The sequence below is a fragment of the Macaca nemestrina genome, chromosome 2 (genome assembly GCF_043159975.1).
Source record: "Macaca nemestrina isolate mMacNem1 chromosome 2, mMacNem.hap1, whole genome shotgun sequence".
Taxonomy (NCBI): Eukaryota; Metazoa; Chordata; class Mammalia; order Primates; family Cercopithecidae; genus Macaca; species Macaca nemestrina.
Genome location: NC_092126.1, coordinates 197,076,091 through 197,148,179, shown reverse-complemented (window position 1 = coordinate 197,148,179; position 72,089 = coordinate 197,076,091). Strand labels below are relative to the sequence as shown.

General features: G+C 36.1%; 1 protein-coding gene across 2 annotated transcripts; it reads left to right on the top strand.

Annotated features, from left to right (window-relative positions):
- Positions 1-39,631: 39,631 nt before the first annotated feature.
- LOC139362089 (endogenous retrovirus group K member 7 Env polyprotein-like) lies at positions 39,632-63,046 on the top strand. Of its 2 annotated transcripts, none has more exons than XR_011620428.1 (2): positions 39,632-39,970; positions 60,483-63,046. XR_011620428.1 is itself a non-coding variant. In XM_071092570.1 (2 exons), exon 2 carries the CDS (start codon positions 46,016-46,018, stop codon positions 46,679-46,681), a length of 666 nt encoding a protein of 221 aa, XP_070948671.1. In that variant the 5' UTR covers positions 39,632-39,970; positions 44,886-46,015; the 3' UTR covers positions 46,682-46,911. The 2 variants fall into 2 exon arrangements, 1 of the variants encoding a protein (XP_070948671.1); XM_071092570.1 differs by lacking the exon at positions 60,483-63,046 and adding an exon at positions 44,886-46,911.
- The last annotated feature ends 9,043 nt before the right edge of the window (positions 63,047-72,089 follow it).

Here is a 72,089-nt window from a genome sequence, read left to right as displayed (position 1 = left end):
CAAGGTCAGGAGATCGAGACCACAGTGAAACCCCGTCTCTACTAAAAATACAAAAAATTAGCCGGGCGCGGTGGCGGCGCCTGTAGTCCCAGCTACTCAGGAGGCTGAGGCAGGAGAATGGCGGGAACCCGGGAGGCGGAGCTTGCAGTGAGCCGAGATCGCGCCACTGCACTCCAGCCTGGGCAACAGCGTGAGACTCCGTCTCAAAAAAAAAAAAAAAAAAAAAAAAAAAAAAAAAAAAGAATATACATTCTCAAGTGTGCGCATAACATTCTCCAGGATAGTTTCATATTAGCTCACAAAAAAAGTCTTAACACATTTAAGAAGATTAAAAGAATACAAAATATCTTTTCCAACTACAAAAGAATGAAACTAGAAATTGATTGTAGCAGGAAAAACGTAAGGATCACAAATGCATGGATATTTAATAACAAGACCTTCTTAAATGTCCAACAGTTTAAATAATAAATTACAAGATAAATTTAAAAATATCTAGACATAAATGAAAAGAAAACACAACATATCAAAACATATGGAATGCAGCAGAAGCTATACCAATGGGAAAGTTTATAGTGCTAAATGCTTACAAAGTAGGTAACCTAGAAGTGATAAATTCCTAGAAATATTCAACCTACCAAGACAGAATTATGAAAAAATAGAAAATATATGCAGATCTATAGAGAGGATATTGAATCAATAATCAAAAAACTCTCAAGAAAGAAAAGCTGAGGAACAGATGGCTTCATTACAGAATTCTACTAAACATTTAAAGAAGAATTAATGCCAACTACAACAAACGTAAAAACTTCTGTGTAGCAAAGGAAACAATCAACTGAGTGAAAGGCTTATCTCTGATACTTTTTTAGGGTACTTGCTTCCAGTTTTAGCAAGTCCTCAAACTTCCTTATGTAGCATGTATTCTGTAATGCCTTCCTTCTCATCCTAAAATAAAAAATCACACATACTGTAAGCAAATTATAGTTTTTAACAAGTTAATATAATATCACACTGTAATGAAAAAATAAAGTGAATACAAGCTTTACTTAAATTTACCTAAGTGTAATATATGCTTGAGAATGATGCACTGAAAGATGGGTATACAACTTTTTATGTAAAGTTCCAGATATTAAATATTTTTGGCTTTGCCAGTAATAGACTCTGTTGCAGGTACCCACCTCTAGCATTAGAGTACAAAAGAAAGTCATAGACAATAGGCAATAAATGGGCATAGCTTTGTTCCAATAAAACTTAATTTACAAATTCAAACGACAGGCATGAGTTTGTCCAGAGTCTCAGTTTGCCAATCCCTGAGCTAAAGACGTTATTGAATCATCAGATGTTTGCCTGAATATGTGAAATGATTGTGTATTCAATAACTTTAAGTGAAAAAAATGATAGAAATCTGTAGGCGTGTTCGGGTGAATATGTTAGCACTATGAGCGCCAATGTTGTTGGTGACATGATTTTCCAAAATTGTAAATGACACTGAATAAATTTCTGAAGTCCAAATTGTATAGATTTCTTTTACACTCACATGAATATTTGGTAAGATTATTTGAAATTTCTGTAGTCATACCAGTTACGTGTCAAGCAAAATTGATTCTAAAAATTTCCAAAAGGCTTCCTCAATACTGATACCACCTCCATGTAACATTATTTTTGGTTAAATTCTTGGAAGTGGAAACTTTGTATCAAAATGTAAATAGTATTTTGTTATTATGCTTTGGTAACATAAAATATATGGACTATTTATCCATTCTTTGAGCTGAAAATTAGTTTGTAATATTTAAAAATTTTAACACTAGAAAAAAGGGCTTATAAAACACTTTGACTCACATAGTCCTTTAAGTTTGACTTATGTGGTGCTTGGCAATTGTACAAATTTGTAAACATATATATTACTTTATGTTATTGACTAGCATTCTGAATTAAAACCCCATTTTATTATGTGGGTATTAATCTAATTTTTACAAATATAGCTATATTCCTAACAGATGCAAATATTTGTATTTCAGATCTTAAACATAAATAAACTCTAATAAACATCCCATCTTTTCTCACCTATTACAATTTACTATTAGGATATTTTTATAAATAGAATCTGAAAATTAATACATTTTTACTGAAAATTTTATTAGGCAAGCTAAGATCACCAGTATTATAATCCACTAAAGGGTTCATAAAATATTATTACAAAACAGAACAGACTGTGAACATATTTATAACGATATCAAAACCTTAATACTGAATTGTATACTCAGGGTACATCTACTTCAATCAAAATTTGCTATTAAATGGTTATTTAAGAAAGTTTTACTCATTACGAATTTATTTCTACTTTAACTTTTTGAGCATTGTGGTTATAACTAAATTTGATATTTCAAGGAGGGAAGCCCTCAGCCTTTGTCGTTCTCCATGACACTGACATTTTTTAAGATTGTATGCCATGATTTTGAAGACTGCTCTTCACTTTGGGTCTGTCAAGTTCATTATCATCAGCAGTCACTTGTACTCCAATAAAGCGTAACTCTCATTTCTGTTTTGCTGTTGTTGTTTGTTGTGGTTGTTGTTAGTATCGTATTCAACCTTCTGGACTTGACTCTGTAATACCATACTTTGATTTTTAAATTTTTAATTCCATTTTTATTTTCCTCAAGCAACTTCTCTCCATTTTCCCCGCAGTCACCAGAATGTGGGCTCCATTAGAGCTAAGATTTTGACTGTGTTGTTTGGATTTTTTTTTACCCCCTAGCTCAATACGTACGTGTATTTTCTCACTAATGGAGTCTGATTTTATGTATATTTGATAGGAATAAACCATGGTGACGTGTTCTTAGCTTCCTCACATTCAAAATGCACATCTTGTCAGTTTGCCCCTTTATTGGTGGTGTTAATTTTGTTTCAATTTTGTTAAATATGTCCACCTAGTTTTACACTCTAATATTACCATTTTTCTCTTTGTAAATAATATGTAAATATAGGGAATATAGACTGTTTAAATATCATGTTCTTCAAATTTTTACCCAGTATGTTTAGTAACCATTGAAAATTCTTCCCTGAATCAATTACTACTCTCACAGTTGCAAAATGATGTTCTAACTCCGTTTTATATTCATATTTATTTGTGAGAATTATAATGTAATAAAGATCTCCCCCTTCTTGCTTATTTTTTATCTATATGTACTCATACATTCTTTTTTCAGTTTTTCAATTATTATTTTTTTCTTACTGTCATTTATTATGAGACAATACAACTAAGTACAATTTGTGATGCTGTATTCAATCCTAGATCAGGCAAAATTTGCCATAAAGAGCATTATTGAGACAACTACAGAAATTATGAATTACATAAAATTATGAACTGACTTAGCAAGGAGAGAAAAAAGTAAAAAAGACTAAGAGAGAGAAAAAAAGAGTGAGGAATAAATTATATGTCTGCAATTACATAAAAGCATACCTTTAAATTCTGTTTATACGTTAGAAAAATTCATAATTATAGATAAAGTGACGTGATGTCTACAACTAACTCGCTAACGTATGTTTGTGTGTACGGAGAGACAGAGCAGTGAGGGGAATGAAAACATCAGGAGTAGTATTCTTGCCAAAAAGGCATTACCTAAATCTCATTCTGATGAAATGTTAGATAAAATCAAATCAAATTATAGGACATTCCACAAAACAACTGTTCTATAACCCTTAAAAATGTCAATATTATAAAAGACAATCAGAAAGAGAGAGCGCGCACAAATGTGACAAAATGTTAACAATTGTTGAATTCATCTGGATGAAGGATATGTGAAGCTTTTGTACTATTCATGTAATTCTTGTGAAAACTTGAAATTATTTCAAGAAGAAAAGTTTAAGATTAGTTATTGAAGAGATGACCGTACCAAAACAAAAATAATAATGTAAGTACTCCAAAATTTTGATGTCTTATGATGCAGAAACCTTCAGTCTATATATACTAAGACTTTGTGATTTTACTGGTCTCATCCTTTCCATGTGTTCTATTATATACTTCAACTATAACTCAACTGGTAAACAGATTGGCCTATTGGAAAAAAAGCTCTTACAAAAAGCTCATTGCAAAGGCAGATTTTTGAAATACCAACAGTGCACAGGGAGTATTAATAAAGTGGGTCTTTTTTTTTTCTGTAAAATAAATAAATCTCCCTCATTTTTCTTCCTCTAATAAAGTGACATATATTCATTCTATATATCATTTATATATATAAAGTATTTTCAAATTTTTTATATATAAATATAAATGTGTATACACACACACACACACACACACACACATTTGATGGTTAAGAATTTCATCTATCCTTGCTGGGTCCTTTTATTTTCCCCCCAAGATATAAAACCAGAATAACAATTCTTAGTTGTTATTTTTTGTTTTGTTTTGTTTTTTGTTTCTTTTTTTTCAGATGGAGTTTTGCTCTTGTTTCCCAGGGTGGAGTGCAATGGTGCGATCTCAGCTCACCACAACCTCTGCCTCCCGGGTTCAAGCGATTCTCCTGCCTCAGCCTCTAGAGTAGCTAGGATTACAGGCATGGGCCACCACGCCTGGCTTATTTTGTATTTTTAGTAGAGGCAGGGTTTCTCCATGTGGCTCAAACTGGTTTCCAACTCCTGACCTGAGGTGATCTGCCCGCCTCGGCCTCCCAAAGTGCTGGGATTATAGGTGTGAGCCACTGTGCCTGGTCCAGAGTAACAGTTTTATCCTCAAATAATTGTGCCCATAAATAAAAGTCAGTATAGAAAACAATATCCTTCTAGACTATGCCACTAATATCCTTCTAGACCATGCCACTAATATCCTTCTAGACCATGCCACTAATATCCTTCTAGACCATGCCACTAATATCCTTCTAGACCATGCCACTAATATCCTTCTAGACCATGCCACTAATATCCTTCTAGACCATGCCACTAATATCCTTCTAGACCATGCCACTAATATCCTTCTAGACCATGCCACTAATATCCTTCTAGACTATGCCACTAATATCCTTCTAGACTATGCCACTAATATCCTTCTAGACTATGCCACCATAAGTAAGGAAATCATATTCTATATAAAAAGGCCAGTTACACATTAAGGGTTTATTTATAGAAAAGGATACTTAGGCAGACCGGGCCCTACCTTGGGTAAGGAGAACAGGAAAATGTCTTGCCTTTAGAGAGAAGAGCACAGACTCTTTTAAGGAGAAGTGAAAAGAGACACTGCAGTGCCTGGGTTGAACAGACACTCATGAGGTAAACTGGGGTGGGGAATGCTGAATTCTAGTTTAGGAGGGCCAGAGACATTTCTACTCACCAAGCTTAGAGACCTAGGAGATACAGAATTTCACTCACATATTACTTCCTCACCCTTTTTTTTCCTCTCTCTTAGTCTTTTTAAATTTTTTTATCTTCTTGCTAAGTCAGTTCATAATTTGGGACTGCCATAATATGCGAATGACATATCTGAGAAGGTGTGCTTGCTGGAGTCAAAATGTAGGTAATCCAAAATGCTAAGCCCTTCAAGATCAAGATGTTAGAAAACAGATGTGATAATGCACTTGTTCTGATATTATCAACAGTTAGATTTGTCCTTTGCTAGAGAACATATGACATTTACATGTTTTCTTTGTTAGTATGTTATCGAATTTATTGACTTGCCTCTGAACGTAATATGAGACTTTAATTTTCATGTTTGAATTTTGCTCTTCTATTTTCCTCAGGAAAGATTCTTTTGTTCTTCCTGCACTTACTCACGGTGTGGGCTCCATGACGGCAGAGATGTTGTCTGTCTTGTTTAGCATTGTATTTCCAGGACCGTGCTCAGACATAGAAGACAATGAATAAATATTTTTGAGTCAACAAATGGATGAAGAAGTGAATAATTTTGCATACAAATAATCCTGCTAATTTTGTGTTGAAATGTCTCAAAAAACAATATGTGGTGGGAAATTTCTTTAAAATTTTAGTTGCGTCATAAAAGGTAAAGAGTGCCAGTCACTATGATGAGGCTTTGTACAGTGTCATTTAGAATGTTGCTAGATAATTTTCTTAAATACAATTACATAATTTAGTGATTCAACAGATATTACCATTATGAAAGTGATCTATATACATTTAAATAAAATATTCATTACAATGGGAGAGGTGGGAAAAACAAGCAAACATATATTTTCTTATAACGTGACCCTAATGGACTGAAATTCTTATATACTTTCTCCAGAGAAATGACTTCCTGTGAATGGGTGCCATTTTACCAGGAGGTAAAAATAAAGGCAATGGCCAGGTTAGAAACTATGAATTTATTACATTTGGAAATTACTGTTTGTGAAAATCTCTGACGTCAAATTCTTCTAAAGTTGTCCTATGCCGAGTGATATGAATCACTATAATTCATTTGCCAACGTTACTTGAGGATTGTGGTCAGTGAAAGTCAGTATGGCATAATGGCAAAGATTGTGGTCTCTGGAGCCAGATATCCAGGACTCAAACCCAATTCCAGTATTAACTAACTCAATGACTCTGAGCCAGTTATTCAATCTCTCTGAGCCTCGTCTCTAAATAAGAATAATGATAGAGTTGTGTGTGAACATTAAAATAAGTTAATGCATGTAGAGTTACCAAGCCATGCCCAATATATCAGAAGCAATCACTAATATTATATTTAATATGAATGTCTTAGTGTGTGGAGAGAATTAGTGTGTGGAGAATTCGTTTATGGAGGGAGATATTACAATTACTGTTGTGTATGCTGTCCTGTGGATACCAGCTGAGACAAAAATCACCTCTGAGGGCCACTAGAAAAGTTGGCAGTAAGCACAGTACCCGTGTGGGTTCATGATGCTGTCTGCTTTCCCTGTCTAGTGGAAGAGAATCCTAGGCTTTCAGGTCACTGGAGCAGTGACCGTTGTTAGCTAATGATAAAGTACCTTATCACAACGTTTAGATACTTTGAGGTAAACTGTTCAACATTTTATAACCTCTACGTGTTATGCCAAAATTTGGAGTGTTTTGCCAAAATTTGGAGTGTTTTGAACTGAAGAGACTGCTATAGAGATAATTTCTGGGATTAAAGATCTTGTGTGTAAGGATGACACAAAAACCTCATAATCCAAATGTATACTAGCTTTTCACCCAAAAGGCAACATTAGACGAGTTATTAGGTTGGTGCAAAAGTAATTGCCGGTTTTTGCCGCTAAAAGTAATAGTGAGAATCACCATTACTTTTTCACCAACCTAATACTTTACCCCTGCACCTCCATTTCTATCATTTATTTGTCAAATGAAGTTTTGAGACCACGTGATCTCCATATGCCTTATTTCATCGGTATTCACTTTTACTCCCACTGTTTTGTATATAAATTGGTATTTTCACTTCCTCTTCTCTCTGAACCACAAGAATGAAAAAACAGTCTAAGACTTAGAGATTTATGTGTGTGTGTGTGTGTGTGTGTGTGTACACACACATATATAAAACTTTCGCAAAGACCAGAGTCATCTACGAAAACTTAACTTTGATCAACAAATTGTAAGTGTTGCTATGAGAAGAAGAAAACAGAACAGATTTTTTTTAAACAGTAGAATAAATATGGGATGTCTGCAAGGCTGCAGAGAAAATATTTTCATTTTCCCATTTCTGAAGTTGGGGCTTTCGGAGCAAAACTAAAACAGAAACTTCAGACCTAAATTAAAGAAGATTTTTACCAAAAGATGACTGAATATTTAATAAGGGATTTACATTCTTGGAGGTATGTCAAAGGGAGGCCGGGCATGGTGGCCTGTAATCTCAGCACTTTGGAAGGTCGAGGCGTGTGGATCACCTGAGGTCAGGAGTTCGAGATCAGCCTGGCCAACATGGTGAAACCCTGTCTCTACTCAAAAATACAAAAAAATTAGCTGGGTGGTGCATGCTGGATAGTCCCAGCTACTTAAGAAGCCGAGGCAGGAGAATAGCTTGAACCTGGAAGGCAGAGGTTGCAATAAGCCAAGATAGCACCACTGCACTCTAGCCTGGGTGACAAGAGTGAAACTCTGTCTCTAAATAAATAAATAGATGTCAAAGGGAGATAAAATCTAGAACTATGGAAATATCCCATGGAATGAAACAGTGAAATACATTTTTTCCCAGTGAATTGCATTGACATTCCAAAAGATAAGAACCCAGGGCCCAGAGGAAATATGTTCCCATTAAGGAGATTCAGTTTTAAAGGGAAGCAGGTAATGTGTATATAAGCTCACAAATTCCTATTTTTAGGGTTTCTCCTTTTTGGTTTATATACACAGGCCTATCTGTCTGTCTTTCTGCATCACCCCGGACAGGGAAATGTTTGGGAGAAAAGGAAAGAATGTGCTTGTAAATCATGTGTTTACTTTCTGGATAATATGAATAAATACAAACTTTCAAAAATGATCATTATCAATAGAGCAAAAATAGAAAAAGACCAAAGCTTTTATACCAAAGTTACTTCTTACAAATTACTGATGACATTAAAAGTGTTTGGACTGTTTTCTCCTAAATGGATCCATAGTCATTCGTTTGAACTCTTAAATATTTTATTAATGAGAAAAAAATGGGGACACATTTTTGGGCTGATACAGCTGAAGGGAAGCTTTTGTTATTTAAAATTTGGGGCAGGGAGTATTTAGGAGAAAACGTAATTATTTTCTGTTCATCAACAGAAGGATGAAAGCTCTACTATCTCTCATTCAGCCTTGGGCAGTATAAATTTTGAAACCCTATTAAGTGACTTGATCATTTACTTCCATACTTCTTGTCTGTAAAATTTTCTTCAGCTTTGATCATAAGGAACACTTTTTAAAAATATGCTGTGCTTTCAATGTTGTGTCTACCTTGATTTTTTCTTATCTCTGTCGTATACCATACTTCAGTGTAAGAAGTTTAGGGGAACTAAAGGAAATAAGCTACCTGATCCTCTGTCATCCACGTAATTTCTCCTGTTCTTATAAAAGAGAATAGAGCAGGGAGTTATCACCCTACTCTGACGCCCATGTAATGCCTGATTATGAAAGACAGTCATTCTGCGAAGCTCCTTTCTGTTTAGTGTGATCAGTTCAGACAGCTTTCAGAGACAGACACTAGGAGTCAGATTCTTTATGAAATAAATGGAAAAATCTTCATCCTTTGAGGATCTACTTTTCTTTATGGATCTTCTATCAGGGATTAAATTGTGATAATTTTTACAATTTTATCAATAACTAATGAGTCTACATTGTTAGCAATTATGTCCTTAGTTGAGAGACAAAACATTGACACATTCAGTTTAAGTTTTCACAAAATATTCAAAACATACAAACTCCATAATAATTTTTAAAAAGCTAAAAGATTTATCGGTTTTTATATAGGGTAGAAGGTTTCTATGTGAGAAAAAAGGAAGAAGATAAAAATAAAAATAAAAGAGAAAGTTGAAAGTAAAGGGATAAAAAATAGAGGGTAGACAATGGGGAAAGAAAGGTGAAAAGTTGAAGTATGTTTTCAAATATCACATAAACATATTATGTCATGCTTAACAATGCATAATGTATTGAAATGTATTAGTTTGAACAATGACAGTATTCTTTTAGTTTTTGCTTCATTCATCATGTTTTCAGTAAAACAATAATATTCAGATTAATGTATACTTTATAGCTTTTATATGTTGATATATGTGGAGAATTTTAGTGACAACTAATGATAACAATTTAGTCAACATTTATTGAGAATTTACCATGTCACAGATACACTGGTTCTTTGACAAATGTATAATGACATATACCAGCCATTATAGTGTCATACAGAGGAGTTTCACTGCCCTAAAAATCTTCTGTACTCAGCCCATTTCTCTCTCCCTGTCTCCTAACCTCTGGAAACCACTGATCCTTTTACTGTCTCTATATTTTTACCTTTACCAGAATGGCATGTAATTAGAATCATCAAAAATACTAAATACTAAATCATTAGTATTTAGCCCTTTCAGTTTGACTTCTTTCACTTAGTAACAAAGTTTCCTTGATGTGTTTTCATGAATTGATAGCTCATTTATTTTTTGTGCTACTTAATATTTCATTGTCTGGATGTTCCCCTGTCTATTCATTTACCTGTTGAAGGACATCTTGGTAATTAAGAATAGAGCTGTCAAACATTTGTTTGCAGGTATTGGGGGCATAATTTTTCAACTCACTTTGGTAAATACCAAAATGTTGAATTTCTGGGTTATATGCTAAGAGTATGTTTGCTTTCATTTTAAGAATTCCAATGTGTTTTTAAAAGTAGCTCTACCATTTTGCATTCCCACCAGCGAGACTTGAGAGTTCCAACTGAACCGCAACTTTGCCAGCATTTGGTGTTTTGTTTTGGAGACATATTCATTATTGATCAGAAAATATTATATAATAAGAAAACGTTATTAGAAACTTAGAGGACTTGGCCAAAATTTCACCCGGATGTATTGAAGTTCTAGTCACACAAATTAATGTAAATAGAAAAGGAGTGTCAAAAACCGTCCCTGAGTATTGTATCTCAGGAGTGACACTTACACACTGTATTATAAAATTAAGATATCTTCACTGTATATAATTCAGATTACTTTAGATTTAATACAGTACATCTACTTATGCTTTGACAGACACTTGTAGATTAAATTCATCCTGCTTTTTCAAGAAGTTGGGGACATACAAATGTATTCACCTAAGTTAATATTCAGTATCCATTAGTTTATTCTTTATTTTTGGATTTAAAATTTATGAAATACGGTGTTGTGATGTACTCTTTAGTCCCAGCTACCTGGGAGACTGAGGAGGGGGAATGGCTTCAACCCGGGGGTTAGAGCTTGCAGTGAGCCATGATCATGGCATTGCACTCCAACCTGGGTGGCAGAATGAGACCCTGATGCTAATAATGAAATAAATAAATAAATAAATAAGCAGACATTTACTCAGTGCTTTACCTAGAATACGCCAGGCATTTGTTAAACCTGGGAATAAATGTATGAATAAATTTTGGCTTTGTTTAAAATAATGTATTAGTCCCAGTTGTTTTGGTCAAATGTGACAGAAACACCACTCAGACTGCTAAAGCATAAATGGGAATTTATTGCTCAAATACCGAGAGCTCAGTAGCCGGCTAGCTTAAGGAGTTTAGAGTTCTTTACATGTTTTTTCCTGCTTCTGTCTCTTTTTTTCATTGTCTCTCTCCTTCAGAATTTATCATTTTATTTTATCACCCTTCTTTTTTGACACAGATGAATTCCACTGGGGTGGTGAAGATGAGAACACTGCTACAAACAATTCCAGGAATACACCATTTCTATTTATAGTCTCAGAGAAAAAGAGAGCTTTTCTCTCTGTTCACATACCCTTAAACCCTGATTTGGCTTACTTCAGTTGAGCTTATTCTCATCTCTATGGGTTTTTGTGAATTATAATGCCTTGAGTTAGAAGGTGGCATTATGTTGAGTGGGTACAATAAGTGTTTCCATCCAGATAATTTGAAGTACTCACAAGGGTCCACCAGGTATAATCATATAATACTTTAATCAATATAACGATATGCCATAGTAGGATAAAGGAAGCACAGGCAAGCATTGTGGACCCAAAGATTTTTCAGTACCCTTTTATAGTTGCACAAAAATGCTTTATCTCTGAATTATGCATTACCAAGATATGTTCAAGAAATTTTTGTTTCAAAAGTGCTTCGGCAAAAGTTTCAGTGGGCTCATCTATGTGCCGTTGATCACGTGACCAAACCAGGCTGTGTCATCAGTTACAACAGGAATAAACTACCAATCTATACATCCCAAAACACTGTAAACAACTGACTTTAAGTACCACAAGGGGAATACGAACCTTAAACAAAAGATTGTGAGTTATCATTTAACTTCATTATTCTTATCTTAGTCAAGAGTTAGTACTAGGCTTCAGATATTGCCAGAAGTAAGCATAGAACTATGGTAGTCTAACTGAAAGATAACTTTACCTTATAGAAAGTGTGTTATATGTGTTATAGGATATGAGGAGGGTGATATGATTTGGCTCTGTGTCCCCACCTAAATCTCAGCTTGAATTGTATTCCCTACGTGTTGAGGGAGAGAGGTGATTGGATTACGGGGGAGCTTAATCCATGCTGTTCCCATGCTAGTGAGTTAATTCTCATGAGATCTCATGGTTATATAAGTGTTTGACAGTTCCTCCTACACAGTCTTCTCTCTCATTTGCTGCCATGTAAGACATGCCTGCTTCCCCTCTGCCATGAGTGTAAATTTCCTGAGGTCTCCCCACCTATGCAGACCTATCAGTTAATTAAACTGCCTTTCTTTTTATCAGTGTGAAAACAGATTAATACAGTAAACTGATACCAGAAGTGGGGTACTGCTATAAAGGTACCTGAAAATATGGAAGCAGCTTTGAAACTGAGTAACAGGCAAAGGTTGGAACAGTTTGGGGGGCATAGAAGAATACAGGATGAGGCGGAAAAGTATGGAACTTCCTAGAGACTTGTTGAATGGTTTTGACCAAAATACTGATAGTTATATGGACAACAAAATCCAGGCTGATGTGGTTTCAGATGGAAACGAGAAATCTATTAAGAACTGGAGAAAAGGTCGCTCTTGCTATGCTTTAGCGAAAAGACTGGTGTCATTTTGCCCCTGCCCTAGAGAACTGTGGAACTTTGATCTTGAGAGAGATGATCTGAAATTAGAACTTATGTTTAAAAGGGAAGCAGTACATAAAAGTTTGGAAAATTTGCATCTTGACAATGCAGTAGAAAAGAGAAACACATTTTCTGAGGTGAAATTCAAGCCAGCTGCAGAAATTTACATAAGTAACCACGAGCCAAATGTTAATCATTAAGATATTGGAGAAAATGTCTACAGAGCATGTCAGAGATCTTGGTGGTAGCTTCTCCCATCACAGGCCCAGAGGCCTAGGAGGAAATATGGTTTCATGGGCAAGACCCAGGGTACCTGCTATTCTATGCAGTCTTAGGACATGGTGCCCTGCTTCCCAGCCCGTTCAGCACCAGTTGTGGTTAAAAGGGGCAAAAGTACAGCTCTGGCTGTTGCTCCAGAGGGTGCAAGCTCCAGGTCTTTGTGACTTCCACATGGTGTTGGGCCCAAAGGTGCACAGAAGTGAAGAACTGAAGTTTGGAAAACACTGCCTAGATTTCAGGGGATATTTGGAAACGCCTGAATGTCCAGACAGAAGTTGGCTTCAGGGGTGGAGTACTCATAGAAAAACTCTGCTAGGGCAGTAAAAGGGGAAATGTGGGGTTGGAACTCACACAGAATCTGCACTGGAGCACTGCCTAGAGAAGCTGTGAGAAGAGGGCCACCATCTTCCTGACCCCAGAGTGGTAGATCCACCAACAGCTTGCACTATGGGTCTGGAAAAACCACAGGCACTCATGCCAGCATGTGAAGGAGCTGCCCAAGGCCATGGGTGCCACCCCTTGCATCAACATGCCCTAGATGTGAAAAATAGAGCCAAAGGAGATCATTTTGGAGTTTAAGATTTAATAACTGTCTCACCGGATTTTGGACTTGCATGGGGCCTGTAGCTATTGTTTTGGCTAATTTCTCCCTTTTGGAGTGGGACATTTACTCAGTGCTGTAGCCCCATTGTATCTAGGAAGTAAATAACTTGCTTCTGATTTTACAGGCCTATAGGCAGAAGGTACATGCCTTGTCTCAGATGAAACTTTGGACTCGGACTTTTGGTTAATGCTGGCATGAGTTAAGACCTTGGGGGACTGTCAGAAAGGCATGATTGGTTTTGAAATATAAAAAGACGTGAGATTTGGGAGGAGGCAGGAGTGGAATGATATGGTTTGGCTTTGTGTCCCCATCCAAATCTCATCTCAAATCTTTCCTCATGTTTAAGGAAGGAGGTGATTGGATCATGGGAGTAGTTCCCTCTGTGCTGGTCTCATGAGAGTGAGTGAGTTCTCACAAGATGTGATGGTTTTTATCAGTGTTTGACAGTTCCTCCTGCATACTTTTCTCTCTCACCTGCCAACATGTAAGATGTGCCTGCTTCCCCTTCCAACATGATTGTAAATTTCCCGAGGCCTCCCAACCCATGCGAAACCGTGAGTCAATTAAACCTTCTTTCTTTATAAATTACCCAGTCACAGGCAGTTCTTTATAGTAGTGTGAAAATGGACTAATAGAGAGGGTATCTTTTCTTATGGTGGAAAAATCTGAACAAGTTATTATGCTATTGGAGAAGACCAAAAAGAAAGTGAAAAATTGAAGACCCAGGATAGAGTAGACATAGTAATTTGACCAGTCAGGATACATGATGGATTTGGAGAAGAGAAAAATATAATGAAGAAAAGTGTGTACTTAACTTGAAAGAAAATGGTGGATAACTTTTTCTTGAGATGGAAAAGAAAGAGTCAAGGCTAATTTAGATAAGCAGACTATGGTCAGTAAGAGAAAGATGTCTAAGCTAGTTCTCAAAAAGAAATGACAGCAAGAATGTCAAACTTGTGAAATGCAGCTGCCACTATGAGTATGTAAACAGAGAGTTCAGACTAGACATAAAATCTAGAGGAGAAAGAGGTTTTATCTTTAGTTGTATTCTAAAACGGTTCTCTTTGTTTTGCCTTAGAAAAGCCTGAGTTGTGAGTAGGTGATTCTGTGTTGGAAAAAAAAAAATACAAGTTACAATACTCCAAAATCTTAAACGTTCTAAAATTCAAAATGTTTTCAGAACCAAGATGATTTCACAAGTAAAAATTTTATACCTAAAGTGCCATGATAGGTCATAGTCAAAACTTTATTTTATATACACAATTAATTAAGATATTATATAAAATTACTTTCAGGCTATGTGTATAAGGTATACATAAAACATAAATAAGCTTTATGTTTAGACTTGGGTTCTATCTCCAACCTCATTATGTATATGTTAATATTCCAAAATCCTTAAAATTCTAAATCCAAAACCCTTCTGACACCAAGCATTTTGGATAACAGTTACTCAATCTGTATCTAATTTAAGCTTTGTACGTGCACATTGGGCTATATTTATTTGTCATGATGGTAAGAAGGTAATTCATAAATTGGCCTATGTTGACCCAGAAAGACCAAGAAGTCTTATCCTTTCCCAGTGAAGGAATATGGGGTACTCAGACTATAATGAAGTGGGCAAAGGTTTGGAGTTGGAAAAAGGAGGAATGAAAGAACTTGTACAGAAGACAAAAGGGCTTCAACTAGTCCACGGAGTCAAATAATCTAGTTAGAAAAAGAGAACGAGGCTCCAGAAACAAAACAAAACAAAACAAAACAAAAACATAGCTCACTGCAGCTGTGTGGACACAACAAAACACCTTCACATAACCATACACCATCTTTGGGAGAAGGAAAGAAATTTTGCAATTCTGAAGGACTCATGCTTTGCTCATAAGCAAAGTAATCCTAACGCATTATTTAAACCAATACCAGATTTGTTAAGTTAAACATTTAAACTAAAAACTGAAAGAGAAATTCTTTAAATCACTGAAGTCTGAAAGGGTTATTTGGCAAGTATAGGTTGCCTGCCACACATTAAAAAAAAAAAAAATGAGATGGAACAGAACATTCTGGATCATATTAGAATGATTGTCTATGCATTGCATTAACTTGACTATGTCTTTGATTTTTGAAAAGAACAGTTTTCACATTTGAAAGAGCTAAGTTTCTATACAACTATATTACCTCCTATGATTACTTTTAAAATATTTTCTTGTCACTTTGATTAAGTAGATAACTGATATGGTTTGGTTCTGTGTCCCCACCAAATCTCATGTTGAATCATAATCTCCAGTGTTGGAGGTGGGGCCTGGTGGGAGGTGATTGGATGAATCAGGGGTGGACCCTTCAGTAATGGCTTAGCACCATCCCCTTGATGCTGTTCTCATGATAGAGTTTTTGCAAAATCTGGTTGTTTAAAAGTATCTAGCACATTCACCTACTTCCTCCTACTCCAGCCATGTGAAGTACTGACTCCCCCTTCATCTTTCTCCACGATTTTCCCTGAGGCTCCCCCAGAAACCAAGTGGATGCCAGCACCATGCTCATGTATAGCTGTAAAACAATAAGCCAATTAAACACCTTTTCTTTATAAATTACTCAGTCTCAGGTATTTTTGTATAGTAATTTGAGAATGTACTAATACAGAAAATTGGTACTGAGGAGTGGGACACTGCTATAAAGGTATCTGAAAATGCGGCAGCAACTTTGAAACTGGGTAATGGGCAGATGTTGGAAGAATGTGGAGGGCTCAGAAGAAGACAGGAAGATGAAGGAAAGTTCAGGACTTCCTAGAGATTGGTTGAATAGTTATGACTGAAATGCTGATAGTGATATGGAAAGAGATAGCCAGGCTGTGGAGGTCTCAGATAGAGATGAGAAACTTATTGGACACTGGAGTAAAGGTCACTTTTGCTATGCTTTAGGAAAAAGCCTAGCTGCATTATGCCCCTGACCTAGAGATCTGTGGAACTTTGAACTTGACACTGATGATTTAGGGTATCTGGTAGAAGAAGTTTTGAAGCCCCAAGGCATTCAAGATGTCACCTGGCTGCTTCTAACAACCTATGTTCATGTGCATGAGCAAATAAATAATGTAAATTTGGAACTTATATTTAAAAGAGAAGCAGAACATAAAGGTTTGAAAAATTTGCAGCCCGGCCAAGTGGTAGAAAAACAACAACAACAAGAACAACAAAACACTTCCAGGAGAGGAATTCAAGCAGGTTGCAGAAATTTGCATAAGTAAAAAGAATCCAAGTGCCAATAGTTAAGACAATGGAGAGAAGGCATCAGAGGCATTTCGGAGACCTTTGTGACAGCCTATTCCATCACAGACCCAGAGGTCTAGTAGGACTGAATGCAGGATTGCTACCTGCATTGCAGTTGTTCCAGCTCCAACCATGGTTCAAAAGGACCCAGGTACAGTTTGGGCCACTGCTTCATAGGGTGCAATCTATAAGCCTTGGAGGCTTCCATGTGTTGTTAAGCCTGTGGGTGCACAGATTGCAAGAAGTGAATCTTGGAAGCCTCTGCCTAGACTTCAGAGAATGTATGGAAAAGCATGGATGTCCAGGCAGAATCCTGCTGCAGGGGCTGAGACCTCATGGAGATCCCCTACCAGGGCAGTGCAGAGGAGAAATGTAGGGTTGGAGCCCCCACACAGAGTCTGCATTGGAACACTGCCTAGTGGAGTTGTGAGAAGAGGGTCACCATCTGCCTGATCCCAGAATGGTAGATTCACTGACAGTTTCCATGTCCCTGAAAAATCTGTAGGCACTCAATGCCAGCCCTTGAGAGCAGTGAAGAGGGCTATGTTCTGCAAAGCCACAGGGGCAAAGCTGCCCAAGGCCTTTGGAGCCCAACCCTTGCATCAATGTTCCTTGGATATGAGACATGGAATCAGAGGAAATTACTTTAGAGCTGTAAGATTTAATGACTGCCCTGCCTGTTTGGACTTGCATGGGGCCTGTAGTCTCTTTCTTTTGGCATATTTCTCTCTTTTGGAGTAAGAGAATTTACCCAGTGCCTATACCCCCATTTTATCTTGAAGGTAACAAACTTGTCTTTAATTTTACAGGCTCATTGGAAGAAGGGACTATCCTCATCTGAGACTTTGAACTTGGACTTTTGAGTTAATGCTAGAATTTAAGATTTTGGGGGACTGTTGGGAGGCCATGATTGTATTTTTAATGTGAGGATATGAGATTTGGGGGGGTAAGGATGGAATGATATGATTTGGATCTGTGTCCCCACCAAATCTCGTGTAAAATTGTAATCCCCAGTGTGGAAGATGGGGTCTGGTGGAGGTGATTGGATAATGGGGGTGGATCCTTTATTAATGGATTTGGTAAAGCACTATTCCCTTGGTGCAGCCCTTATGATAGAGTTCTCACAAGATCTGCTTGTTTGAATGTGTGTAGCACCTCCCCACCCCCTTCTCCCTGCGCTAGCCATGTGAAATTCTGGCTCACCTTCACCTTTCACCATGATTGTAAGTTGTCTGAGGCTTCCCCAGAAGCTGAGAAGATGCCAGCACCATGCTTCCTATATAGCCTGCAGAACTATGAGTCAATTAAACGGCTTTTTAAAATAAATTACTCAATCTTTTTTCCTTTCTGTCCACAGTTTTCAGGTAATCAATGATTCAATATCAGGGTTTTTTTCACAGCAATGTGAGAATGGATTAACAGAGCAACTAAGTGTTTTTTGGTAATCCATTAGCCTATCTGTAGCAAGTTGAATAGTGGCCTTTAAAAGTTTATATTCATTTGAAATCTCAGAATGTGACCTTATGTAAAAATAAGGTCTTTGCCAATATAATTAGTGGAGGAGGTCACACTACATGGGATGGGCCCTAAATACAATGACCTGTGTCCTTATTCGAGATGAGATGGCACAAAGAAAACACACCGTGAAGAAAATTCTTGTGAAAAAGAGACAAAGATTGGTGTGATATTTCCATAATTTAAGGAATGCTGAAGATCGCAGGGAGCCCTCAGAAGCTAGGAAAAGGCAATGAAAAGTTTTTACCTAGAGCCTACAGAGATAACATGGCCCTACTACCTCTTGATTTCAGAATTCTGGTCTCCTTAAATGTGAGTGAATATAATTATGTTGGTTTTTGCTACCAAGTTTATGGTAATTTTTTATGACAACCCTAAGAAATGAATACAGACTTTGGTACTAGGTAGTGGGTACTGCTGTAATATATATTTCAAAATGTGGAAGTGGTTTTGGAATTAGGTAATGGGTAGAAGGTTGAAGAATTTTGAAAATGTTCGATAGAAAAAAAATCTAGATTATCTTGAAGAGATGATTTGTAGAATTATAGGCACCAAATGTGATGAGGGCTTTGATGAAAATAAGGAACACAGGAGAGAAAACTTCTGGCATTTACAGAATACATGTTATCATTATGAACAAAATGTTAAAATGTAAACATCAAAGGTGAGGTGTCAGAACAAAATGAGAAACATAACATTGGAAAAGGGAAGAAAAGTGATCCTGGACATAGAAAGGCAGAAAATTTGGCTGAACTGTGTTCAAATATTAGGTAGAAAGTAGAACTATAAGCAATGGACTTGTTTGTTGAGCTAAGGAGATTTTTAAAGCAATGTTTAAAAGGTTTGGCCTGTTTTCTTTTTGTTGCTTATAATAAAATGAAAGAGGAAACAGATAAATTGAGGATGAAATTATTAAGCAAAATGGAATCAACACTAAACGGTTTGTAAAACTCTCAGCCTATCCAGATAGCCATAGATGAGAAAGTATGTTTGTAGAAAACATGAAGAGTTTTGCCCAACAACCTTTTGGTAAAGAGTTTAGATGTGTGACTCATGGAGTCAATAAAACATTTGAAAAGAATCCATCAACAGAGATGGGGTTCTACAGGAAGAATTTGAAGAGGGAGGTTGACACACATAAAAAATCAGCAAGGTTTTTGAGAATGTTTTATCAGGAGACACACTGAAAGCATGGACAGAAAGGAAGAAAGATGGAATAAAATGAAGGAGAAATGACTTGGAGGGCACAGTTTCAGATGTCAGCGAGGGAGAGGCTGCAGACAGCGCCAATGCCCAGAAGGTAGTTGCTAACTACAGAGATGTCATAAGCCTAGATGGTTCAGCCACAGGCCCAGAGGGCAGAGAAACGAGTCAAATAATTATTCTTAGGCCTTGAATCCTAATATCATTTGCCTTGCCAACTTTCAAACTTGCTTGGCATCAGTGACCTCTTTATTTCTTTCAATCTTCCCTTTCAGAAAAGATTTAGGAATGAGAATGCTTATCTTATGCCTATTCCAACTTCAGAGGGAGCATCACTCTGTAGAAACCCTGATTTGAACTTCTGGCCTTCTGCACTGGAAGAGAGTAAATTTTTGTTGTTTTAAGCTACCAAGTTTGTAGTAATTTCTTATTGCAGACTAGGAAACTAATACACTCTTTTAATTAAGTGTTCAAAATATTCTGATGGTTTCTGATATTTTATCTGTCTGAGATTGACTCCAAAATACATCCTTTGCCCTTGCAGTTGTCTTCAAAATGTTTCTGAGTGTCCTTTGAACAATCCCAAAGATTTACTTCTTAACCTTATAACACTTGAAGTGTTAAAAACAATTAGGTTTATTTGGTGTGTGATACTAGTCTGCCTTAGGTTAAATTTACATTGGTAAAATATTATTAAAGGTAATATTTTAGAAACTCTAAAATGTAAGAAAAGTTCTATAGATTTGTTAACGTCCTAATTGTTTATAATTTTTGTTTATATTTATCAGAATTATGTTTCTGGTCCTGCTTTGCCTATTATCACAAGAAAAATAGAGTTATCTCAGTTATAATTTCTTTTATTATTTTTTCTTTTTTTTTATTTTTATTTTTTTGAGAGGGAGTCTAACTCTGTCACCCAGAAGTGTCACCCAGGCTAGAGTGCAGTGGCACAATCTCAGTTCACTGCAACCTCCACCTTCCAGGTTCAAGTGATTCTTCCGCTTCAGCCCCTCTAGTGGCCTGGATTACAGGCACCCACCACCACGCCCAACTAATTTTTGTATTTTTAATAGAGATGGGGTTTCACCATGTTGGCCAGACTGGCCTCGAACTCCGGACCTCAGGTGATCTTCCTGCCTCAGCCTCCAAAGTGCTAGAATTACAGGCATGAGCCACCATGCCTGGCCAATTTCTTTTATTAAAAATGCTAACTTGGCTATAATTTTATGTTTAGAATTTTAATCTAGAATCTTTCAGTGTAGTGGCTTTAGACGAGGGATTTGCATCATTTTCTCTGGGGTTTTATTAAAACAGAAATGTTTAGGACCTAATTCACACTTAAAAATCATCTTTACTTGATCACATATATTTGATGTTTCCTGATCATATGCTTGAAATATTTGCAGTGTATTATGTATCAGAATTATCATGTTTTTCTTGTACAAGTTATATTTATTTTTAAAGATTATATATAATATTCACCCTTTTAAAAAGCAGAGTTAGTCATTTTGTGTTTAGATATCTTGTCTAAAACATTTTTTGGATTAACTTTATTATCTTGCTTGGTTTGCCACAGGAAGATCAAATTTCCTTGTCAGTGCATTATTTTTATAATGAACTTTCCTCAGAGTTTTAATTTTTGAAAATTATCAGTAATAAGTTAATTATGGGCATTTTAATATTTTATGAGCTAAAGGCTTTGTTGTTCCTCTATTTTAATGCTTCTCTGAAAGTCCTTGTAATCAGCCACATGCTTATGCATTTCATCTTCAGTAAAAAACTGTTTTATAGCTCCAATGAAAAGGACTATGCCAGGTACTTTTGGGCACAGATTATGTAACCAAGTTAGAGGCCATGCTAATGTATTATTGAGTCAGAATTTCCAGAACTCTAGTGGAGAAGCAGATGGATTGATTAGACTGTCAACCCAAGATGGAGTGGTATAAAAATTAGATAATAAAGAATAAACAAAGGAGGGATGCTATGATTTTTTGTTCAAAATACTGTTGACGTTTTAATCTTCTATTTTCAGGATATATTAGGAAGCCCTTTTGTCTTCCTAAGTTACCTATAACTCAAAACAATTTAGTAGAGTCTGCTTTTGTAAATAGACAAAAATTATATCTTATTATACCTACCTGATCCCTCAAGGATTTAAAATAAATATTAAATATTTTTATTTCATAGCAATAAAATTATTTACATAGGTTCGATAAGAATGTATCTTCCTTGATATACATAATTAGAAACATTGGTTATTCAACTGTCAACCAAAATTATTAAAAGGCTCTGAATCCAGTTTTAAAGAGTTTAGTCAAATGAAAAGCTAGGAATAGCCATTTGGGAGACACAGGCTCCAGAGAAATGGGATCAGTGATTCAAAATTAAATATAAGTTATTGCTTATATAGGCAAAAAATAAATAAATTTAACAGAATAACAACATTTTGTATATCTGGCTGGCTTATGAGTTACAACAAATTAATTATTCTGTTTTTTCATACAGGTTGTTTCCGTTTCTTTTTCAACATAAGCGTATAGTTTACATTCCGTCTTAAGACAGTGTGATAGCTGTGAGTCTTTTCGTGAGAAAGAGAAGAAGGAAGTTAATCTAGAATGAAGACGAACTGTCAAGAGGATGTGGAGAGGAAAGGGGTCTTCCCTGGCAGCAATCAGTCATTTACATTCTACAAAACTATGCAGGTAAGGAAGAGGCTAATCTTTAATCACAGAAACAAAAACTACAGTTTCCTACATTAAAGCTGTCTGTGACATGACTCAAGCCCCATAATTACACATTTTTAAGGTTCAAAATAATTGGGAATTTTGACAACTTAAATTTCAATAACTTATTTTCACATTTTCCCCCTTCTTATCAAGAACTTTCAAAGAAAGCATCTTAGATGATGATATGATTTGTCTGTGTCCCCACCCAAATCTCATCTTGAATTGTATTATAGTTCCCACAATCCTCAAGTGTCATGGGAGGGTCCAGTAGGAGGTAATTGAATCATGGCGGTGGCTATCCCCGTGCTATCTTTCTAATAGTGAGGCACCTTTTCTCAGGGCAGCAGGAGAGAGAAGTGCCGAGCAAAGGGGGGGAAAGCCCTTTATAAAACCATCATCATCTTATGATTACAATAGGTGAATATATCTCCTTTTACTAATAAGGGAGTACAATTTCTGGGAGACATTTACTTTTATTGGTCTGTTTGTTATAATTTCAAATGGAGATAACTAGTGCTTCAAGGAAGTCAATCTTAGGTTTCGCAAAACCAGTGGAAGAACTTTTCACCAAGGGATTTTTAACAGCCCGGGTTAATATGGCCAATTGTTTACCAATCTAGATAACCGGGGGTGATAAGCACAATAGACATTGTATAGAATAGGTCCGATTGTATATACTGATTAAATTATTTGTCCAGTGAAGTGGGTGCTTCTGTCACTATGAGGTTCCAGAAAAACTCCTCAAATTGGAATGAAAATATATATATATATAATTTTACTTACTTCTAAGGCCATTGATCTTCCGCAATGAAATAACCCTACCCAATAAGAAAGCATGCAAATCATTATCAGGGCATGTTTATAGCCTCAGCAGGGTGGCAGTCGGATAAAATCTAGCTGCTGTATTTCCAAGGGAGCCTCAGGTAAAGGAAAGCGTCCTTGGGAACAATGTGATAGTTTTCCTGGATATATTTTAGGCAAATATGTCAGTGGTTGTATACCTTATGACCCATAGTTAGAGAAGGTTTTCAATAATACTTAAGGTTTTCCTAAAGCAACCATTTTGCCAAGATGCCAGTGAGTTAGACCATCTACATAAGTTAAAAAGAATAACTGTAATTTAGCAAGAAATAGGGGTGAATTATTTGGTGTATTCTATATCTCACCTTTTGGGGAGTTTTTTTCCATTTTTATTTTCCAACCTTTTTTTTTTCTGATTTTCGGTCTTTGGATCAAGTTAATTTTATAACAAATTCAGATACTTCTTTAAAAGTTAATGTAAGTTCTTTCTTCTGTTTAGACATGTTTAAATAGCTCTCTTTGCTACCTTCTCAGCTAGCTGATTTCCTCTGCTTTCTGGAGTATCTGATTTGGAATGACCTGGGATTTTAATAATGGCCAGTGATTTTAGCCAGCAGTATCTTTTAGGCCTATTAAGTGGCTCAAGTACTTTACATGTAAGTACTTTACATATTTTTGACCAAATCAAAGTTTCTGTTTTTAGATAACTTTCATTTTAGATAACCTTGCTTTAAGAAAAGGTCTTCGTTGTTGTATTTTCTTTCGGTTGACTACCTTTGGAAGACTAAAGGCAGGGCTACAAGCAGAGCCTTTGCAGTTTCACAGGCATTCCTGCAGTCTTCTTCTAAACATGTGTGGAAATCCTCTAGGGGATTTATCTAAAGGGCTCTATCTATCAATCCTTAGCGTTTCTAAAACTAACATGTGAACTAGTTGATATAAATTAGAAAAGCAGGGTCACACGCTTGAATATTTAGTTTAAATTCTTTGGCAAAGCCAGTAGTGTCCTGATGAGGATTGGGAAAAGCCTTAATTATGCCTTTAAGTTCTATCTTTGGCCATGGCTGATAAAGGCAGGTTCTGGGCCCTTGAGAGACACTGATTGTTCATGAAACAAGGCCAGAACATCAGGGACAGGAGGCGAAGGAAGGGAAGGCAGATCAGGGTAAGGTAAGTCAGACAGTAAAGAAGAAGGAGGAAAAGGAGCTAAGGGAAGAGAAGGAGATGCTTCTGAGGGAGAAGCTTCAGCAGCCTTTTTAAATTCAGAAAGTGTTTTAGATAATCTTTTGTTTTCTCTCTGTAAAGAAATAACTTTGTAAGACCCTCTTTTGGACCCTTCCAAATAACACTGGAAAAAAACTCTTCCAATTATTCTCTTTTATTCTAGAGCTGGCATTTACTAATTGAGAGCACAGATTAACTAGGCACTTCAAAGATACTCTGCCTTGGCTGTTTCAATTGAGGTTTGTCACAAGTTATATATGACTATTTTTCTAAATCACAAGAGGTGGCACCGTAAGTATTTTACAGGAATTCAGCTGGAGATTGATTCTAAAGGTGGTTTCCTCCTTAAGATGGACTCAATTTTAGTTGGCTGATTGTCTGTAATTTATGTTTTCCTTTTTGGTGATCAAAACTAAAAGGAAAGATGTTTCAGATCAAATGTACTGCTTATGGGAATAGCTCCCCAACATGTCGCCCTTTGCTCAGTTCTTCCCTCTCATGTGTCACGATGAACATCAGGAATTGTGGGCTGCTTAAAGCACTGGGAGTTCACCCTTCATGTGGGCCCACCAGTTTAAGCAAATTCCCCTGTATTTTTTTTTGTTGTGGGGGGGGGGATTCTCTATGAGACTTTTCTGTTTTGTTTTGCTTTCATGAACTATAAACTCCAACTCTGCCATGTAGCCTCAGTTGTGTGAGGTGCCTTTTGGCTGGGAAGTCTTCTTTCATCTTTGGGGTTTATCACATTCTCTTTAAGATCTTTTAAATATATTCTTGGTCACTCAAAAAAAGAATTTAAATGTGCCAATACGAACTGAGCTTCAAAACCTGGACAGTTTTAAATCGCAGATTTTGCTTAAATCACAGACATTCACTCCCTTTCTCTTTATCCAGATTTACATAAGAAAAAAGGTTGCAACTTTTAGCAAGACAAACAAAACCTTAACTTCAAAGAAGAGTGAACCACAAACCTGCAAACAGCAGAATCTCTAGAGAAAAAACAAACAAAAACTCCTACCGTAAAGCAGTAGAGCTTAAATTCCAGCCCCATGGAGCATGGAACTGGGTCACTTGAATAAAGTCTGACTCTCACCTAAGCCAGGGTGATTTGGAACCCAAGAGGGGCCCTGCCAAGAGCTCCCACAAAATCCAGTGAAGTCAGTTGGATGGAAACTGTTTTGCCAGTAGCAGGTGCTAATTGATGAAGCAGAGGAGGTCAAGGCAAAGGTTCTCTTTGGGTCCTTTCCTGAGGCACCAAATATGTCAACCTGAAATAATCAAAAGGATCAGAATCCAGTTTTAGAGTTTATTCAAGTGAAAAGCTTGTCAGAGCCATTCCAGAGACAGACTTCAGAGAAATGGAGTCAGTGTTCTGAAGTTAAAAGTTAAGTTCTTATATAGGAAGAAAACAAAGAAAATTAACAGATTTACAAGATTTTCTCAGTGTGACTCATTTTTGAGTTACAATTTAATCACTTATTTTTTTCCTGTATACCTGATTTCCATATCTTTACCAATTTAAAAGAGTATGCTTAACACACCATTTTAAGACAATATGATAGTCATGAAGTCTTTGTGTGAGAAAGGTAACAGAGAAGTTAATCCATAATGAAAATCAACAATGAAAATGGAAGGGATTTGCCTGGTGCTTTTCAGTGATTTACAACATTTTACAAAACAATGCAAGTAAGGGAGAGGCTAATCTATAATCATAGAAACAAAAATTACAGCTTTCTAGGTTACAGATGCCTGCCATGCAACTCAGACCTTATACTCACATTTATTTAAGGTTCAGAATGAGTTCCAACAGCTTAGATTTTGAAGTAATTATTTTCAAACGACCACAGCCTTAACTAGAATGTCATCTTTGAGAATGGTGCTCATTTAATGGGACATGACCAGAAACTTTTAAATAAGTGAGTTTGACTTTATAGAGGCAATGTTTACAAAACCTTCTTGGGAAGACTGCTATGGTAAATCACTTAAAATGTTTCCAAGCATTAAAATTGAGTAAGGTAAGTCACTCCTGGGAGGTCTAGAGACTTTAATTTATTTTGGACATCTCGGCAACATAGAATTTTGCCCAAATTAATTAGTACTGCAGATAAAAATCTGGTAAAAATTTAGGGTCGGTTTCCTAGCTTCAAGAAGCTTTTAAGTCCAATTTAATTTTCCTTCTGTAAATTTCTAACAAAGTAATTCAAGAAGACCTAAATTGTAAGTTATCATTCTTGTTGTACCTCTGTTAGTAACTAGAGCAAAGTTAATGATACCAGCTTTGTTTTGCAATAAAAAATGATCTTTCCTTGAGAGTGTTTTTCATCAACTTGTTACTGGTGGTGATTCTGTATGTGTCTGCAGCAACCTCAATTCCTGCCTCCTCAGAAGAAAGAATTTGACTAAGAAGCATAAGGCAGAAGGAGAGACAGAGGCAAGTTTCTGCGCAGAAGTGAATGTTGATTTAAAAGCTTTAGAGCAGGAATGAAAGGAAATAAATTACACTTGGAAGAAGGCCAAGCTGGCAAATCGACAGATAAGTGCACAGTTGGACTTTCTGACTTGGGGTTTTATCTGTGGGCATGCTTCCGGAGGCTTACATCTTCCCCCGATTCTTCTCTTGGCGTGGACTCTCTGCACGTACGGTGACCTACCGGCATGTGGGAGGGGGTGTACACGCAGTGTGTTTACTGCGGTTGTGCACATGCTCACTTGAGGTGTTCTTCCCGTACCAGCCTGAACGTTCCTAGGTCATATACCGGTTACACTCTGTCATTTTGACTCTTACTGCACATGCCTGAGCCCACTCGCCCACCTCCTGAGATCTAATTGGGAAGCTGGTGATTATCAGTTTCAGGTTTGTCTGTTTATTAGGAGGTGTTTATTTTCCCTGGTGCTGGCTGTGACCCCCCTTTTTTTTTTTTTTTTTTTTTTTTTAGAGAAACAGCAAACAACAGCCTGACCATCATCTGATGGTCACCTGACATTCCTGGTGTGTGTGTGTGTGTGTGTGTGTGTGTGTGTGGTGTGCTCTCCTACTGTGCTCATGTCTGACCTACTGTAACCAAATGGGCCATCAAATTAGAGAAAATTTTTGTGTTTCAATAGAAACCTGTATTTTCTACAGTACATCTTTGCAGGTTGTCAATTCCTGTCCTGTTTATTGTCTTCAGACTATTTTGCATCTCTGTAAATTCCTGATTACTGGCAAGTTTGCTACTACTGTCTTCTCTGGTGGAGGTTCAATTTGCATACACCCTACCCCCCAACTCCCCCCAAAAAAATATTTTGTGTCAGTTTGGGCATAAAATACCCGGATTGAACACTGTTTCTTGATGTGTTTGTGATGGTGTTTCTGAATGAGATAAGTATTTGAACTGGCAGACTCAGTAAAGTAGATTGCATTCCTAATTGTGCTTGGGTAGGGGACATCACCCAATCCCTTGAGGGCTTGAATAGAAAAACCGCTCCTGCCTGAGTCCTTGAGCTGAGATATTGATCTTCTCCAGAGCGTCTGTTTCTCAGGCCTTCTACCTCAGAGTGAATTATATCACTGGCTTTCCTGGGTCTTTGGCTTCCAGCAGATCAGTCATGGTGGGACCTTTCATCCTTAATAATTGCATGAGCCAATGAGAAATAATAAAATGTCTTCACACATAGGTAGGTGTATGTGTGTGTATGCGGGTATATATATACCCACATACACATACTTATGTATGAAGAGATTTTATTCTATGTGGAAAGAGACTATATATATGAAGAAGGTTTAATTGACTCATAGTTCCACATGACTGAGGGGGGCTCAGAAAACTGAAAATCATGGCTGAACTGAAGGGGAATATATACATACTTATGTATATCTCTGTATATATATAAATATATATGTTATATATGTGTATATAAATAAATATATGTACATATACACATATATATTCTCATTATCTGGATAACCATATATATGCACATATATATAGATTCTCATATGTATTATCATATATGTATTCTCATATATATATTCTCATATATATGTGCATGTACATATGTGTGTATATATATATTCTCTTTATCTGGAGAACCCCAACTCATACAGGATTAGTAGATTAGTATTGAAATACTGAAAATTGAACTAGACAATACTTTCTTATTTTTAATGTTTACCCAATTTTTAATTATTTATTTCCTTCCCTACATTCATGGAAGAAACATTTTCACATTTTCTTCCTAACTCCTACCATGACAACATTGAGAGCTAAAATATGACTATCTAGATCCTTATTGGTATTTCAGGTTACCTAGCAGCTGTTCCATTTCCCCAGGAACTAAAGAAGATCTGTAGACCAAAACCTGATGACTTCAACTAAACCTCCAAGGAGTCACCACCACAACAGAACATGCATGAAAAATATTTTTTCCTGGACAATCTGCTGTCTGAATGATATGGTTTGGATCTGTGTCTCCACTCAAATCTCATCCTGAATTGTAATCCCCACATGTCGAGGGAGGGACCTGTAATCCCCACATGGCAAGGGAGAAAGGTACTTGGATCATGGACGTGGTTTCCCCCATGGCGCTCTCATGATAGTGAGTTCGCATGACGCCTGATGGTTTTATAAGAGTTTGGAAATTCCTCCTTTGCTCTTCTCTTTCCTGCTGCCTCGTGAAGAAGGTGCTTGCTTCTCCTCCATTTTCTGCCATGATTGTGAGTTTCCTGAGGCCTCCTCAGCCTTGTGGAACTGTGAGTCACTTAAACCTACTTCCTTTATAAATTACCCAGTCTTGGGAAATTTTTGTAGCAGTGTGAAATGGAGTAATACACTGAACCATGTAGGAAGTCTGGAAAAATCCTTTGATCATGCATGTCTTCATATGACAAATAACCACGACTGTGAACAACAGCACCAAGAGCATCAACATCCTAGTTTTGAGAGTGTAAAGGAAATGAGCGTAAGTGAAAGGTTTTCCTTTACCAACCTCTTGACTTCTTGGAATACACTAGACTGTTTACCCTCAGAATTAACTTCTGGCTCTTTTCATTAACACACATTTTATATAATGTCTCTTTTTTAATTTAATCATTTCTTTTTTATTTTAAACATTCCTTTTTAAGGACACTTAATATTCAAGACTTTAAAACAATTGGCCTTTACTATCACGTCTCAACTGGTTTGGCAGCAGCAAGACCAAAAGAAGCCTCAGGCAATTTCTTAGACACTATTTTCCTTCACTCAGGAGGTTTATGATCACTTATGAATTGTTCAACTAGAAGTCCAGTTCATTTTGAGTAAAAGCGGGTAGGTGCTGATAATGGCAAAGTTTACCTAGGTCCTACGCACTTGGAAAACAGGAATGGTTAAGAAATATCCCAGTATTTTGCATTATGAGAAACTGTTAATTTTCAAGGACTCTCATGCGTGTTCTAAGAACTCATTATCTGTACTCTTTCTCCACCCCTCTTTGTGACTACCATAAGAAATTTGCTCATACTTTCACAATTCCTCCCAGGCTCCATTCTTTTTGGGGGGATGTTTCTCCTTATTACCATAGCCTGAATACAGTAATTTCCTTAATTGCCCAGGACAGTTTTATTTCTCATATCCCTGCCTAAGGAACATTTTACTATAAAAGCATCAAAGTACAGAATCTAAATCTCTGTAAAAACTTGAGCAAAATAAAAAGAAGTTTCAAAATGATTTCCTGAACTCGTATAGTGTCCAATTTACTTATTGTTTAAGTGAGAAAGACTCAGTATTTATCTCTCCATGAAACAAAATGGTGTTGGAAGGAAAATAAATCACTTGTATTAATGTCCAACAGCTTAGCCCAGGATGCTACACAGAGTATTGTGAAATTACCCTGAATTTAACTGGGTATTACACAACAGAGCCAAGAAAATGGGTTTATATTATTTCTTACTTCTTTTTTATAAGGCACAAAAGCCTAAGTACCCAGTCACAAAGATTTCAATGATTCATTAATATCAATAATAAGTATATATTTGATTTGGAAGAAAATTGTATATCTTCTTTACACTAAATATATTCTGGAGAAACCTGCATTTTCTAAAATAATCTTCTTAAGTTCTTGAATAGTTTTAAGTACATTAAGAGATGAAAAACACTTGATGTGACCAATAGTTAAATAATTTTAACAAGCTTCACAATTTCAATGTGACAGAAAAAACTATAATTTTACAACATATGAGTTAAGCCATTGTTTTTTTGTAATGCATATGTATAAAAGAGCATCACGAAACTTATTGAAATAAGAAGCTCAAAATAGTATGATATAATTATTATTTTAATCCTTGCCTATTTAATTTTCATGATAAAAACTAAAGGCCACTTTTGATTTAAGCCTTTCCTTTTTTGGTCTCACATTTCAAGTTTCAAATGTTGCTTCCACTGAGATAACTAGCTGCTTTAGACAAATTGAGATGGAATCAATTTCTCAGAGCAGACTTATGATCTTTTCCTTACTGACTATAATTTAGCATTTCAAAATGTCACAAAGGATTTTAGTCCCCCATAATTCTCATTGACTCTGATAGGAACTGTATTGATCAGTTTTATAGCATCTGTAACCTTTGAATAAGATGAAGAAATTTAAGTGTCATGGGCAGGATAGAGTAGCCTAAGACAATACAGATATGGGCAAGATTTTTTTCAATATCAACAGCAACCTACCAACTACTCTATGTGGATGTTTGAAGATAATGGTCTGATTATATAGGTAAATGTACTCCTTTAAAGGTTTAGCTGCCCTGATTGGTTGTAATGATTGATTAGTTGCTTATTAGGTGGAAGCCAAACCAGCAATCCAACCACTTCTGATATTTAAAGGAAATGTCTTATGACATCACTAGATGTGCCTGCCCATGACCCAATACCCCATTTTCCTTCCACTGAGGAGATATATGCTAAGATGCTAAGAGGCTTGAATCATGTATGTTGCCAGCTACCATTATATCTGAATTCCAGAAAGTAATAAGTCTGGATTAGCAAAATAGAAATAAAAATGATGAGATCCTATTAACATTAATAAAGCAACACAAATATATATTGGGCATCTAAAGAGGTTATTTAGCTGAATGCTAAGTATCTAAGTTGCAGCTCAGGATATCTCTAATGCCCTTCTAATGCTTTTCTTATGCTCTTCTGCTGGATATCAGGAAAATGCCATGTTTTCTCTTTTGTCATAGTCAAGGAGTAAGCACGCAGTGATAATGAACCTATATTGGAAATGTGGAGGGGGTGGTAGCCTCAGGAAGACACAAGGTTACACTTGTATTGTTATATCAAGCAAAATATTCATCACTTAAACCAAGTGAAGTTTCTAAATGCCAATTTAAAAACCATGAAAAGTTTTCAACAAATATATTACAATCAAGAAGAGTGGGCTAAATATTTTTTCACATCATTTACCAGTGATTGTTGTAAATGTGCTTCCACCTTAATTAATAAAAGATGATTTCAAAATGAATAAATCACAAAGGATTTTCTTCTAGCACTTGGCTTAATGATGAATAAATGAAGACGAGAGAATTCTATTGGAACATAAAGACTTTTTTTTTCCCTAAAGGTGAGCTAAAATAGCTTTTAAAAATACACAAAGAAAATGTATTTTATTGAAAAGAAAAATCTTCATTCACTGTATTTGACATTAAAGCTAAGGGAAATCTGTAGAAATAAAGTCTCTTCAAAGACCTTTTCATATGTAGACATTCTGATTAACTGATTGAGAAGAGGACAATAATATTTCCCCCCTCAGAATAAAAAAAAGTTAAAAATAAATGCAGTTAATACAATTGCAATAAAGGAGTCAGTTAAGTGGAACAATGTTATAGAACAGTGAGATAGCAATAATCATAAAAAAAGAAGTTTTAAAAGAGGGAAAGAAATAAAAATGCAATTTACTGTTTTGTTAACGGTGGACATTTTATGTGCTTATGAAGAAAAATGTCTCGTATTTTAGTCATTAATGTGTATTTCCAATTTGAGGGCCACTATTCAGTTGAAGTGAGTATTTTAGGGCAGAGAAATGTTCTTCCCACCTTATTAGTGTTCAGTGTTATTATTAACTGAAGATGATTTTCTCATTATAGTTGGAACACTGAGGTCAAATTCGAGTCTCTGGTCATTAATATCTTGGTGCCCTTGTACAAGTTACTCAGATCCCAAAGCTTTAGATTCTTTGGAAACAGCAAGATATTTGAAGAAAAGATCTCCAAGGCTCTTATGGGCACTATATTTACCTTTTAAAACTCTTGTGACATGACAGCAAATAACAGAGAAACAAATAAAGCTCTACAGATTATATACAAATCATTGCTATGGTTGTATCTCCTTCAATTTCATGTGCTGCACCCTAGCCCCCATAGTGATGGTATTAGGAAGGGAGGTCTTTGGGAGATGATTAGATCATGATTTTGACAAATGCTTTTATAAAGAGACAATTATAAAATTTTATTAAAAAGGGGAGAGGTAGCTAGCCCCTTTCAGTATGAGAGGAAACAAGGAAGAAAGTGCATTTATAAGAAAATGTGCCCTTACCAGACACCAAACCAGTGGGCACCTTGATCTTAGACTTCTCAGAGTGCAGCATTGTGAGAAATAAATTTCTGTTGATTATAAGCCACCCAATTTATAGTAGTCTTTTATAGCAACACAAATGGACCAAGATACCCAAACAACCTTATACAGTGTCATTTGCTTATAGCAGTCTTTGCATTTTAGCAAGTACAGGAAGGTTATGAAAACAACACAAAGCAAAGCAAAGCATAACATGTCTGCTTTTTTAAAATATAAAAGACAAAACAAAACATTTGGAAGAATAGGAGTATTTTTATTTTATTTAACTATGATGGAGTTCCTAACAGAAATAAGAAAGTGATGTGAACTCACTTAAGATTGTTGACAAAAAGCTATCATCCAATATATGATGAAATGTCATAAAGAAAACCACAAACTCGGTATCAGTGTCAGATAAACTAGAACCCAATATTACAGTTAAACTTTCTACGTCATTTTTCAAAGACTACAAAAACATCATAAATCAGAATACTGTAAACATTTTTCACCAGGCATGGATTAAAAACTCTTTTAAAGGGTAATTAGCTACTTCATATTTCTCTATGTCAATGACAACAGTTCCTCACAAAAATAAAAGATCTCAGGTATCCAATTTCCAGTCTTTGCTTTGGTTCATTGAATTTAGAAAGTAACACAATTGAGCAGAATTTCTGAATTTGGAAGAACTTCTCAGCTGACCATCTGCATATGTACAATTTAAAATACTCTACCTAGATGTAAAAATCCACTTTTTCACATGACTCTCCCTTATAAGGTACATTGCATGAATTGTTTTGGGTACAAAAATTCAAATTTAAAAAAAACCTTTTTTTTGTTTTATTTTATTTTATTTTTTGCCCACTCTAAAATGCAATTTAAGTGAGTCTATCAAGTCACTGACTTAAATTTTTCAAAAACTGATAGAATTTAGAATTGCATGAGGGTGGATTCCTTCCCTGTCCATCCAGGATGGAAAGAGGTGATGCCTTCTTTTCCATCATAAAAGTCATGGATGGGCACACTCCTATAACAAAAGAAAGATTAACAAGATAAATGTATAACAAATTGATTTAATTATAGTTTTATGTGACATGGGAGCCTTCAGAATGAATACCAAAGAACAGGGGAAAGTAACAATTTTTATGCTTAGGTTTGATAAATAACAAACAGCCATGTAGAAAGAAGACTGGACAAAAAGGGTGACCTAATTTGGAGTGGAGAAACCCAGCAAGGACTGTCTATTCAGATTCCTTTTTGCCTTTCTGCTGTAACATTTCTTCCTCCTGAGTAAGGGGCAGTACCTTTTCTGGAAAGGGATCTTACAACCTACCATCAAATAATGTATGCCAGATAATTTCTTCATGGCCAGTTCTTACACAGAAAGACGAGGAAAAATTTGAGTAATAATTGTAGATTTTTTCACTTGCTTTGGGGAAAAGGGTTCTAGTATCTATGATCCACCTTGGGACAAAGAGTTTGTAGTTGCTATGGCTTGCTCTGGGAGAAGGAGGGGAGGGAGACAGGAACATAGGAGAAAGTCAGAGAGATACTTTTCTTCTTAGGCTACTTCTGAGGCCTTCTCTTTAGGGTATCATTCTCTGAGCCCCAACAGTTGGTAGACGCTTTTCCACAACCTCCACCTTTTCAACAAAATCTACCATATCGTATTAAGCCTTTTGAAAATTTTACTGACTAGAAACTGAATCATTCCAACTAATGAGGTGAATATAGATTAAGGTTATGGAGGTTCTGTAACTTCTGGTTCTGAGAGAGGAGGAAGTTAGGGGCTGGTTAGGCAAAGAGAGAGGGAGGGTTTTGGGAGAGGGAAAGAAAAGGGCAATTTTCAGAGGATCAACTGCAGAACAGCACCTGCATCACCTCTGCAGCGAGTGGGAAGAAATGTGGTTAAGAAGGCAACTTTTCTGCCTTCTTGCCTTTCCCTTTAGCCTGGAAGTTGTTCAGAAAGGACTGTCCCAACTTAGATCCAGGTGTGATAAATCAACCTAAATGTCCTTAACTAGACCCAGCTTATTATAATGTCATTGACATGACATTAGCATTGTGGTTTTAGCACCCCTGTGGATTTCGCTGAGGCACTCATGGGTAATAACCAAGATATACTCACTCTGGCCAACCCCAGGAATGTGCCTCCCTAGGAGGGAATTTTACCACTCTAATTTGGGCAAAATCCACAGAAGACTTTCTGGTTTCTGCCACATAAGAGACCCAGAAGAACTCAGCCCCATTTCTGGCAACCTGCTTTCAAGCCCCCTCTCTTTGCTGAGAGCTTTCCTGCTGCTTAATAAATACTACTCTATTTACTCTCCAGTGTGCACATGCCTCATTCTTCTCAGTTGTGGGACATGAACTCAGACCTAGCTGAAATGGGGACTAAGCAGACTGTACCAGTGTGTACAATGAGCTCACAATTTGAAACGATAAGAAAAACATTATCTTAGGTTCTAGTTTATCCAATCTGGTACTAATTAGTTAAACAACATTGTCCAATGGAAGTTTTTGTTGGATTTTGTAACTGATTTCTAGTCGTATGTTAAACTTTGTACAACACTGCATTTATTAGTTCTTTGCCAGCAAGCTTCCTCTTATAACTGCTTCATAGTTCTGCGAAATACTGGAGAAGCCCCCTCTTCATTCCACACCCTCTTAAAAGTGGGGAGGCCGGGTGCAGTGGCTCATGCCTGTAATCCCAGCACTTTGGGAGGCTGAAGTGAATAGATCACTTGAGCCAAGGAGTTTGAGACCAACCTGGGCAACATCGTGAAACCTCGTTTCCACTCAAAATACAGAAATTAGTCAGGTGTGGTGGCACCTGCCTGTAGTCCAAACTACTTGGGAGGTAAGACACAAGAATCTCTTGAACTCGGGAGGCGGAGGTTGCAGTGAGCCAAGATCACAGCACTGCACTCTAGTCTGGACAACAGAGAGAGACTCCATCTCAAAAAAAAAAAAAAAAAAAGAAAAAAAAAAAAAGCAGCGGAGGGTGGGGAAACAAGATATAGTCACTCATGGTCAATCTCTGCCAGTAGTACCTGTTCAGTACTTCCCTATATTTGGGATGACTTGTTTCCCTTATTTATACCCCAAAATTGATGGTAATGGCATTCAATAATGTCTTCTTCCTTATTTGGATACCCAGTGGTAGCCTTCTTCTATTTTCTAACTGAATTACTTTAAAAGACAAAGTTTATAACAAATTTCATGGCATGGTTACAATATGGAAATGTTTATTCTCTTTCCTTTAATGTAACTTTTATATAATATCCTGCTTGAATTGAATGGCCTATCACCATGTTTTCTTTAGTATGATTTGAATGTTCCATATGCTTAACATACATAAAGCACTGCCATATCGCAAAGGGCAAAAAGGTCCCTGGGGTCTGCAGAAAGACAATTCATCAGCCATTCCTTAACACGTCAATTGTCATGCAGGTACCATCCATGGTACTATGTTTGGCCCAGGTTTACCAGGAGTGCTTTGTTTCTTCAACTGATAACATGTGTTACAAAATTCTAATTTTAGATTATAGTTCTGCTCCAAAGAGACCCACCTAATTGAGAATCAGAAAGCAGTTATACCTGGGAACTTAGGAAAATGGTAGGGAAAAACCTCATGATGTTAGGAAGTAGCAAGCTTAATCACTTCCTGGTCATCAGTTAGTATTGCCATTAGCAAACATTGCTTTGCAGGCAGTGACATGACATGACATGATACATGGCCTCTCCTAGAGCCAGTAACATGTTCCCTTTGTTGACACCTGATGATTTAAAAATCACACGTTATTCTGACATTCTACAAGTTGTATCTGGAATGTAACTAAAGATTCTACTATCACATTGTTTTGAACAAACCTAAAACACAGATGAAAGGTGTTGTATTGAGATATACACATTTTAAAATATTTCGGTATATAAAACAAGAAGTAATGTACAGGAAAAATATTAACCAGAGAACTATTCTTCAGGGCTTGCCTGTGGGTTACAGTAGTATTGCATATAAAGCAAAAATCAGTTGGAGCCAATAAAATGTCTGCTAGCAATGTGGTTTGCAATCTCTTCATAGATGCCATGTATCTTGAATTAGGCAATTAATTTGGGCATCCAAATTCAGGCAATCCTGTCTTCTTAAAAAAAGGAAAAGAAAATCTACGTGTCAGGTTACATGGTGATGGGAGGGAAGGAAATTCCAGGAAGAGGTTAGATATTTCAGCATTACCCAAAACTGTGCACACTGGTAAATCATAATGAGTCCCTGTGCTGACCCAGATTAAGTAAGTGGAAGAGACATCAAATGACAATGGCAGCCATCGTTCCTAGCAAAAGAGCATATCATGTTTACTTCATAGCTGAAATCAAAGCTTTCTTAGGACACACACCCTGAAATTGCCTTCCCTAACTCAGTCTGTCCAAGGTCAAACTGCCCTCCTTGATAACTTTCAACCAGTCAGTTTATTCAGAGGAAAAATAAAACAAAATGAAACAAAACAATACCCATTTCCACAGATCGTTTGTGCTTTAAGCCTTTTAAACCTGTCTTTGCTTTTTTTCGATGAGACAATCTACACGATTGACCTTCTCTATGTACGTGTAACTTCAGCTCTGCTCTGCTATCTCAGAGTAATTATGAATTGTTATTTATTTGAAAATATTCCCCTCTTAGTTATTCTCTGAGTAATTATTTGAATATATGTATGAATAATTTTTTAAGTGGACCGCAAAGAAAGACATATATGTAAACTAAGAAATGAATCTTTTGGAAGTGGGGGTTAACAGGAACATGGTTGACAAATATTTTATAAGTAATTACTGTGTTCACTGTGTGTACTGTGTGTGGATTTGGGCAATTGTCCCTATCGTGACTGATATAAGCAATGATGTGTATCTTCTCATGAAGCTACGCTATCTGTGCCTACCACATAGGTGGCATGTCTGAAGATGACCGAGGTTAGAACATAGTATGTCCAGTAACACAGTGAGTCAGTCACAGAATTTAAATCAAGATGGCACTTTATTTTTCAGATAAACAATGACATGCATAATTTTCCACATGTATTTCACATGTAATGAGAAGTGTTCATACAAGTAGAAAAATATGTTTATGACAGTATAGCCTAGTGGAAAGAGACCATCGAGAGCACATTTTTAAACCCTGGCTTAATTTTCAATTTACTGTATGATCTTGGGAAGATAACATATTTTTTGAACTTCAGTTTTTTCATGTTTAAAAAAGAAAGAGTGACAATTAACCCATAGATCTGTGTTCATAATAGAGAGAACCCAGGTACCTAAAAGACATTGGTACAATCATGCTCAATATATAATAATTTTCATTAGTATATCTTTAAAATTTTTCCCTAGTATATACTGTTTAAAGTACTTAAAATTCATGTTATTGGTCTGTGTTACTTAATTCAAGTTAAGGATTCTATATAAAAAGTACCCTGATAATTTTTTAAAATTTTTATATCTATTATTACTTGTGGACATTGGCATAAGGTATATTTCTGATAGTATTTCATGATCTGCTTATTGCCTTATCACTACTTATTCCTTGGAGCCTAACTAATCCTTTCTTTGTATTTATCCAAGTTGCTAATGCTGACATGGCTAATAAAGATCATATTCTGTAGCAATTTGATTAGCAAACATTAGAAAAAAAAGGAACGACCTGACTGGATCAGCAAAAATAAATAACTGATCTATACTTGGTCTCAGCTTTTACTTTATATATAATTTGTCAAATATATCACTAATGTTTCATTTTGAGGCACTTTTAAATAGTTGAGGATTAAATGTCTCATTATTGCTTGATGTGATAAGAATTTTATTCCAAAGACCATCTTAGTAACAAGACATATTTGTTCAAGTTTGTGTGTGTGTGTAAGTAGATTAATTTTGTATGTCCAACACATTCTTTATCAGAAGGCTCTTTGTTTTTGAAACATACACTATTAAACAGAATTTACTAGTATTAAAGTTCAATTGGAAATCCATTTTATGTGTTATGCAAAATGTCCTTTATTTGTCACACATTTAAATTCACTAAGATAGAAGACTCAATATCTTTTTCTACCTGAAGGGGAGAGAGGTTAGGTGACACAGTGAATTAACTTTAAAGCTGTCTCTTTTCATCTCTAAAGACCTGAAGGTCACATTTACTTATATTGACTTACAAATGGGAAGTATAGTGGTTCCAGAAATCACCCATGTACCACACAAATTGCCAATCATGGAGATCTGTGCTCAGAAGAGTCCCAAACCAACAACAGAAAATGCTGTAGATAAAAAATATCCTAAGTTTTTACAAGGAGGCTTTTATAGGAGGCATGATGAGATCTAGCTGTAATTCTTAATGCCCTCCATAATGTTACAGAGTGATAAGGCTTAGTAATCCTTTTTCCATTTATTCTTTTCTTTTTAATTTATTGAGAAAACTATGAAATAAGAAAACCAAGTAAAGTAGTCAAGGTCAAGGTCATAGAGTAAATTAGAGCAAGACTGAGAGGGAAGCCATTTTGTCTGCTAAATCTCATAGCCAGAGTTGGTAGAATCACTTTATATTCCTAAAATATCTGCATTGTTGATTTCTCTATCATACATGCCTACATTTTGTAGGCATATTGTTTCTCTATTGTGCTTTATTTAGATTAGCACCAAATTTTAAAATTCAATTGCAGCATAAAATATTAATAGACCATATAATCATGATGAGTATTTACAAACGCAAGCAAAATAAATATATACCTTAAGTAGTTTTAAAGTATATAGCTGTAGAAGATATTAAATACTGCAGGGGCCTTTGAAAACAGTATGCTGAGAATAGATAGGGCTCAAGGACAGTATCTCCAATTGAACTTTTAATGAACTCCCGTAGGCGCCAAGAAGGCGGGCAGATAAGGAAGAGCATAGAAACAAAGAACTGAGTAGAAGGTTACATCTGGGAAAAGAAAGTTTGTTTTGCATTGCATTCTTTCTGCTGACGTGGGGTTTATGGAGTATAAATAAAGTGAGGCGGAGGCTCTGAGCGCGGCCGCCATGTTCTCTGTGTGTCTTTGTCTTTTGTGTGTTCTTTCATTCTCCACCACCCCCGGCACGGACCCCAACAAGTGGCGCGGCGAGCAGGGTCAGCACGGGTGAGTAGGGGAGAACAAGAAGGGAAACCCCCTGGGGCGGGTAAGGCCCAGATATTGTTAAGGGGAACCTTCTTAAGCTTTCATTATGGGGAATTCCATCTCTCTGGCCTCAGAATATTTACGGCTGTTTCAAGGACTGTTGCTGTCTATAGGAGTAGAAGTGAAAGAAAAAGACTTTGAAGTGATTGTTTGCCCATGTTGAACAACATTGTTACTGGTTTCAGTATCAGACTAAAGTGCAGCTGAATCGCAGAGAATGGTTACAGGTAGTAAAAGCTCTGCTTAGAGCTCTCCAGTTAGGGGATATTATGCCTCTAAAATTGTGGACCTTGTGTGACTCTATCACTCAGACATTAGAGTTACTTGAGACTGATTCAGAGTGTGGTAATGTAGCCACAGGAGGAAAGGTATCTGAGGATTTGGAAAAAAAAAAAAAAAAAAAAAAAAAATAAATAAATAAATCTGAAATGGAGCCCATTTGTGCCAGGATAACAGAGGATGGGGGGGTAGCAAAAGGGGGAGAAGAGAAAAAGCCAGCTCTTCCTTCTTCTAAGGGAAATTCTGACATGCAGAGTATTATGGAAATGCTTCAACAAATATTACAGATATATTCTTCTAATTCACCTTTGCGAGCTTTCCCTGTTTCTTTTCCTTCTGCCCTGTTAAAAGAGGATTTTCCAGAGCCTCCAACCCCCCGGCTTCCTTATCTTTACCTTTGTTTGGCAAAGTTGAAGCCCTGTTCACATCAGACATACTTTAAATTTATACTAAACACCTGTTTAATATGTCAAAACCAGTGTATATGTATATCTTGTTGTTTGTTAAAATATTATGAGTATTTCAATAGTTAATAAATAAGCACATTAATATTAACTATTAATATTAATATAGTATTAATAACCCCAGCTAGGAAATTGTTATGTTATAGGGGTGCATAGGTTCCACCAATTTACACTCCAAACAGAAGTTGAGTATTCGAGTTGCTTAACACATTAACTACCTCTTGATATTTTCTGTGTTTTTAAATTTTAACCATTGTATTGTGTATGTAATGATTCTCAATTTGGTATTAATATACATATTTCCTAGTGAGTAATGATGTTAGACATATAGGTTTATTGTCATTTCTTTGTTCTGCTACTTTTGGTTGGGTTATTTACCTTTTCCTATTAATATGTTGGGATTCTTTATATTTGGGGATATGAGTATTATTATATATTATATATACTTTTAATTAAAAAAAAAATTTAAGGAGCTGGATCTGTTTCCAATTATTTGTGCTTCTTTTGCTCCTAATGCTCAGTTTTCAAATGGTGGCAATAATGTCCAATTTAATGCCTTACAAATTAAAGTTTTAAAAAGAAATGAAAGCTGCCATTTCTAACTATGGACCTCAATCTCCTTTTATCCTTGGTCTTCTTGATATTTTTCATCAGAAAATTTGATAATTCCTATAGACTGGAAGACTTTGGCGAAGGCTTTTCTTGATCGTTCTCAGTGGTTACAATTGCACAGCTGGTAAATGAACAAGGCACATGTATAGGCTAGGAAAAATGTTATGTGTGATCCCCCTGGACCCACTGAGGAACAACTCACAGGCACGGGCCAATATGCTACTCTTAATGCTCAGGCTGGTCTAGATGATGTTGCCCTTACTCAAATCAAGACTTTGTTTTTAAGGGCCTGAAATAAGGTAGAGATAACAGGAAAATGTTCCCTTTCCTCTGTGAAGATTTTATAGGGCACAAATGAACCATATCTATATTTCGTAGCCCGTCTTCAGGATGCTGTCTTCAAAATTGTGGGTGCTGGCCTTGCTTCAAAAATTTTGTTACAAACATTGTCTTTTAAAAATGCTTATGCTGACTGTTAAAAATTGTTAAAATCGTTAAAGGCCAATGGGGCCAATTTAGATAAATATATTAAAACTTGTGTTAGTGTTGGAGGGGCTATTTATCATGCTCAATTATTTGCTGGAGCTTTGTCTAAAGCCTTAAAAGGAAATAACAAACAAGGTGTTTGCTTTCAGTGTGGTAAACCTAGACATTTCAAAAAAGAATGTCATAAAAATTGAACACTTTTATCCCTCAAGGCAGAAAGCTGCCTTCAGAGGTGTACAAATATTGTGGTAAAGGTCAACATTGGACAAATAAATGTCGTTCCAAAACTGATAAAAGTGGAAATTTACTGTCTCCTCTCCTGGGAAACGGGAGTCGGGGCCCACAGGCTTGGGGCCCCAACAATTACAATACAAGTCTACTACAATATTCAGTGAGCAATGGCCTACAACATTAAGGAATAAATTCAAGTCCTCCTTAAGGATCCCACACCTTACCCCAGTTTCTCAGCTTTATGCGGCAACTAAGCAGAGCGCCGCTGCTGACTTAGCTATTACTCAGCCTTATACTTTGTCTCCTAATAGAGGAGTATATAAATTAGCTATTAGAGTGTGTGACCCTTTGCCAAAAGGACATGTAGGACTTTTGTTAGGTCAAAACAACAGTGCTATACGGAAGTTAATGATGATTCCAGAAATCATTGATCTTGATGTTACTAATAAAATTCTTATTATGGTACAAGTTTCACAATTTATACGCCTAGAGGCAGAGAAATGTATTCTCAATAGGGAGGATTTGGTAGCACAGAAAAAACTGTTTTTTGGGAAACTTTAGTTTCTAATCAAAAGTCCTTATGTTCATTGCATATTAATGGAATAGTTTTTAAAGGGTTAATTGATATGGGGGTGAATATGTCTATTATTTGTTTAAATTAGTGGCCTATACAATGGGAAAAAAGACAAGTTTCAGTTATACTCACTGGCTTGGGTGCTGCTTCTGTGATTTATCAAGACATAGAACCTTTAACCTGTGTCGGTCCTAAAGGTCAACAAGGTCAAGTGTTTTTTTTTTTATTTTTATATTGTTCCTATCAATATTAATTTTTGGGAACAAGATCTTTCACAACAATTTGCTGCTTTTTTAAACATTCCTCATATTTCCTCAGCTGCCAAAAATATGATGTTCAAAATGGGCTACAATCCTTTAAACTCATAGCCACCACTCCTATTTAGGTGAAACAGTGACCATTATTTAAAGAAATACTTAGGACTCTAAAAGAGTAAGTCAAAAAACAAATGGCCGAGAGGAATATAAAGCCACGTATTTCTGCATGGAATTCCTGTCTTTGTCTTGTCTTAAAACTATAAATGTTTACATTAAACCTAGGGAAAGTTTACAGCCTGGTCTTCCTAATCCTGCCCTTATCCCACAAAGTTAAAACCAGAGAAAAGCAGCAAGATGTTTTTGTATCATTACAAACTCAGCTTTCTTTCTACTCACTTAATATTGCCACAGAAAAAATTTAACTGGATTTTCTTATTCAATATTTAGGTTATACCTTGGGGGCACAAAATATTCGACCCCAAAAAATTCAAATTCGACGTGACCATTTAAAAACATTAAATGATTTTCAAAAGTTTCTAGGAGACATTAATTGGATGCGTCCTGTTTTAGGAATACCAACATATCAGTTATAACATCTTTTTTCTATTCTAGAAGGAGACAGTCACTTGGACAACTCAAGCCATTTAACTCCTTTGGCTTTACAGGAACTCCAGCTTGTTGAAGAGCAACTTCAAAAGGCCCTTCCTTTTGTTTATTTCATACTTTACCTTCTCCCACAGGAATGATTCATCAAACTAGTCGACCACTAAAATGGATCTTTTTGTCCAATAAAATATCTAAACGCTTGGCTACTTATATCGATCGTTTAGCTGAACTGATCATCAAAGGACAGCATCACTGTGGACAACTTTGGGGAGGAGATCTTTCCTTAATTATCTCTCAATTCACTCATAGTCAGATCACTTATCTTCTTGCAACTTCTGATTCTTGGCAAGAAGCTTCATCAATCTTGAGTTACAGTTTATCCTTATCCCTCGGTGCAACAGGGAGAATTGTTTGCTATTCTCATGGTCTTACTTGATTTCCCTACTACTGGTTGTAACATTGTTAGTGATTCTCAATACGCCGTTTATGTTACTTCTTATATTTCTCAGGCCACTTTACCTCTTTGTGCTACTTCTTCTCTTCAGAAATTCTTTTCTTTGTTATCCTTTACTTTGAGCCAACGTTGAGCTCCTTTATTCATCACTCATCTTCGTTCTCATTCTCAACTTTCTGGACCATTAGTTCATGGTAATACTCAGATTGATTTGCTCTTAATTGGCCACCTACATGCTGCAGAACAAAAATATACTCTACATCACACTAATAGTTCTGGCCTTCAACGATGGTTTCATTTAACTCATAAACAAGCTCGTTCTCTTATTCGAGCTTGTCCTTCCTGTGCTCCTTTGAGCATTCCATCCTTCCATCCTGGGGTTAATCCACGAGATATCCCTTCTTTTGGACGATTAAAATGTTCGTCATACCATTGATACCTTTTCTCATTTCTGTTATTACTCATCTCTTAGTTTGTTTCGCCATCATGGGCATTCCTCTTATACTTAAAACTGATAATGCCCCTGCTTATGTCTCTCATAAATTACAAGTTTTCTTATAGCAATACAATATTCAACATATCACCGGTATCCCAGGCAACAGTCAAGGTCAAGCCATCATTGAGCATGCAAATTTAACTTTAAAAACTTAACTATTAAAACAAAACAAAAAGGGGGAAATGAGCCCCCCAGAAACCAGATTTTGAAACCAGATTTTGAAGGTTCTTTTTACCTTAATTTTTTTGAATCAATGGAGACAATTGCAAGACTCTGCTGTCGTAACCCATCTTTCCTCAACTCCCTCAGTGATAGTCCCCGCTGACAGTTTAAAGGTTTGGTATCCTAATGAAGAAGGTAAGTATGTTCAAGGGCAAGTTCTAAAACAGGGACGGGGCTATGCTCTTGTCCTTACAGGGAGTGGACCTGAGTGGTTTCCTACAAGATGATTGAAACCCTGTTGAAAAGAAAACTGGATTCAGCATGCATTTCTTCCTTTGTTGGATGTGCCTCGGCGGGGGACTTATTTCTCTTAGTGAGGCTTTGTATGAATATTGGACTTATATTCCCTTTCCACCCTTGTATCAGGGAGTTGCCTGGGGGGAGGCGGAAATTAAGGTTTTCACCCATAACATTACTTGGATGCCATCCCCCTATATGGACAAGGACAACATAGAATGGGAAACAGCAATTATAATCAGCACATACCAATTTGGAGTGGAAGGACTTCCAATATATATGGGAAATAGTCCTCATTGTCTCCGAAAATCACATGAAGCTTGGGCTGTTCGTTATAATAATAGTCATGTGGCTGCTAATACTGTTATTATTGTAACTAGAAGTTTTTAATATAATCATACTGTATATAGTAACGAAACTATTCCTAGTTCTTTACTTTTTTGTCCTATTCTAGAGGTTTCTCCTAATATTGAGGTGCTAGAGTGACAACAATGTCAGGGAACTAAACCCCAAATTTTATTAGAATACAATGGGATGCAAATAACTGATTGAAGTGTGCACGGTGATTTTCAAACAAAATTTAGTCACATACCTTTGAAATGACACTGGGTAAATAAAAGTATTGCTGCTAACAGTAATGAAACCTTGGTATGGCGTGAAGGAGGCCTGAAGTACAGAGTTATTTTTGGAAGTTGTTAGTTGCAGGCGATGCCATTAGCACTTTTGTGGGGAATATGCCCCTTAATCTTTCTAACCCGAATAACTCCTTTCATATTCAGTTATATCGAAATACCTCCTGATATATTATTGCTTGTGTCCGTAAGCCCTACCTATTATTAGCAGGGAATTTGACATGGGATAATGATACGGGGATTGTTAATTGTACAGATACGTGTACATTTTTGTCTTGCCTCAATCATTCCTGGTGGCACAACTTTACTGAGGATATTTATAACCTCAGGGCTCGTAGGGATATTTGGCTACCTGTTAACCTTACATGACCGTGGGGGGCATCACCTCTTGAGACTTATATTTGGACTTCTCTCCAGCGAACCCTCCGTGCCCTTGGACTTATAATTGCCTCGGTGATGAGCCTTGTCGCCATTGTCTCCACTGCGGCCGTAGCAGGGCTCGCTCTTCATCAAAGCATACAAAATGCTGAATTTGTGCAGCAATGGCACGAGCAATCTCACCGGTTATGGCTTCAACAACGAAACATTGATTCTCAACTTGCTGAAAGATTGGACAACATGGAACAAGCCTTGACATGGCTTGGAGATCAGCTCACTGTCCTCAGTACTCGGATAACATTACAAAGTGATTGGAACTCCACTCAATTTTGTGTAATGCCTGTGCTTTTTAACATCTCTCAAAATTGGACCGTAATCCAAAAATTATTAATAGGCCATAAAAATATTAGTTTGGACATCCAAGAGCTCACTCAGAACATTTCCGAAGCATTTCGACAACAATTACATGTGTTGTCCGGAACTGTAACCCTTCAGGAGCTGGGTCAGCGCCTTGCTGCCTTTAACCCATGGACCCAGATGAAGACATGGATTTCTACAATCTCTGGAAGTATATTGCTTTGGGCACTTGGATTGAGTCTACTTCTTTTGGTGATTCGATGCTCCCTCCGTCGCCTCCAAAAACAAAAGAAAACACAGGAACAAATATGGGCTACCTTTTTAAGATTGAGGCAAAACAAAAACAAAAAGGGGGAAATGCAGGGGCCTTTGAAAACAGTATGCTGAGAATAGATAGGGCTCAAGGACAGTATCTCCAATTGAACTTTTAATGAACTCCCGTAGGTGCCAAGAAGGCGGGCAGATAAGGAAGAGCATAGAAACAAAGAACTGAGTAGAAGGTTACATCTGGGAAAAGAAAGTTTGTTTTGCATTGCATTCTTTCTGCTGACGTGGGGTTTATGGAGTATAAATAAAGTGAGGCGGAGGCTCTGAGCGCGGCCGCCATGTTCTCTGTGTGTCTTTGTCTTTTGTGTGTTCTTTCATTCTCCACCACCCCCGGCACGGACCCCAACAAATACAATGATAATGTGATTATTTCATTTATTAAACACTGAATCCTTTTTCATTTTTTAAACACTGAATCCCTTGTTTCTGTTATTTGTGACTCCGAATATCACAAGGTGTCCTTAAGCAACCTGGCTTACAATATGGTCTCTTTACAGAGCCATCTCAAATATGTGGAGAATTGGGAAGATTACCCTGGGCATCATAATTTAGGAATATTCTCTTCTAAAAAAATTTTTAAGGCTGACTCAGGAAATTGAGTGGTGAGCTAGAGACGGTGGTGTTAAATCTTCAAGCTCCCATAAGCTGTAGCCACCCAACAACATTTCCTCCCTATCCAAACCCACACTACAACCCCCATCAGAAGAACAGAGGACACTGTTCCTTCCACATGTTTCATTCCTCAGGAAATATTTGTTTTAGAATGTACTTACTGCTTTCTTTCAGGTGTTTTCATTTATTCAAACAAGGAGATGAGACAATGTGATTTTTTTCTGTTTATCCATCCCTTTCAATCTTTACATGTTTTTCTGCACTTTAATCATGTCCAATGAGAGATTGATAGCTCAAAGTGAACAAGGCCATCACTGCCCAATGGTGCTCATATTAAGAGAAATTAGCCACTGGACACAGTGACTAAAGCCTATAATCCCAGCACTTTGGGATGCCGAGGCAGGCAGATTGCCTGGGGTCAGAAGTTCGAGACCAGACTGGTCAAAATGGTGAAATCTCATCTCTACTAAAAATACAAAAATTAGCTGGGCGTGTTCGTGGGCACCTGTAATCCCAGCTACTCAGGAGGCTGAGGCATGAGAATCGCTTGAGCCCAGGAAGTGGAGGTTGCAGTGAGCCGAGATCATGCCACTGCACTCCAGTCAGGGTGACAGAGAAAGATTCTGTCTCAAAAAAAAGCACATGCTCTCCTAAAACATTACTATATGGCAATGTTAATAGCAAAAGTATCTATGAAAAGAAGATACAGAATAGTAAAATATATATCTAATATTCACATTTCCAGTATAATAATATGACTTTATAATTGTAAATGGGAAATACATCTATTGTTTTCATAGTACAAAGTAACCTGCATAAAGCTTCTCTCTACATTCTGAGTATGCAGGAATTTCTGATGGGTTGGCCTTTTTTGTTTTAAACTATAAAGACGATAGCTACAAGTTAAGACAGGTTGAGAATGAGATTATATATGATAGGTAGATAGACAGATGATAGATTGATACATAGATATATAATCTTTCAACAGAAGTGTGATACTTCCATATTTCTTATATTGTGACTTATCTTCCAATATATTAATAGAAGTTTTCTCACCAGTCTATATTATTATGTGTCAATTTCTTAAAGAGTTTTACATCAAGCCTACTTTTCCTTGGTTACTTTTTTTTTCTGGCAATTTTGTCAAGCATAAACCTATTTTGCTCTAAAGACCCACAGTTAATTCTGTAAATTATTTATTCCAAAAACTCTTGCTGTTTTTTCTTCTATCACTGATTATGTTTTCAAGCTTGACACGTTGCATAACCTCACACTTTCAGAGCGTGCTTTTGTTTCAAAACTGTTTTAGAATGTTTTTATTGGTTTGTGTTTTCTCTTCTTCCTTCTCTATATGTTCATAAATCTAGTTTAAATTATATATAAAAATTCAACTGGTAAAGTTCTTAGTGTGTTCTGCTCTAAAATAAGATTATACTGAAACCCATATCTTAAAAATTTAAATCCCATTACAATAATTTCCCCAACACAAACCCTAATAACACACTTACAAATATAAAACTCAAAGACATTGGAAACATTCCCATAAAACAAGATACATTTATTTCAAATGTGACTATAACAAAATCTCTTAAGACTAAAGCCAAGTATATTGTACTGTGATTCTTCCACTTACAAAACTGAGAGGATGCAAAATCTCTAAATTCCTGAAATCTATTTCATCTAAATTACATTCAGTGTTTATATGAGCTGTGTTGCTACCCACCAAAGTGATTTATTTTCTTTGAAATGAAAATAAGAAACTTACACAAGGCAGAGAAGACATTGATTTGATTTTTTTTTCTTAGGTTCATAGTCAACATTGCAATTGCTCTTTGGTTCTTTTTTTAATGATTTCATAGTGTTACTAGGAAACAAAAGACAAACTTTTGTTATTATGGATGCCTTCATTTGGGATCTCTTATTCAATTATACCATAAGCTAGAAGAGTAATGCTCTTCTGAGTTTCAGGTTTTACATTTCAGATTTATTTACATGATTTTTACCTTGCTCGGAAAACAAATATATGTATATATTTTTTAGGTTTAATGAAACACACACACACACACACACACACACACACACACACACATAACTTCTGAAAAGCTCTTTGTCTTTTAAGCACATTAGTCCCATAAAATTTACTTTGCTTAAACTCCTTGTGTCTACATACCAGATGTAGACATCCATACAATTGATTGTAAACTTTTCAGACAATCTCCGATGATCTTCCATTTCTAAGATATGCAAATTAATACATTGCTAGTGCCTTTTTATTGTAGAATTTTTTCTGTTAAAATACATTCATATTTAAATTTATTAAATTATTTATTCATTGCAGCTGTCAATTTGAATGATTAATAATCATTCTTTTTATTTTCCCTTACTATATTAGAGGTAAGAGTTATCCTTTTAAAAAGTTACTTGCTGAATCTTCTTAAAATCTGTGATAATAATTTAAAAGGATGATGATTGGCTTTATACAGACTCCATTTTTGAACTTTTATTTCCTTAAAATATTCATAGTTAGATAAATATAATTTTTTTATTACAATTTTCTTAATTGCTTTGTCCTAATAAAAGTGGCAAATGAATACCTTGAGTCTACTCAATGCTTGTTTCCTATGAGTTAGATTACACAGTAAAGAACAGTTTCATCAAATATTTTATGCACTGTTGTTTTTAGGACTCTATATTTTCCTCAAACTGGAAACTTCTTGCTGAAATACAAATAATTCTGATTTACAATGATACCTAGAAATAATTTACTTTTCTCTTAGTATACATACCTCATTATGTACTATACACAGTTTTAGAGGAACAATTCATTAATAATAAAATATCAGTGGCCTAAATGATAAATTATTGAGAATTCTTACTTTCCAAATTGTAGGACATTGCAGATGGTGACAAGGTAGGCTTAGACACAAACATCAGTTTTCATGTCATTGTATATAAACTGTGTCACATTTAGAGACTTTAAAAGAACATGCGAGGATGTCAGAGCTATGTGGTCATGCAGGATGGATTTTTACGAATCTACTCACCTTTGCAGGTCCAGAAATATTTTTCAAAGATGAAAGACAGTGTTCATTCTTGAATTCCATTTGTATGGAACTATTAGCTAAGTAATTCATTTACTTTTCTCTGTTTTTTTTGAACATTCTTCTAATCCAAAATTATGGCTTTTCTGTACTATTCTAAATGAGCTTTGCTAGACGACTGGCTATAGAATTTAATAAAGTAAGTAGAGTTTCTAAATTACCTCTTTTAGAGAGCTTGCTTCCATTTTAAGAGAGATCTTCAATGTTCAGTGCCAAAATAGGGACTGCTTTTGAGAATTTTGTGTGGGTGAATAGAATAAGAAACCTATTGAGCTGAGTGAAATTAGTGGATTAAAGTAGTTTATCAAATAACAAACCAGAACTTCCATAAGGATGGCCCTTTCCATTCTACCTTATTTTTTCCTCACTCTATTTTATTTTCTTCTTATCACTACCTAAAATTGTAATTTATCCCAACCCCAGTATAATGTGTACTTGCTTACAATGGATAATTTTGTTTTTTTTTTTTTCTGTTCACAGCTGTAGCCCCAATTACTACAGGAGTTCTTGAGTTCTTGACATAGTACAAACTAAAGCATTTCAAATGTTAAATAAATGAATCCACGGCACAAGAGGACAACAGGGCTCAGACATCCAGATTTCCAAAAATAACCTTATTTACATACGGTTTATACCAATGTTGAATGTGTTTCTAGTACTACATTTCTAAATCTCATGTTTTATCAAGAATACTATCTCTCCCTTTTCTCTAGGTTTAAAGAGAGTTTTGTTTCTCTTCTGTCCAAAACAAAGTTTCAAATTCTGATGACAAGTGCAAGAGACTTAGAGTCAGAAAAGCTCACATTTGAGTAGGAGCTTTACTCCTTGTTTCTCATCCAATATTGGGAAGTCTGTTTACCTCCCCAGGAGCCTCAGTTACAACTTGTGTAAAATTGGAAATAGCAATCCTTGCTCAGGCTACACCACAGAATCAAGAGAATGAGAAAAGTTTGAAATTGCTTTACAAACACTGGAGACCTATGTCTGTGTCTTTTTTTTTCTTATCAAATCAACTAATAAAACATTGCTTTGAAACATAGAAGAGAGCTTCAATAATAGCATACAACTGAACTGTATTCATAATTAGAATAACTGGAATATTAAATTTAAATCAACCTAGGTCTTCTCTAATTCTGTATAAACATTTCTACTAATTATTCCACTAACATTTTATAGAATTTTGCTAAGTGCTATTGGGAAACACTGAAAAAGATACGGACTTTTCCTGCAAAAAGTTTAGAATCTAACTAGAAAGAGAAAATAGGAAATGAAATAATAGTAAAATAAAGATAAAGTTTGTCCTGCATTACATTATTAGATAATGTCGAAAAAAATCGAGAATAGCCATTCCCCCCCGCCCCGGGATTTTTCAAGTCCAAATAAAAAAGAAAACAACTAATTATGTAATAATTATAATATAATAATAAATAAAAAAGAAAATCCCCCAATAAGGGAATTTTAAATATAAAGAGCTAGTACTGGACTCTAAAGGTAGGTAACACCTAAATTCCATGAATTTAAATAATTTCAAGCCGGGAGTGGTGGCTCACATCTGTAATCCCAGCACTTTGGAAGGCCGAGCCAGGGGGATCACTTGAGGTCAGGAATTTGAGGCCAGCCTGGCCAACATGGTGAAACCCTATCTCTCCTAAAAATCAAAACAACAACAACAAAAACTAGCTGGGCATGGTAGCACACACATGGAATCACAGCTACTAGGGATGCTGAGGCAGAATTGCTCAAACCTGGGTTGATGGAGGTTACAGTGAGCCAAGATCGTGCCCCTGCATTCCAGTCTGGGTGACAGAGAAAGACTCTGTCTCAAATAAAATAAAATAAAATAAAATAAAATAAAATAAAATAAAATAAAAATAAATTAAGAATGCCACTGTATTTATAATAAATGATACACAGAATTTACTGAGGTGACCTGGGACTTTTTTTCCTGAAAATGAGGCAAGGGTTATAAAAAGAGGTAGATTAGCTGTTGGGTCAAACAAAAATATCATTTGTTTGATGAGGGTGAGAGAGAATGATGATGGTGATAGTGGTAAATAAAAATGTGAACACCACTTGACTTTTCTTTGGTGCAATTTAAAGAGTGCTGCATAGGTTGTCTTAGAGTCACAGACAACTATTCTAGGCCAGAGGGTTTTGGTGACTTAGAACAGTATTTTGTAAAGCTCTTTTCCATTACCTGTATAGAGATTTGGCAGAATTGTTTGACCACTAGACTAATAAATTAAGATATGGGTAGTTATCTATTGTGGAATGTATCACCCCACAAGTCACAGGTTGAAGTCCTAAGCCCCAATATGATTATATTTGGAGATATAGCCTCATTTACCTCATTAAGTTTAAACAAGGCCATAAAGTTGAAGCTTTAATCCAATGTGACTGTTGTCCTTATAGGAAGAGGAGGACATGGGTACACAGAGGAAAAGGAATATGAGAACGCAGATAAAGGGTGGAGTTCTCAAGTCAACGAAAGATTCCTCAGGAGAAATCAAACCTGTTGCTACCTTGATCTTAGATTTCAAGATTCTGAAATGTGAGAAAATACATTTCTGTTGTTTAAGCTACCTAGTCTGGGGTATTTTGTTATGACAGCCCTAGCAGACTAGTACTAGTACAATGTGATATTAGAAGCTGACATCATCCTCAAAAGCAGATGAAAAAAGGCAGTGAGACCAAGAAGAATGCAGGACAGCTGTGTCCTTGGGCTTGGGAAGATAACCAGCAAGATGGCCCCTCCCTAGGAGCAAAGAAAGTCATTGAAAGATTTCAAACAGAGAACAGAGAAAAAAGTAGGGTATGAGAGCCAGGAGATGACATAATGTAATTTTCAATTTAAAATTCTATTTTTCGAACTGAAGTTTAAGAAATTGATTGAGGAAAGATAAAAGGTATGAGTGGAGTATCATAAGCATATCGCAGGAGACTGATTCAGAAATGCTATCGTGTACTTCTCTGTTAGCGTCAGGAGAGAAAAGTGGATAAAGTGGAGGGGCATTGAAGAAGTAACATCAATAGACCTTGTCAATGAATTGCCCAGGAGTCATATGGACTAGAAGGTATCAATCTCTAGAACCCTGGTTGTTGATCCACCGAGTTTGAGGCAATGCCATCAATGCTCTGTTCTTATCCCTTTGGATCACTTTACCCTAGTGTGTGTTTAGTCCCACCAACACAGCACTTTTATTTTATTTAGTTTATTCATACGGGTAGAGAGTAGGTGTATATAATTATGAGTGTATATATTTCTGGGGTACATGAGATATTTTGATACAGCCATACTATGTGTCATAATCACATCAGGGTAAATGAGGTATCCATCACATCACCTCAAGCATTTATCATTTCTTTGTGTTAAAAGCATTCCAATTAAATGTTATTTTTAAATGTACAATGCATAATGTACAATATATTTTTGTTGGTAATCACCTTGTTGTGCTATTAAATTCTAGATCTTATTCATTGCATCTAACTATTTTTTGTACCTAATAACCATCCCAACTTTCTCCTCCCCACTACACTTCCCAGCCTCTAGCAACCATCATTCTACTTTCTATCTCCATGAGTTCAATTGTTTTAATTTTTAGCTCCTATAAATGAATGAGAACATGCAAAGTTTGCCTTTCTGTGCCTGACTTATTTCACTTAACAAAATGTCCTCCAGTTCCATCAGTGTTGTTGCAAATGACAGGATCTCATTCTGTTTTATGCCTGAATAGTACTCCATTATGTATTTGTAGCACATTTTCTTTATCCTTGTATCTGTTGATGGACACTTAGGTTAGTTCCAAATCTTGTCCATTGTGAATAGAGCTGCAGTAAACATGGGAGTGCAGATATCTCTTCAATACACTGATTTCTTTTGTTTTGGGTACATACCCAGCAGTGAGATTGCTGAATCATATGATAGTCCTCTTTATAGTTTTTTGAGGAACCTCTATACTGTTCTCCATAGTGGCTGTACTAATTTACATTCCCACCAACAGTGTTCAAGCATTCACTTTTCTCTACATCCTTGCCAGCATTCATTATTTCCTATCTTTTGGATAAAAGCTATTTTAAATGGGGTGAGATGATATCTCATTGTAGTTTCGATTTGCATTTCTCTCATGATCAGTGATGTTGAGCACCTTTTCATATGCCTATTTGCCACTGGTGTGTCTTCTTTTAAGAAATGTCTATGCAGATATTTGGCCTATTTTAAAATTAGATTGGTAGGTTGTTTTCATATTGAGATATTTGAGCTCCTTATATATTCTGCTTATTAATTTCTTGTCAGATGGATAATTTGCAAATCTTTTTCCCATTCTCTGGGTTGTCTCTTCATTTTGTTGATTGTTTTCTTTGCTATGCTGAGCTTTTTGACTTAAGTGTTTAATTTATTTTGAATTGATTTTTGTATATAATGAGAGATAGGGGTCTAGTTTAATTCTTCTACATATGGATATCCAGTTTTCCAAGAACCATTTATTGAACATTCCACAGTGTATGCTCTCGACACTGTTGTTGAAAATGAGTTCACTAGAGATGCATGAATTTATTTCTTGGCTGTCTCTTCTGTTCCATTGGTCTGTTTTTATGCCAGTACCATGCTATTTTGGTTATAATAGCTCTGTAGTATAATTTGAAGTCAAGTAACATTTTTCCTCTAGAATTCTTCTTTTTTATTTTCTTGTCTGAGGGTACCCTCAGGATAATGGAGGGTCCCTTAAAATCAATCCACTGCTCATAATTTTCAGATGTAGCTTTATATAATTCCTAAGAAATAAGGCAGACTTAAGCATAGACTAGCTCAACTCAAGGAATACAACAGCTCAACTTTTTCTTAAGCTTTTTAACCTTTCTAGTCATATAGTTCCCTAAGGGTTGTATGACTCTTTTTTGGGTTCAGTGGCATTTCATTATGTATTACATAATAAACAATGCCATACCAGACACTGTGTGCTTGGATTCATTGTTGAAATAGTTTGCAGAATATAGCATCCTCCATGAGGCCATTCACCCTAGTTCAAAATGTTTGCATTTTTTTTTTGTTGAGACAGAGTCTCACCCAGGCTGGAGTGCAGTGGTGCAGACTTGGCTCACTGCAATCTCTGCCTCCCAGGTTCAAGATATTCTCCTGCCTCACCTTCCCTAGTAGCTGGGATTATAGACATGTGCTACCACACTCAACTAATTATTATATTTTTAGTAGAGATGGGGCTTCACCGTGTTGGCCAGGCTGGTCTCAAACTCCTGACTTCAAGTAATCTGTCTGCTTTGGCCTCCCAAAGTGTTAGGATCACAGGTCTGAGCCACGGCACACAGGCAATGTGTTTGTGTTTCTTAAATCAATGATGTAACTGGTTGCCAATCAAAGATCAAATTCTCAGGTATCACCAAGATTGAAAAGAGAATTGCAATGCTACTCTTAAGATTTTCTTTCCATCCATTCAACCAGATGACTGGTTACATATTTATGATTTCTTTATGCCAATTTATGATTTCTGTAATAGTAAAGTTTACTATAGTTGATGCATGAAAACAGGTATGTTAAAACAGTAATGATGACCAACAACTGAAACGTTCAATAAGACTTTGAACTTCCCTTGTTAAAAAACCATGTTAGCTGTAATCATATAACCTGGTAAGTCTCCTGAAATTACTTTAGCTCTTAGAGCACCCCCCACCCCATACACACACATGCGCACACACATGCACACACACACACACACATCATTTTGTACTGGTTGACTCTGGAGGCAGGTGTAAGTAATACCTTTATAAGATCTTTCTTGTTTGTCCAGTCCCACTACCTCTGCATTCAGCAAAACAAAATGAAAAATAGAGGCAGTAAAGACAAAGAACTTTGTAACCATATCATTCCCATTCTATTATCCTTACCTCCACATCCCAGAATTTTTGCAATATAATATTTTCCAATTAAACAGCACAGAAATCCATCACCTTGCGATGTTGTTATGCCCATCCATATTTTATTCATATTAGCCACCATTTGCCATAGAGTTTCATAATGACATTACATATAGACATACGAGTTACATGTGAACCCATCATTTGTGCCTCTGGATATAGGAGAAAAGGTTCCTGACCTGTATTTTTACATCAATAACAGATGTTACTTTAACTGTTGATTTTGCCTGTTGAGGATCTCAATTCTAAGAATGTTACAGAAATTTTTATAAATTAGTTAATGATTTTTAGAGAAATTTTAGGGTTACAGAAAATTGAGCAGATAGTACAGAGCATTCTCACATATCCACACCCCCAGCCCTTTTCCCTTAGTATTAATACCTTGCCTTACTATGGTGCATTTGTTAAAATTGTTGAGCCAATATTGATACATTCATATTAACCAAAGTTCATAGTTTACATTAGGGCTTACTCTTTATGTTCTATGGTTCTATGATTTTGACAAATGCATAATGTCATGTATCCAGTATTACAGTGTCATATAGAATAAGAATAGCTTCACTGCTCCAAAAATCCCCTGTGCTTCATCAATTCATCCCTTCCCTTCCACTCCAGGCAACCACTGACCTTTTCACTGTCTCCATAGTCTTGCCTTTTTCAGAATGTCATATATTGAAATCACACTGTATGTAGCTTTTACAGACTGACTTCCATCATTAAGCAGTATACATTTAAGGTTTCTCCATGCCTGTTCATAGTTTGATAAGTAATTTCTTTTTATCACTAAATAATACAACACTCTCTGGTTGTAACACAATTTGTTTACCCTTTCATCCACTGAAGAACGTTTTGATGGCTTCCAGTTTTTGCCTAACCATTTTTACTTACAGCCACTTAATTCCACTTCTAAACAACCTGCTACTATGCCAGTGGAAGAACAGGTAATTCCCATGGATGTCGTGCTTCTTAGTACATTTTTGCACTCTGGCAGTGCAATATGCTTTCCTCTGGTGGAATCTAGTCTTTGTGGGTGGCAGAAATGTTCCATAATCCATTATTGCACAGCCCCTAATGGTTTTCTCAGCGGCAACATTGTTCACAAGCTACGTGTTACACAAAGTAGAATTACATATTCCAGACTAAGACAAAAATGGGCAAAAGTGCAATTATTTTGCCCTGTCCAATACAATGTCTTCACTTCTGTCTATTGTGCAGGATAACCATAACTTCCTTAACCAAGTTCTAATGTCCACTGGGCAAATGGAGGATTTATCTCATTTCAGATATCTCATATGGAATTTTAGAAAGTTCCATATTCAGTAAGCATGTATTTAGTACATTCGTGATGTATCAGTTAATGAGTATCTATACATACAGTTCCTGACTTTCAATAAGCAATTAAATACCCCTGCTTTTTTCCCTTCAGAGCCTACAATGGTATTAAATTATGTTGCTTTTGTAATTTATATAAAATCGTAAATTGAGTGCATACAAAAATCCTGTCATGCTTATAATCTTTACATATCTGCATAGCCCTGAAAGATATATAAGCCTAATGATATTGTGTTTATATGTGTGTGTGTGTGTGTGTGTGTGTGTGTGTGTGTGTGAGAGAGAGAGAGAGAGAGAGAGAGAGTGTGTGCAGTTGAATAACTGGGCAGCTTTCTTTGATTTAGCAGGAAGAGAAACATAACTTTAGATTAATCTAGAAGGGCTATCAGTTTTTCTGGAAGCTCTATCATCAGTCCACAAGACAAATCTTCACTCTGCTCACGGATGCTATATATTCTTCTCCACCTTCCAATGTTAGTGTCTTTCTGTACATTCATTTCATTAGTAAGTTCTGAGGAGCTTCTCTGTTTTTCTGGGCATGTCTCTGTTCTCATCAAGGATATATTATTTATTTCACTCTTTGGAATTATTTTTAAGTGTTTTTACTTCTAATCGCTATGAAGAAGAAAGTTATAAGGAGCAAATAATGAAATATTTACAAACATTGCAGAGATTTTATTTATCTCAATAAAATTTATCTCAAATAAAAGACTCAAGAATAAATAATTTTGCATGTATATCAACTCTCTTATTTGATTTATGTTTACTCTTGATAGTGGAGTACATTGGACTATATATACTAAATATTGATTTGAAATACAATATATAAGCTATTCACACAGAGATAATTTTGAGTCAGGGCTATTATGGTACATTAAAGTTAAAATTGCAGATAATCCTAATAATTCAACATTTTAGCTATTACACAAAAATGGCTATTAGAAAAAATAAAAAGTTTAAATGCTATTCAAGGACTATTCGACAGATCATTTTAGAGAAACTTTTAAAAATTGAGGTATAATTTTTATTCATTAAAATGCATGAATGATTTTAAATATATAGTTTTACTTTTGACAATGCAGACACCTGAGTAATCCACATGCCTATCAAGATGTAGGCATTCCCTCTTGCCTTTGCACATTCAATCCTTTTCTCTAGCAGAGATTACCCCTCTTCTGATTCCTACCATCCTGGTCTGTTTCCTTGTTTCAAAACATTATATGCATGCAATTATACAGCAGGTACTGTTTTGTGTCTAGCTCCTTTTACTCAGCACAAATGTTTCTAGATTCAACCATGTTTTCAGGTGTGTCAGTATTCCATTCCTCCCTGTTTCCAGATAGTGTGCCATTATATGAATTTTTCACAAATGTTTCCCCAGGGTCCTGTTGGATTTTCTCCAAGTTTTGTTTCATGTTGGAGAGTAAACCTGGCTCAGTTACTCCATCTTGTTTGGAAGCAGTGGCCCATTTAGCTTAAAAAAAATCCTGGCTAAAACTCACAACATGCACTGCATCACGATGGCAATCTTGTGACTTTCAGGTGATACTTTATATCCCAAGCCTATATTGCTCAAAGATGTGTTTGATCACGGAACAGAAGACTGACTCAGGCAAGATCCAACTCAACTCAGGAAGCCCTTTATTCATGAGGTCCTTTCATACCTTTTTGGTTGTTGCTAGTCCATTCAATATTATAAAATAAGCAATCTTGAAAACCCAAGTATAGTGTATTTGGACACTTATTTGGAATAGTAGAGCATACATAGCAATGTAAAAAAAAAAAAAAAAAACCCTTTTAGTTTAGATCTGGTATACTTCTATATATTTCTTGCATTTGTTGATGTTGAAAGGATTTTAACCAAGGATCAAAGTCTTAGGCATCTGTAAGCCCAGAGATGTGGCAACCATGGGATTGTGTCACTTGCATCTCCTTTCAAAATACAGCCTGCTCTTCAACTGCAAAGAGTTAAGTTAGCCTCTATGTGTTAGTAACCACAGGATCCACTTCAGCATTAAAGAAAATGTAAGAAGCACATGTGTGGTTTCGTTACATGAATATATTGCATAGTGGTGTAGTGTAGGCTTTTAGTGTATCTAGCACATGAATAATATACATTGTACACATTAAGTAATTTCTCATCCCTCACCCCTCTTCCACCTTCTCACCCTTTCCAATCTCTAATGTTTATCATTCCATACTCTATGTCCATGTGCTTTTGAGCTGAGCTTCGCTCCTCCAGGAAAAGCCCTCACCAATAAGCTAGTCAGTGGGGGTGGGAAGGCTGGTCTGCTTCTGGCCAGTGCTGGACTCTTTTTTTGGGCAATCTGTGCTCTGGAACTTCTTATTGGGCTGTTTAAGATTATCATGTCTGCACATGGTTAAAAAGTCTCCTTGTCCATCCTGTTCCCAACTACCCAATCCTATTTCTTTTACTTCAAGCCCAATTCTATTCACTTTCTGTCATCTGTGGCATGTCCTCTCTGTTCAACTTCATAAGGATGTAAAAGGAAAGTGTACATAGGAAGCCTGGGATCCTTCTTCCTGATTTAATTGGGTCTCGCAGGAGGCAGGTGAAGCAGACCCAGGAAGAGTTAAAAGTGCAAGAAGCTGATTGGAAAAAAACGTTGAAATAAGCAGGAAATGTCTTTGGAATATGTGTGTAAATTTAGCACTAACAACTCTGAAAAAAACTGAAAAAGGAACCTATGACACCTAGAAAAATATTAACTGCTCTCTGTTTAAAAACCTCACAATTGGATCATGTCTACAAGATATTCTTGTAAGTATATTATCGCAAGATCTTGAAGCTTCATAATGAGGTCTGTATTTTCACTAAAAATTGTACCCTGTGTAGTAAACTAAAAATGTCACCTCTGTTTCCACAGATTCTTCTGGGACATATTGGTTTAAAAACTAAAGAAGGGCAAAATAGTGCAATTGTTTTTATTAGCTTGGGACCTTTGAAGACATGATGGAAAAGAAACCATTGCAAGTGGCATTGTTACAAGTGGATTTCTCAGCATAATTTTTACTTAAAAGTCCCAGTGAAAGAATTGTGAGGCACTACAACTCCAAAACAGACTTTCCCTTCATGAAACATTTAATATAATCCCTCAATCCCAGAAGTTTCTTTATACTTATTAAAATTCTGAATGGAAACTCTGAACTCATTAGCTTTTACAATTTATCCCTTATTTTCTGGGTGAGTACTGTAATCAAAATTAAATTTGCTTTGAAATGCCTTGGTAATGTAATAACACATCGCAAGGGTAAATTCCTCATAGCATACCTCTTCAGAATCTGCAAATCTTCTAGCATTGAATGTATGTCTCAAGTGCCTAATAATTATATGTGGTTTTGTGCCAAATATGGTAGAAAGCTGGTTATTCATTCTTCTTCATTCATTTGTTCCTTTATTCATGTATTCAATAAGCATGTATTTAGTGTGTTCATGATGTATCAATTAATGAGTATCTAGAGATATAGTTACTGACTTTCAATAAGCAATTAAATACCCCTGCTTTTTTTTTCCTTTAGAGTCTAAAATGGTATTAAATTATGTTGCTTTTGTAATTTCTATAAACTTGTAAATTGAGTGCATACAAAAATCCTGTCATGTTTAATAATCTTTACATATCTGCATAGCCCTGAAAGACATATAAGCCTAATGATGTTGTGTTATATATATATACACACACACATATATATGTGTGTATGTATGTGTGTGTGTGTGTGTATAAAATTTAGTTACATGCAAGTTCTTTCTATTCTTTCCCAGATCTAGGAAATCTTGGCTTGGTATTGTCTGGTACCAGTTTAGTGAAGGGCTTACCTTTATGACAACTATATAGACATCTAAAGCTGCATCCTTGTATCTTCCATTTTTGGTGGGCTTAAAGACTAGCTGAGGTTTTGAGTTAATATGGTTTGTGCAATTTGGGTTTGATGGATATGGTGTTCTCAGGGGACTGATAAATTTAGGATAACTGACTGATGGCTAGGGTTTTCATGGTTCACCTGAAAGGAGTAAAGAAAGGTGACTGGTTTCCAATTTTCACAAGGCTCCCTGGCGAAGGAAAAAAAAAATTAGTGGTCTCTATTAAGGGAGCTTGAAGTATGAAAATCTCATCAGGAACTCCCTTGTGGTCTTTTCCTATTTTCCCTCTCACATCCTTTGGTTTTTATATTGGACTTCAAGGCCAATGGCTTTTGAATTCAAAAGTCAAAGATTTTCTGCTCTTTTTTTTTTTTCCTGTTCATGTCTGGTGCTTTAGGGAAGAGATTAGCATGGAGGTTCTTGGAAATACATATAGGAATAGAACATGTTTGTTTAAGGAAAGACAATGAATACATACTCCTACATATCATAATTCCATATTGTTCCAGCAGCTTATTGAAAATTTTTGGCTATAAAAGGTAAAACGATTGATAACCTGATTTTGTAAATAAGCATAACAACTACCCCCCCCCAAAAAAAAAACTCATGTAATTGATTTCATGTTACTCAAAAACATTCATAACTCATGTTTACTTTGAAGTTCATATACTTACATAAATTATAATATTCAGATGTGCTTTCCTGGTGTAATGGTTTAAAAATATGGCCTTTTTGTTTATTTTAAAGTTAGGTCTTGAAAGATATACATGAATGCCTAGATCTTAACAAAATTTACTGTGGAATAACAGAAAGGAAGTAAATGCATAACACATGCATGAAACCAACCTCCAGATCAAGAGATTGAACCAGGCCTGCGTCTTAGAGGACTCTATTGTGCGCCCTTTCTATATTAGTCAGGATTCTACAGGGAAACAGTTCCAGTAAGATTTATCTGTAAACAGAATTTTGTACGATGTTACCTCACACAATTACGGAGATGGAGAAGCCCCATGACCTGCTGCCTACAGCTGGAGACCCAGGAAAGCTGCGGATGTTGTTCAAAGGCCTGAGAGCCAGAAGGTCTGGCTGTAGATTCCAGTCTGAGTCTGACTACCTGAAAACTAGGAGTACTAAGGGTATGAAAAGATATGTTTCTACTCAAGCAGTCAGGAAGAGAGCCAGCAAATCCAACTTTCCTTCAACCCTTTCGGTTGTATTCAAGTCCTCAATGAATTTAATGTTGCCCACCCACCCACAGTGGAGAAGGCCATCTGCTTTACTCAGTTCAGCAGTTCAAATGCTAATCTCTTCCAATGAAAATATTTCTTCCAGAAATACCTTCATAGGCACACTCAGAAACAATTTTCCTTCGATATCTGGACATTAAGTTCCCCAGTAATGTTGACACGTGACACTAACTATTGTGCTTTCCAATGATAATCACTGTCTTCACAAGAGTAACCCTATCTTGACTCTTGATTACTTTTATTTGTTTTAGATTACACATACATGAAATTATCTTTTTTTGTATCTGGCTTTGTTGCTCAATATTATGCTTGTTATTTTTATTGATATCATTGTGTGTGGTATGTGGTATTCTATTGTGTGACTATATACAGTATGTTTATCAGGATCACAGTAGATGAATATTTTCTTAGTTTTCAGCTTGGAGATAATGCACCCAGTTCTATGAACACTGTTGTACATGTTTTGGCATCATTTCTGGTGGGTGTACATCAGTGGAATTCCTTCATTTGACATCCTATTTAGGTATTATATGACTGTTTTGAATCAGCCCCAAGGTGAAAAATAATCCAAAAGTGTCAGTGTGAAATTTTGCATATGTGACACATACATAGTTGAGGATTGCATTAATGTGTTACACATTATAGTTTCTCCCACCTTAACTTTATACTTTTCTTTATTATCCATCTATTAATTCACATATTCAAATTTTAATTCTTACAATGCTTACTGAACATATAATGTGTCTAGGTACCATGCAAGACAATTCATTAAAATAAGAAATAAAACTAGACGGGCTTCCTAGTAAACCACATTAAATTGGTCACAACCTTTATTTTTCTCTCTGCAAAAACTGCAAAAATATAAAGTAATAAATAGTGTATTTATCTACACAAACTGAGAGAACAAGTGAGGAGGCAAAATAGCAAAAGAGATTTTGGTAACATTTGAAAGCAGAAAAGAGGTGACTAGCTTTGTGAAACTAGGAAACAATAATTCCTGTGGAGCTAGATGCTGAGTCTCAGCAAGCAGTTTTGCCCACAAAAAGATGAGCAGTTGGAGACACAAGTCACCCTAGAATACTGAGGTCAGATACAGAACTGCAAATGGAGGCATTATTTGCATGTCTTTGTATAGAGCGATAGGAGCCTCATCTCTGGTTTCTCACAGTTAAGGGATATTCTTGCCTTCAATCCACTCTTAGCAGTAATCCAGAAGTTCTTTCTCTGGAAGACTGAACCCACGGATTAGCATTGTGGTCTCCATTTACAACAAAGAGTACAGGTAAGTGTGGGCCTAACATCGAGGAGTTGGTGAAAGATGAAAATGATTCACAATTATGTCCTATTTCCTATTCTGCTCTCAAATGCTGCAATACAGGCATATTATTTTTCCAATCCCTATTGTTCCTTTTCAAAGCACAATACTAAAGGATTGTTTTTCCCCGAAGAAGCAGAAACTCCTGAAAAGGAAGGCATTGTATGATCTGCCACAGATTATGGCACAATCCCCAATAAAACCACAGTGAAGACCATCGGATGACAAGTCCCAGGAAAGTTCACAGAGTTTCCCACTGGACTGTTCATACATAATATCCGATATGACTGGAAAGTCAATTTTATTGAAGATAAAATAATAAAAAAGGGCTCAAAATTGTAAATTAAACTGAATCGGGTGCGTTTTTGACACATGAACACAGGAGAAATTGTCTTGATGTATTGGAAAAATGGCACAAGAAATGCGAAATGTAATTTGTAATAGGTCATAGAAATAGTAGAGGTTACGTATTGGCAGTGTCTTTAGACATCATATTAGTCTAGTTTCTTTTTTAGTGCCAGGAAACTGAAGTGACTTGTCCAAATTTGAAAAGCCTGGAAATTGACATGCTATAATTTATTTTTTACATAATTTGCACGTATCCCCTAATAGATATTTTCAAAAATGGTGATTATATCTTATAAAAATAATCAAACAGGTACTTCTCTCATTTTCCTCTCCTGCAGTACTTTATATAACAGAGGCTGATAATTTGGATAATAAATGTGAAGACATAGTCTGGTTGTACACGTAGTATAAAACAGGCATGGCAAGGAGGCAGAAATACATTTAAGTTGGACATTAGTAAGAACGAGAACAGAGACAAATTCTCACAGTGAGTTGAATCCAGCACAGAAAGACTCCTTGCATCTTAGGTTAGAGGGAGGCAAGATGAAATTATCACAGCTTTGCATGTTTCAAGAAGTGCATTTGTAGCAGAAGCCACACTGCGGGAAATCCTAGTAATTCCTGTCTGTGACATAAGGTTTCACCACTTCTTGCGGTCGTTGTTTTCTGGATCACTTACTTTGAGGGAGGGGCAGTTTGACTCAGAGGACAACAGCACAGATTCTCAAAGCCCTGGGAACAGGTGAAATGATGCTGGCAGCCACAGAAATATGTGTATGCATTGCTCAGTGGCACAGGGTTTCTGCAGTTAGCTCTGTGTGTTAGCAAAGGAAAATCGGTTAGCTATTCCTTTAGCTGGAAAGAAAAATTGAGAGGATACACGAAAATGGTGGTCTAATAATTTGAAATTTTATTATAAGTCTACAATGGTGACTCAGTAGTTTACCTAAGATAGACTAGGTTATGTTGCAGTAATAAACTTCAAACTCTCAATGGAAAAACACAGCAAATGCACTTGCTCACACAAATTCCACCACACCTCTGAGAAACTCTCCTCTATTACGACTCAGTGATTCAAGGTGTTCTGTCCTATAGCACCTCCATCTCAACATACCCTTCTGTTATTGCAGTAGAACAGCAGGAAAAGAGAATTCTGATGAGTTTCTTACTGACAATCAAGTGTCATGGATGAGAAGTAACACATGTCACTTCCTGTCACAGATGATTGGCCAGATACAGTCAAATAACCACCTGACTTCAAGGAATCAAAGTGACATCCTTCTGGGAGCAAAAAAAAGAAACTGAATGCAACTAGTGCTTGAAAGCTTTCACATACCTGATACATTATCTATATCGGCTGTAAAAGGAAAGATTTACCAGAAATAGTTAATGGAACTTAGAGAATCAGTGAAGAAATAGATAAAATCCATAATCATTTTCTTCAAATGATTATATTGTGAAGTTGCTGATATTTTCATGTGCTTAAGGGAAAAAAAGCTCCTGAGGTTTTAATACAGCACAATCTGTAAGAAATAGAGAAAATCAACTAATAAATAGAAATTAATGAAGGAAATAATTCATTTACTACATTTCTGAAACTCCATAATGGATTGCTGTGAGATGTTATAATATCTTAGACCGGAAGTTTTCCAAAAATTACTCTATAAGGCGGTATTTCAGGCTGGAGACAGTGACTCTGACCTGTACTCCCAGAACTTTGGAAGGCTGAGGCAGGATGATTGGTTGAGCCCAGGAGTTTGAGACAAGCCTGGGCCACAAGGGGAAACTCCTTCTCTGCAAAAATTTTGCCACATGTAGTGGTGTGCACCTGTAGTTCCAACTACTCAGGAGGCTGAGATGGGAGGATCACCTGAGCCTGGGAGGTTGAGGCTGCAGTGAGCTGTTATCACGCCATGACATTCCAGCCTGGGTGACAGAGTGAGACCCTGTCTCAGAGAGGGGGCGGGGGAAAAAAAAAAAAAAGACAGCGTTGCAAATATTTTTGGGAATAAAAGTCACATATGGATTGCTTAGATTTTTAAAAAAATACTGATTCAGTAGGTCTGCCTTCAGGATGGCTAGTGGGTTTATTTTTTTGTTGTTGTTCATTCATGTATTTATGTAATGAAAGCTGTATGTGATTCTAGCAAGCTAAGTGATAATGCTACCAAAAACTATACATATTTTCCTTTATAATTCTAGTGGTCCCTTCCTATTATAACTACATGATTCTATGGATATTTTTCTATAGAGAAATAATTTTCAGCTTTATTATGTAGTTTAACTTCAGTGGCAATTATTTCTTATAAATTAATCTCCAGATGTGAATCTTAAATGGACAAATTAATGATAGCATAGGTAGGTTTCAAAACAACAACTGGCATCACAAGTTGATGAGTTTGTTATTTTCCATTGTTCCACATCTGCATCGTAAACAACTATAAACCCTCCCGAGTTTGTTACCATTAGTTAAGAGATTACTGCTGTAAATTAGAATTATTGTTCTGCCTTCTTGAGAGGAGTTAAATTAAAAGAAATTAGACCTACAAGTCTCTACTTCAATATTTTCTCTCATCTACAAGAATACTTCTTGAAAAGATGCCATATCAGCCTTCAACTGTTTAACTCAATGAGAATCCTATACCTTAACTGAGAATTTCAGTGTTTAGTCATAGAACATGCATGCCACAATATTTTAATGATTATCTATTTGCTTTATCTGTGGTCAAAATGCCATCTGCTATAAATCTGGCCTTCTTTTTTTTTTTTTTTGAGGTGGAGTCTCGCTCTGTCGCCCAGGCTGGAGTGAGTGGCGCCATCTCAGCTCACTGCAAGCTCCGCCTCCTGGGTTCACACAATTGTCCTGTCTCAGCCTCCCAAGTAGCTGGGACTATGGGGCGCCCGCCACCACACCCGGCTAATTTTTTCGTGCTTTTAGTACAGACGGGGTTTCACTGTGTTAGCCAGGATGGTCTCGATCTCCTGACCTCGTGATCTGCCCACCTCAGCTTCCCAAACTGCTGGGGTTACAGGCGTGAGCCACCGCGCCCGGCAATCTGGCCTTCTTACAACATAGATACCATATAGAATATTATATCTCAATATGCAAATTATTAGTCCAAGATTTTTCCTACATAAACGCTATATTGTTAATCTGCTTCAAATTTACTCCTGCTTAAAATTTAAAATAATAATATGCATACAAAATGAACAATTAATTCATTCAGATAATTTTGCATTTCTAAATGTATTATTATATAATGTTTACTTAGAACATTTTATAATAGGGTGTGTTATTTATATTTTAATTTTTAAAGTTTTGTGAAGATCATTCCTAGTTTGAAAGTATAAAATAAAATTTTTTCTACTTTATGCATTTTAATTTTAAAATATCTGCATTTTATTTTCAAAGTTTAGCTTTAGATTGTTGCCTAATATAACTCGATTAGGACCCAAAATAATTTATATAATTTGATATTCTCTATTCTTGTTAGTTAAAATATTAAAAATCATAAAAATTGTACATGATAATAATAACAAGGTAGGATAGTTTAAATAATAAAATACTAGGCCAGGTGCAGTGGCTCACTGCTGTAATCTCAGCACTCTGGGAGGCCAAGGTGGGTGGATCACCTGAGGTCAGGATGTCGAGACCAGCCTGGCCAACATGATGCAACCCTCATCTCTACTAAAAAAAAAAAAAAATCTAAAAATTAGCCGGGCATGGTTGCAGACACCTGTAATCCCAGCTACTCGGGATTTATTAACACAAAAATTTGTTTAAGACTATTAATTAATTGGAAAAGAACAGGTTACAAATACTACATATAGTACGACTTTATTTCAGATATATTTTACTCTTGATGATTATTTATTCAAACCCTGTTCGTTACAAAAACTGATATTCTTTACCTGTTACATTGTGTAATTAATTTTTGCACTTATTTTATTTGACCTTTAAAATTATTCTGTAAGGTACATGAGGCAGATTTTATCTCATCCATTTCACAGATAAGAAAAGGAAGTCTCACATAAATTTAAATGAGTTAATCAACTTTCATGTGACTAGTAAATTACATTGAAAAGAAACTCCAACTCAGATTTTTAAATTCCAGGTCTGGTGCATACTTTCTTGGAGATGTGTAACTTTCTATAGATTTTGGATTCTTAGACCTAAAGTATCAGATAGATTCAAGAAAATTTACAGAGTCTATTTATTTATGTGATTTTTTTTTTTTTTTTTTTTTTTTTTTTTTTTTGAGATGGAGTCTTGCTCTGTCACCAGGCTAGAGTGCAGTGGCACGATCTCGGCTCACTGCAACCTCCACCTCCCGGGTTCAAGTGATTCTCCTGTCTCAGTCTCCCAAGTAGCTGGGACTATAGGCATCCGCCATTTATATGGCTTTTTTTAAAAAAAAAAAAAGAGCCCAGATGCTTCAGTGTGCTGGGCAGCTGGAGCAAAAGGACACTCTGGGCGCCCACCCTTCAGGGCTCTGCATTGTGCCCTGAGCAGCTGCAGCTTGTGCTGTCTGCTAGGCCAGGAGAGTAAAAATGGGGCTGGGACCGGCTAGTGTGCCCAAGATAGGCTCCATCACCATTGCCACAGGACCGAAACGCACTAGAACCATGTGGCCTCATGCCTATGAGTCCCTCCCAAGACTCCAGGCCTGGCGGTTCCCACCACAGCCTAGCCTCCTTTGCCCCAACTGAGTGGTTTGCTGGCAGCCTGTGAACAGTCCATTCCCATCACAACCGGTGCCTGACCTGAGGGGCCAGAGGACAAATCCGCTGGCCTGTGACCATTTCTCCAGGACGTGACCACGCCTGCAGGAGGTATGGCAATGTAATTGTGTTTTTATCTCAAACAAAAAAGGAACACCCACTGTCAGAACACAGAGAAGAGTGTGTTTTGTGTGATGGCACAGGAGCTGGGCACCCCCCCACTTAAGGAGAACAGGCCAGGGAGGGCACAGTCAGATTGCCATGGTTTCAAAAATGATAATATGACATCACAACTAATACCATGGGAATAAAAAAAAATCATCAGAGATTATTATGAACATCTCTATGCCCACAAACTAGAGAATCTAGAGGACATTGTTAGCATTATTGGACATGTACAATATCCCAAGATTGAGTCAGGAAGAAATCAAAATCCTGAACTGACTAATAACAAGTATGAAATTAAATCTGTAATTGAAAAAAAAATTCAAAAATTCAAAAAAAAAAAAAAAAAAAAAAAAAGCAGCCCGGGACCACACAGATTCATAGCTTAATTTTACCAGACTCAATAAGGAAGACCTGATACCAATCTCATTGAAACGATTCCAAGAAACTGAATAGGAGGGATTCCTCCCTAATGCATTCTATGAAACTGGCATCACCATGACACCAAAGTTAGACGAGGAAACAACAAAAAACAAAACGGGCCAATATCCCTGATGAACAAAGATGCAAACATTCTCAACGAAATACTCATGAACAATCCAACAGCACTTCAAAAAGACAGTTCATCACAATCAAGTGGGCTTTATATCAGGAATGCTAGGACGATTAAACATTTATAAACTAATAAGTGTGATCCGCCACATGAACCAAATTGACAGCAAAAACCATATGATAATCTCAATAGATGCAGCAAAAGCATTTCATAAAATCCAACATCCCTTCACAAACTAGGCATTGAAGAAATACACCTCAAAATAGTAAGAGCAAACTATGACAAACCCACAGCCAACATTGTACTGAACAGGGAAAAGTTGAAAGCAATCCCCCTAACAACTGCAACACAAAACAAGGATGTCCAGTGTCCCCACTGCTATTCAACCATAGTAATAGAAGTCCTAGCCAGTGCAGTCAGGCAAAAGAAATTTAAAAAGACACCCAAATCAGAAAAAAGGAATTCAAGTCTCTTTTTACTGATGACATGATCTTCTACCTAGAAAGCCCTAAAAGATTCCTTCAAAAGGTTCCCAGTCTTGATAAACGATTTCGGTAAAGTTTTAAAATACAATATCCGTGTATAAAAATCAGTAACATTTCTATACGTCAGTAATGTTCAAGCTGAGATTCAAATAAAAACTCAATTCTATTTAAATAGCCACAATATTACCTAGGAACACATTTAGTCAAGGAATACATTTATTTATTTGCTTTTATTACTATTTTAATAAACACAAAAAATTTGCATATTTATGGCGTACAAAATGGTATTTTGATGCATGTATAGAATGTGTAATGCACAAATCAGGATAATTAGCATGTTTATCACCTCAAACATTTATCATTTCTTTCTGTTGAGAACATTCAAAATCTACTCTTTTAACTATCTGAGAATATACAATAAGTTGTTAATTATAGTCGACCACTACATTTTTTGCTTCCATTAATAATGTCCTCTTCTTTTTTAAGACATATCATTAAACCCCTACCAACTACAGCCCTCAACAAGTGGAAGCTTTTCCTCTCTGTGTCATTCTCTCCATTCTAATAGGACACAACTTTTAGGTTTTCATGCCCCATTTCTATCTAACTTTTTAATTTCATTGTAATAATGTATTATTATACTTTTAGAACATTATTAAACTTTTTCTTGAATTACATCTCTTCTATATTAAAAATCTTTATTTAACTATTTCAATATATACCAAGTCCCTTTGTCATTATTTATTTAATTTCAAACAAATACATGACCAATTTACTAAAAGTTAACACATTTCCAATCATTTTACAATGACCCTATTATATCTACATTTTTTGCAGAGTTCAGCACTCACTTTTTCTTATCTTTTTGTATTTTTCCACTTTTAACTTTTTTGATACATTTGAAATTTTGGTTTAAACTGTTTATTTAATATTGATCTTAGAGTTTAGGCTAATATTGCCTTCCATATATGTAGGTAAATATTTGTATTTTATGGTGACAGGTGAATGATATCTTAACTAGATGTAGAATTATTAGGCTCCCTTTTTACAGCATTTTATAAATGATATTTTTATTCTTCTCAAGTTGTTGATTCTTACTGTGCTACAGGTGACTTTGTCTGGCAATTTACCAGAAACTACATTTATGTTTTCAGCGTCGTACCTAGAGCTATATTATTTTCAAATCTGTCCTATCATAAACTTGGTGAAACCTTCCATAAGAAAGCTCCAACATTTCTTTATTACTTATTTAATTATTTCATCTTTTTCTCTTTTTATTTCTTCCCTCTTCTGGTAATTTCATGCCAGTTTGTTGGCACTCTATATTCTGGTCTTCTCTGATACATCTGCTACCATTTACTATTTACTGCTGTAATATAGCTCCATGTACATTCATATTTAATAGCTGTATTCAGTGGGAGAGGCAGGGCAGAACGTGCTTATTCCATCAAATGAGTAAACTTGGAAACTTCTTGGAAACTTCTTAGTGATTGAAATGAAAAAGAAAAAAAAATATTAAACAGCAGATTAAACAAGGATGAAACTGAGCTAGTAAACCTGAAGAGAGACATAAAAATTACTTTAAAAGTAATGAAGATAAACATGTAGATAAAAATTATGCAAGACAAGATCAGAAACATGAAGAATAAACTGAAGTATGGCATACATTAAATCAGAATTCCAGAATTAGGTAATAAAGAGAATGAATGAGAGAAAATATTTAAAGAGATTTAGCTGAGAAATGAAACAGATTGCTAAAGTAAATAGAACTTCTGCTTCT

Excerpts from the sequence above, each read along its gene's own strand:
- LOC139362089 (XM_071092570.1), top strand. The coding sequence starts at position 46,016 with ATGAGCCTTGTCGCCATTGTCTCCACTGCGGCCGTAGCAGGGCTCGCT.